Raw genomic sequence first — 72089 nt, 5'->3', positions numbered from 1 at the left:
GTTGGGGGAGGTTACGTGTCGGCCTGGTGCGCTGGCTATGAGGCACACAGTGGTCTGCCCGTCACACACCGCCAGTTCACGTAACACAGTTTTGTATAGGGACCCCTAGTGTCACTACATCGACACAACGTCGAGTGAGTGACAGATAGGGAACGTCCTGGTTACTTGCGTAACCTCTGTTCCCTGATGGAGGGAACGAGACTTTGTGTCCCTCCTGCCACAACGCTGGACTACCTGCTGAAATGGCCAGGACCTTGTCTCGGCTCCTCAGCACAAAACCTGAATGAGTGGTTGCATACCAGCTCCTTTTATACCCGTATGTTCGGGGGAGTGGTATGCAAATACCACTCGCCAGTTTTCATTGGCTTTTTATCAAAGACCAGAAGTGTTTTGGGCTCCCAAGAGTGACCCCTAGTGTCACTACATCAACACAACGTCTTGTTCCCTCCATCAGGGAACGGAAGTTACGCAAGTAACCAGGACGTTTTCCATTAAATTTTAAAATGTCTAATTTTCCTTATTAATTGTCTCACACCCTTCAGCTGTAACAGAAATGCTTACAGATGTACATATTAATTAATATTCTAAATGTAATATACATATTAATTTAGCGAAAGTAATGTACTTAAAAGAAATAACTTTAAGAAAGTCAGTTATTGTAATCTGATTACAAGAATTTTGAATGTAATGTGTTACACTAGTAATTCGATTACTGTAACTAATTACTTTGTAATCGGATACACCTAACACTAGTGGCTACATTGGTAACATCAAACCTCATTGGTTCCCATCACGTCTCGTGACCGAATCTCATTATTTCATGTCGCATGCTGTTGCCGTGATGAGAATGAGTCCAATGAGGTTTGATGTTACCGATGTAGCTGCCATCAATAACATCAAACCTTGGTTTAAGCACTTTATTAATTATTTGATTTCATTGTAAGTAAATAATACCTTTATGGTCCTCACTTTGTGCACAAAACAGAAAAAGTATGCCCCATGCTTTGTACTTTAAATGTTTGTCTAAGGATATTGCACTTTATGTGATTTCGTAAATTAATGATTTCATAATTATTATTAATACTTTACCTGCCTGTTAAATGTTTTATATTGTTTTAAGTTGTTTGGCTTAGGAATGGGGTTGGGTTAGGAGATAAAAAATATCAATATGATAGTATAATGTAACTAAACTAATGTATTAATAAATCAACTGATACATGTTGCAGTTAAACATGTGCATAAAAAAATCTGAAGGTTGTCAAGTCTGTGGTGGAATCATTCGAACTGAGGTGAGAACGGTATGATAAGAACATTTTCATAATGCAAACAAAAAGTCGCTATGTTGACATATCTCATTAGTTTTTCAGAATTTTGGCCACATTTTAGCTTTTTAAAAGTATACAAATTCTGTGTATTCGATCAATAAATATGATGTTTTGAAGTTGAATATATTATATTGCATATATTGTTACATGGTTTTTGTTTACATGCCTAATTTGTACAACTATTAGTATTGATATGTAGAACAAGTGCTAAAGCGGTACTGTCTTTTAAAACCAGTGGAAGATCCTTTACAGCATCTGTGCTGTGTAAACAGATTACAATTTTTTTTTGTTTTTGATCAACAAACTGTAAAGAACAGAAAGGGTATTAAAAGAGACATTATTCAATGTCAAATTGATTGCATGGATCTCGTCTTTGGACACAGAACAAGTTAAACCAATGTTTTACTTTCAGCACACAGTGAAAAGATCTCGGTGCTGAACTTCTTCTCCACTTCACTACTCATACAATGTGAATGAAATCTGAAACATTATCAGCCAGTGGCTATTCACAGACATTTTTAATCACATATGCAAGTGATTTATTTGCACTGTTGAGGGTTGCGCATAGAACAAAAAAGTGATCTTATAATTTTAAGAATCAACATCAAAATCGTGCACATGAAGATCACAGTTAAGCAGAAAATCTATATTTTTTTGCCTGGCCCTTGTGCCAAACACGTGAGAGATGGCCAGCATGTCCAAGAGAAAAACGGGCTCAGTTTCAGTCTCTCGCTCCCCAAAGAAGTGTCTCTAACCTCATTCATACTGGGCTCTGATCCCGGGATATTGGCGGGATCAATGACGGGGAGCCTCCTGTGTGAACGCAAGCCGATGGCAGAATGCCCGAAAATTTGATCTTAGGATCAGACCCTAGTAACATTGCTGGGGTCAATCCCAGAATGTGTCTGTGTGAACAAAAGCAGAGCCGATATCATGAAGGGTGTGTGTCATAGTGAAGTATTTATCATGCGAAGGAGAAAGTTTGTGTGCAGAAAAGAGATAAACCGTCGGCAGTTTTTTTTCACGGCACTGTGTGACTCGGGATTTTTTCCCGATTTTTTTTTTTTTAAATATACAAGTAAAGAAATTAATGTTTCCATTGTAAATATTAGTTACATTTAAACAAAAAAACAAACGGCTACATTTACAGCTTCACCAACCTGACATGATAAAATACATTTTTCATTCAGAGCGCAGCACACCGAATGTCGGAGGCTGAACTTTATTTCCTCCTCATACTGTATATGGTGCGGTTAAAGTCCGCGATGTAGGAATACTTTGGATATTTAAAAATAATAATGATGGTTACCCAGATTGTAAATTGTAACAAAAAATAGTGCCGTCTCATGCAGGGAACACTCCAAACCTGAAGTAGGGGAGAGCTGTGGCTTTGTTGGGTACTCAATGTCAAGTGTTAAAATTACTGCAATATTATACATGACAAAGTTAATAAATGACTTTTACTGACATAATATTTTAGTTTATCTTCTATTTATTTTTTATTAGATCAGATACAGTTGTTAGAGGTGGATTTTACACTGTAATATGGTCATGTAACGATGTTCCCCCCATTGGCCCTTCTCAATCATGGCCTCCTAATAATCCCCATCCATTAATTGGCTCTATAACTCTCCTCTCTCTTCTCCACCAATAGCTGGTGTGTGGTGAGTGTACTGGTGCACTATGGCTGCTGTCACATAATTCAGGTGGATGCTGCACACTGGTGGTGGTTGAGGAGAGTCCCCTGTTCACTGTGTAAGGCGCTTTGAGTGTAGTGTCAGAAAAGCACTATATAAATGTAACGTTCATTCATTCATTAAAAGGTGCTTAAGGCAGTGCTAGTAAAAAAATATAATTAAAAAAAAGGAACGAATAAAAAGAAAAACACCAACAAATAAACGGCAAATGAATAATAATTTTTGATTGTAATAAATGCTCATTTCTGTAGAAGAAAAAAGAATAGTTTTACCTTGTCGGTTTAGTTAGTTTTCTTTATTTTTAGGAAGGTAAGCCCGTTTAGAATCAAACTAAATTACAAACACGATTACTGAATCAAATGCACAACTTAAGTGTTGCAGGGCATTATCATTTGAAAAAAATAAAAAATAAAAAAAAATAATAAAATTTTACTGTTGTTTAATATTAATAATATTGCAATGCACCTTAATACTGTGAATTCATTTCATAAAATTTTTTTTTGACAGTTATCACTTTCACTTTCAATTTGTATTGTTCTTGGGAGGCATTTCAGTTGGTAAACAGCAGCCAAATAACACAAAAACAATTAACAAACCAAAAATGATCTTATGAGTTATTTATAAAAGTAGGCCTAACTGCCAGAATAAAATTAATAAAATTGGCTATCATGCAAATAAGGAGACAAAAAACACTCGCTATCTGCGCAGGCGATTAAATTAACCGTCAGTTTAGTTTTACTGTACGCAAATTATTTGTTTAGAAGATGATGAAAGAGTGGGCTTCTCGAGAGAAACGACATAGTTATCAGTAAACTCAAGACACTGTTTTGTCTTAACAGGATTGTCCCGGGATGTGTGTAAATGCAAGCACAGATTATGGGAAAGCGCTTGCAGTGTGAATGAACAAATTTTGCAGTCCCAGAACAGTTACCGGAATGACTTTTCCCAGGATTAATACTAAGATCTCTGTGAAAGGGGCTTCTGACTGAGGAACATCGCTTTGAGTTTGCACTTATTTAGTAGGCTTGCTTCTTCTTTATTGAAATGCTGAAATGAAAGTATCAGTGTCGGTCTAGAAAAATAAAAAGTCAGGGAGTATAAAATGCTATTGTTAAACATGAAATGAACTTCTACTATCAGTTACTCTCTTTCATGTCTGTTGACCAGACCTTGACTTGGATGTGGTGGCTCTTTAAATCCATTTATCTCTGTGACTCTCTTCTTCTCTCATCTTGCCATTCACTGAGTGCCAATATAATGAGAAGTGAGAAGGAATTTGTGACATAACAAACACAGGTGGCTGCCTTTTGTGGGTTTTAAGATTCAGATTTAAACCTCAGTATTTTCACCTATTTTGATCTAACCCAATGGGTTTCTTTCTCTCTCTAGCTTTTAACTTTTTTGGCATCCTAAAAGTTTCTTTGGCGCATAAAGGATTTAACAGACTTCTCTTTCACTCACTGTGCTAAAACTTTGGTAGCTATGGGTAAAAATATCTACATATCCTACTTTAAAGAAAATTGCACATATTACATGAACAGGTTTCATGAGGTAAAATTTCCCAGTCTGAGACATGAATGAAAATGTTAGCATTTAAAACAAGCAATTTGTATTTATCATTTCCTGGGCAGAAACATACAGATAAAAATGAATGGGTGATTTGAAATCCAGGAAAGAGGAAATAACTGTTTCCAGGCCTCCCCTTAACAGTCTTGCAGCTAAAGGTGCAAACCACGGTACATTCATACCAGACTTTAATGCATCGTATTACCATGGGATACCATTATCACCTATCACAGTGTTTCCAATAAATTACCTAGACTGTGGCAGCCCGCCACAGTTTCATAATGAACCAAAAATATTTTTACACTTCTCATAATAACATAAAAGATCTATAGCGTTGTGTTTTGTGCCGTTACTTCAGCAAAGCATCTCTCACTCCCAGTCAGCATCTGAGGAGCAAGTACAACACAGGTAACCACTTTTGCTTCATATCTTGATGGTTCAAATATATGCTCTAGTCGATTTTTTGTGTTTTGACCATTTGTGAACTGTGTTAAATGCTGTCTCATTTACCATGCTTTGTGGGTGTGACTTTTTTGCTGTGTCATCTCCATTCATATCTATTCAACCAATGTGCTTATGTTTAAATTAGTACTAGAGCACAGAATTGTTTACCTGAGCACAAAGTTCTTCATAGATCTAGACTCTTAATTTTGCTCTCAAAGTGCACCAGATTGATGCATGTACAACATTTTCCGAGGTCCACCCACCACAGTCTCACAAAATCCTGTGGGAAACACTGTATCATTTAGACGTTTCTGAGGGAATGCATGTTTTTATACAATTTATATATAGCAAAAATATGGTTGGAATGTCCAGAGGTGAAACATTTATCTTGGCTGTCAGCCAAAAGACATAATGGGAACACACTTGGCTAACTTTTGCCCAGATATCTTTAATAGACTCCAAAGGTTTTGGTTTAAAAAAAAAAAAAAAGAAAAGCTTGAAAATGCTGACACGACCAATGAATACAGGGGAGTGTTCAGGATACTTTACAAAAATAAAACATTAGTTTTGCAGTTTCATTTGATGATGCTAGTGGCCTTTAAGCATTGACAAATCATGCCATGCCACTAAGATACAGTATTTATAATTTGGTTGTGTTCAAAACCAGCAATAATACTAAAACTGTGCATTTGTTTCATTCTTCACATTTATTGCATTTAATACACTGTATATAATAACTAAAATGCAAGAGATGTTCTCTATTTGTTTGTGCTGAGGTGTGACTGACTGGTGCTGCATTGCCCTGATTGTGATGTTCCATACATGTCTTGGTGCAGAATTCAGAGTGATTGACAAGCTTCCTGGACAGGCCTCCACAGCAGGATATATTAAGACACTGTCCAGGAATCATGAGGATGAAATCATCAGCAAAGATGGCAGTCAGTCAATCTGTTTGTCATCATTACTGATGAATGAGAAGAGAAGTTACTTTTCTCAGTTGCCTCACAAGAACACTACCTGATATAGGCCATCTCAGAGCACTGCCTGTCAATCAAAGATGCTAACTTGACAAAAAGGTTTTCAAGGAATTTGTACAGGATTCCGATTGTTCCCTTATTTGAAACCAATCATAAATGATCCTAATGTGGTCCAAAAAAGAATCTTCTCAGAATAATATAGTCTTAATGGATTAACTGAAAAAAGTTCTGTATATTTTTCAGTAAAATGTAGTCAAAGTTCTCTTATTAAGTAGGATCTTAGTTGATTCTAAGGATTCTTAGGGAATTTTAGTTTGATCTTGTTATGATAAAAAAAATCCCAATAGAAATCCTGTTAACATTCTTTTATGATTATTTGACAATTTTTTAATGTAGATGCCAACCTACTACAATGAGAGGAAATCACTCACATTTGCAACCAGATTTCATGCTATGCGAATAAAATGTATATTGGCAACTAGCTGGTAAATGTTGAGATTTCACTTACCAGTGATTGTGAAGTATATTGGAGTATTCAGCAGCGAGATCCTTTTACTGCATGTTGAGAGTAAAAGTTGTTCTGTGTATGTGTGTCCAAAGACGAGATCCACGCAACCCATTTTTCATTTAATAATGTCTCTTTTAACACCCTGTCAGTTGTTTACAGACAGTAGATGATCAAAAACAATCAAAAAATAAACATTTAATTCTAATCACCCGTGGGACAGATTAGATAAAGCAATTCCAGTCTCTCTAGTTAACATGTGCTTATTTACAGATTATCTTTACAGAAATGCTGGTTTTCTTGAAGAGAGAGTACTGATTTTTGGCACGTGTTTAACAAATCAGTGTAAATACCTGTAAATATTACAAATTATGTAATTAAACAATAAACATGTAACAAAAAGTAATATATGCTATATGTTATCATATTTATTTATTGAATACTTGGATTTGTTCATTTTTAAAAAGCTGAAATGTGACCACAATGATGAAAAACTAAGAAAATATAAGTAAAATTAATATTTTCATAATGTACCTAGTTAGAAGGTCCCCTTTATAAATAACAGCATTAGCTGGGAGATAATTTCTTTCGTATGTAAGCAAAAGGAAAATTATAACTGAAATATTCCCATATGAATCAATATCAAATTGAAATTGGAATCGAAAGCTTGTGAATCGAAACCGAATAAAAAATCTGTATCAATACCCAGCCCTATTAGGAACACAGTGAAATTTCATTTTATGATCTTGCATTTCCAGTCTCTCATGGTTGAATGTGTATGAACGGAAGTGAATGTGTGACCACAGCGAGATGCGACAAAACGGTCGAAGACATTAAGGAATGATTTCAAACTATTCACTGGGGGCATTAAGACATTAAGGCGTGACCCTCTGTAAAGCTGTTTTGAAACTATGTGTATAATGAAAAGTGCTAAACAATGAAATATGACTTGACACACCTTAAGTCAGATTGCTGTGCAATGACACAGGCCTATTACAACACATAAAATGCATTAACTGCATCCAACACAGCAAACATCGCAGCACATTAAAATAACATAAAAATGACTTTCGCCTCTCTAGGCTGTACTTCAAGCAGATGACTAAAATGGGTTCAAATTAAAGTGAAGCTCCAAAGTGTGTGTCCTGAAGATGCATTCGGGATAGAGCACCTCACAGATCCATCTGTGCTAATTGACATTTATTTTCTGCTAGCAGCAGGGTGAGATCTAATGCTGATGAAGCGGCCATATTGCCGCAATATCGCCTTGTCTGTCAGGTTTGTGTGTCAACGCCAGCACATATAGTACCCTGGGGAGATTCATGCTGCAACTCCACTTGTTCTAAATGAGATTCATTGGCCTAATCTAATACAAAAACAGCTTTTTGACCAAATTACTCTGTCCTTAGTCTCCAGACAATCTTGGGGATCTTCTGGAGAATCAGCAGTGTGCTAGCAGCCCTCTCGAAATCAATTAGTTGCCTACCAGGTTCACTGATATTATTGAACCTGTGTGTAATGGAAAATTCAAGCTAATTAAATTGGCAAAGAAGAAATGAGGGTAAAGAGAAGAAAGGGCAAAAGAGATTTAGAGACTTTAGCATTTTAGAGCTATTGTGCATCACGTATTGGCATTTCAAAACTGATAATTATACCAGCATAAAACAAGTAAATGAGAGAAATTCCAAGAAAGGGCCATCACAAAATAATGCTATCTGTATTTATGTACACTTTCATTTCATGCATTTTTACATATTGGATAGCTATCCGGATCATGAAAAAACCAAGTGTAAATGCCAAGATGCATTCAAGACCTCAGGAGGTTCATAAACTTTACTCCTCTAAAACAAAACTACATCAGCATATGGAAGTTTGGGAGCCCTACAATCCAAACGTGAATGTTGCTTTTTGAATCACAAACGCTGAAGCAGTTTTAGATGCATCCTGTTTTTGTTTTTATGAACCACATCAAGTGCAGCAAAACCTTGTTGACTGGCAGAAGCATCATTACAGAAATTAACTCTGTTATATATTAATATAGCGATGGAATAAGATCAGATTTATATCAATTTTGTGGAGACACATTAAGTGTCAAAGGAATGTGCATACCCAATCATAAAGCAATCCGATCAAGGTGCATGAAGTGACTAAGTGCCCTTTGCTGCATGTGGTGAAACAATAAAACTGCAACTCTATAGTGGACTATGATTTCTGAACAGGGTGGATCTCTACTAAATAGCTGTTATGCATTTTTCAAAAGCAAATAGAGCACAGTAGTTCAATCGATTTGCTCTTTTCTCAGTTATCACAGTCATGTTTCTCCATGTTTGAAAGGGAGATGTGATTCCATGAGAAATATACTGACTTTGTTACAGACTCCATGTGCTGCAGATCTGACATCATCTTTTAAACCAGCTGATTTATAGCTTGTGCATAAGGGGGAGAAATTCACAGTACACTGGCCACACTGAGAATGGTGCATCTGGGTGAAGAAAAATAAGCAATTCTGAACTTGGTTCAGGACCCCCACATATTGGCTTTCCCTCTCTTTTACCTTTGCTTGGCAGTTTTGCTGATGTGTAAGCTGGCGCTGGCAGGTATAAATGAATCTCAATTTCCTTTATTCATTTTCCTTGTCACTACAAACTTGTTTCTGAGGAGACCTCTGCAGGCGTTTATGCTCAGCAGAGTTGAAAGTTTATTACAAGGTGACAAGGTCTACATGAGTAATTTTTGAACATTCATGTTGGTAGCAAATATTGACTGTACTTTTAACAAAGAATGGCTTTTTTCTCATTTTGTATGTATTCACTCTAACAAGCATATCCGTAATTCTTGTTTCATCAGTCTGCACATTCATTTGACTGCAAAATCAGAAACTTTCCTTGCAAAAATATAGATAAATTATTTAAACAAGGTAGATAATTATTAGGGCTGGGAAATTTAACGCGTTCATTTCTGCGATTAATAGTTGACTGTTTAGCGCTTTAAAAAAATATAAAACGCAATTAATCCAGTATCCTTTTTTTCTGAAACTTCACTAGGGTTTTTCCTCACTTCCTGTGGCTAAAATTGGCATATTTCAATTTCGATTTTAGACTTGACTGCACATTTTAGCACAGAAATTGGTGGAGCAGTGCATGCTTATTGATTGTGTGCAACGCATGTCCCGGACATTAAAAAACACGGGAGCGGATTTACTGTATGGAGAATGGAGACTTCACCTGTAAGCGGTGAGCCAGGTGTGGGAGAGATACAGGCAAGCTGCCATATCTCTTTGCATCACCCAAAAACATTTTCTCACTGTCATCTGAACCAGTGTCAAAAGCGAAACTGTGGGCAAGTGTGCCCGATAGAGACTGAGCGGCAGCCAGAGAAAATAATAGCTTTGAGATTTTTAAAACTTCAGAAAATTTAACATGAGCATTTAGTTTGGTTTATATCTGTATGTATAATGTTTAATAATGCATTGGCAATGTACACATATGAATTGAATGTGCCCATTTGGTCCTATTATTTTTAAAAAGTCCACTGGAAAACAGCAGAAGATTTTTCCAAACTTTTAATAAAAGAATGTCCACTGATATTATAGCTTGTAAACATATACTTGTATCAAAGATTTATACCTGTAAAAAATGTGTCTAATTAACTTTTTATTTTATTTTAACATGTACACATTTAAATAATTAAAATAAATGATGACAACAAAATTTCTTGCAAAAATATATATATATGATTATATTTTAATGTTTGTTTTAATGTATGATGTACCATGATTAATCACGATTAATCACAGAAAACTGCGATTAATTCGTTTTAAAAAAAGTGTATCAATTTAGAGCCCTAATCATTATCTAAGCAAAACATTACTGTAAGACTTCAGGCCTATAGCTTAAATTACATTTATTTTTATGTTAATAGTTTTCTCTTGTGTTAAGCAAAAATCTAACAAAATTAATTGAGGTTTTTTGTCTTGTTTTTCAGTAAAAATATCTAAACAGCCTTAAAACAAGATTACACATTTACACATTTAAGAAATTACACAAGACTTAACATTTTTGTCATTTTGCTTCTGTTTCAATGATGTTTAGATAGTTTTACTGGGAAAATGGAAATACTGAGTAAGAATATATATATATATATATGCAATGCAGAGCCAGAAAAATATTATGCTAACCTCTGGAGCTCTATTGTGTTTCCTTAAAAAAATGACAACTTTTTACTGGGGGGGGGGGGGGGGTGACTGCAAATATCAGTGTTGGACACAAACTGCCTCACTATCAGGTGTACTTTTATCATCAGATAATAAGTTTATGTTTATTCCACAGATGTTTTGTGTTTCCTCATGCTGTGCACCTGCCTCTACAAACATCCGGTGTCATGCATGCCTCCTTTGAGGGTTTTTGTTAGCATCTGGTGTCAAACATGGTAACTGACTTTCACACTCAAGATGGGTGTATATTTTAATTTATGTGAAACCCAACAACCCTGTTTACAAATAAACAAACCTCAGAATGTCCTAATTGTTAGCCTCTAGCAACTGAAACTCAGCCAGCATACAGAGAAATTGTAGTGTGTGCTTGTGTTAGAGAGAGAGAAAGAGTGAGTGAAAGAGAGAGAAAGAGACAGGAGGAGAATAACTTTATTTGAGATATGATGGCATGTGTCTCTCAAGCAAGCAGGCTGCTCATTACAGGCACTTTCTTTGACTGGCTGCTCAGATGTCAGCTGTCACAGTTCATCATGGTGTGCTGAGGTGAAGAAAAAACAAAACCGCTGCCATCTCTCCCTTGGCAGAAACCATGCAGGTAAACACTGAATAATAGTCAATCCCACTTCTCCAGTGTGAGACTCCACAGCTCACAGATGATCTAAATATCTACACATTGCATTGACTCCATTATATTAAGAAATGAAATGTTTTTTAGAAAGAAAAAAGCAGGCAGTAAGCAGTCCTTCAGTACAAAAACACACATGGGAATCTGGTGTAAGTCCTGAAAGTTTATTCCACCTATAGTCTGACCCAGTGTTCATGCCCTGAAAATCGCTGTCCTGCAAGCCCTTTTGCTAAATCTTGATATCAGCAATGGAATTACTTCTAGTGAAAATGCTATTTTTTAGAATTAAGTAATCCATACGATTCCAGTGGTTAAATCCATATCTTCAGAAGCAATATTATAGTTGTGGGTGAGAAACAGATCAATATTTAAGTCCTTTTTGTTTTTGATTTTTTACTATAAATCTCCACTTTCGCTTTCACATTCTTTTGTTTTTGGCGATTCGCATTATTTGTGCATATCGCCACCTACTGGGCAGGGAGGAGAATGTATTGTAAAAAAGGACTTGAATATTGATCTGATAAAGAAAGTCATTTACATCTGGGATGGCATGAGGGTGAGTAAATTATTTTCATTTTTGGGTGAACTATCCCTTTAATATCAGTAATTAACTTTGCACTTGTAAAAACTTTAATTCTTGATATAAAAATGGACATCATTATTCGTGGGCATACCAATTTTTGATACCAAAAATAGAATTTAAACTAGTAAAAACTTTTTTTTTTCTCCCCTTTTTCTCCCCAATTTGGAATGTCCAATTCCCAGTGCGCTCTAAATCCTCGTGGTGGCGTAGTGACTTGCCTCAATCCGGGTGGCGGAGGACGAATCTCAGTTACCTCCGTGTCTGAGACCGTCAATCCACGCATCTTATCACATGGCTTGTTGAGCGCGTTACCACGGAGACATAGCGTGTGTGGAGGCTTCACGCTATTTTCCGCGGCATCCATGCACAACTCACCACGCGCCCCACCGAGAGAGAGAACCACATTATAGCGACCATGAGGAGGTTATCCCATGTGACCCTACTCTCCCTAGCAACCGGCCAATTTGTTGCTTAGGAGACCTGGCTGGAGTCACTCAGCATGCCCTGGATTTGAACTTGTGACTACAGGGGTGGTAGTCAGCGTCTTTACTCGCTGAGCTAATCAGGCCCCCAAAACCATCATTCTTGACATCTGTTACTGCATTTTCACTTGTAGAATTTCACAATGATCTGTCATTCACTCCTGTTCAAAACACAATTACAGATATCTATAATTAATTACTAGTTGAAATTCCATTAATTATAAGAATTATAATTTTTTATATCGATAATTCCATTTTTACTAGTGCAAATGCCCATTCCGGTATCAACAATGTAATTACGATTAGAAAAATTCTAATTATCTGTACTTTGGTTTTCACTAGTGGCAATGTTAATTTCAGATATCCGTAATGTAATTGTAACCAGTAAGAAAGCCTATAAGATATCTTTTAATTACTCTTCAATTTATTGATTATCTGAAATCAATTTTCAGATATCTGAAATACCAAATCAAACATGTTGAAATCAATTTACAGATATAAAAAAAAACCCTCATGTTTCAGAAAATTGGACATGCTGTACGGTCAGCACTTGAGACTCGACTCGGAATTGAATTCAATAGAGATGAATTCTGAGTTTGCCATTAACGCAAAGTATAGATGCAATGCTGCTTTAGAACTTTGCATCAGAAGCACCTTTCATGCCTTAAAGTATCTCTGTAGGGAGCTCACTAGGTTTTGCAACAGAACATGTACAATATATAGCAGTTATGAGGAAAGACAAACCATCTGACTGGGGAAACCGAGGAAAAGAATGGTGGAGTTGAGATTTCAGGTGCACATACAGTAGAGGTAGGTCCACAGCTGGTCATAGTAGAATCCCAATCAAATTCAAGTTTGAAAATAGCACTAAATTAGTCTATTTGTTAACACTGTTGCATTGACATTTATGTGAGACTAGTAGTAAATCAGAGACTTTATATCATGTCCCAGCTGACAATCTTGGAAACAACCTTAGAACTCCGTGCTGACCACCTTACTCAAATCCAACAAACACCAGGTAGTCTGATTCTCCTTGGTTACACCAAGGGCTCTGATGAGGAAGAGTCTTGAGATTTACCCTCAATATGTTAAATTCAGTGGTCAGCTGTATGGACCCAGTGCTAACAGGGTGGCCATAATCCCACTGAATCCCCCAGTTTCCTGCACACCTGGCCCAACTCTCCTTTTCTCCACACTTCTTTTTTTATTGCAGCTTTTCTTCAGTGAGTGCTCTTACCCTCATTACGAATGCTGCTCTCTTCTCATCACACAAATGGACCTATGCCTGAATAAAGTGCCAGTGACCACAACATCTAAGGCCCTGGCAGAAGGATGCCTTTCAGGCCACTCTCACGCCGCTGTGCCCAAGTTTGACGGACAGCATAGTGAGGGAGATAGAATGTCATGGAGAAAGGCAGAAAGTGGAATGTTAGTGCCTGGATCCTTGTCTTTCATTTCTTCACACTAATACATTTCTCAAACATGCATGCAGCCTGAACTGGGCTGAAATTCTGTTCAACGATATCCTTTTTACAATTTCACATTGTTTTTGGTGGGTTCCATTTGTACGACAGCATTTAAGTGCCACGTTAAAAATTATTTGATAAATCCTTTTAAGAATAAAGTTGTAATGTCTTCTGAGAATAATGTCAAAGTCTCAAGAATACATTTGTAACATTACAAGATTAAAGTTGGAATATTTTCAGAATAGTCCAAATTTCGAGATTATTTTTGTAATGTTACAACTTTAGTCTCATAATGCTACAACTTTAAAGTCTTAATGTTTTGAGAATAATCTCATAATGGGAGGCTTTTTACAGGAATAATGTCAAAGGTTTAAGAATAAAGTCATAACATTACAACATTAAAGTAGTAATAGTTTGAGAATACAATTACAATTATGAGAATAAAGTCATAGCATTATAAGATCAAAGTTGTATTACGAGACTAAAGTCATAATATTATACGAATAAATCGAAAGGAAAGTAACATCAAAGTAATGTGTCAGAGAACAGTAAAGTGGAGCAGATGTAGATGCATATGTAACCATCCATGCCCTTGGAGATGACTACTTGTTGCCATTTCAGATTGGACAAAATGTCCTGAATGTCTGTCTGGTTCTTTCCCCTAATGAATTTGCTTTGGGTACTAATGATAAATGGGTGCGAATGTGCCAAAAGACCAAGGTTTGCTTTGTTGGTAAATCGTATCCTAAAGTATGATTTAAACCTTCAACACACACTTTTTGCATTGATGAAGCTGCTTCCTTGGTGGCCCCCATATAACAGAATAGGCTTGGGCCGGATCTGGCCTCTGGCATTTCGGGAGCGAGTTTGGCCCACATACCACATGGAATTATGGTCCAAAATTGTCCCAAAAGTCAATTGCTGAAATTTAACAGGACCCACAACAGAAAGCGGATAAACCTCAGCCATAACTTTTCTGTTTTATCCATATCCCCAGAAAGCAGCCATTACTGGACCACAACTACACCAGAATGCTCTGAAGTCAGTCATACCACAGCCAAAGACATACCAAACCCACCCCAGAACTCACCTACAACTTACCCTGAAGCCCTATCTATTCCTATTCTGATAATCTTGCCTTTTCTGGTAATATTGAGATTTTTTTTCTCGAAATATTTCTACATTATTCACACAATATTATGTCTTTAATCTTCTAATTTGACACTTTTATTCTCATAACATTCGACTGTAATTTTCTCAAAATCTAGATTCTTTTTTTTTTTAAGTGGCACTAAAATGCTTTTGTATATTTGTGTATGACAGCCATCTAATGAATATTCCTAGATTTCAGATTATAAATTTGTGACATTCTGAGGTGCAGAGATTCAGAGAGGTATAAGTGCCTCAGCCAGACATCTCTTTATTCAAAGCTACAGTGGCCTTTATACTACAATCACAATGAGTCATTTATACAGAAATGGTGTGACCCTGAAAAAAGAAAATGGATGACCTCTGGGTCCAGAAAAAGCGAGTGTTTACTGGGCTGAATCCCTGGAGACTGTTTTAGAGCTAATCTACTGATCTGGACACCATCCACATGGCATAAATCACATTTTAAAATGATTGATTCTCTTTAAAATAAGACGTAGGCACTGCATAACAAATGGAGTGAAACTAAGAGGGAAAATAAGCAAAGTGTGTCATAAAGAACAGAGCACCGTGAGTCACAAATATGCAGCAGACCTCTTTCTCTACCATTGCTGATAATGGTAAAACTCTGGCCCCTTGAGCTCATTACCAGACAAATACCATTCCTCTGGAGTGTTGGTCTGTATTCATGCTCTGAGATCATTATTATTACTATTTTGATTATTTATTTATTTTTATATTCCATTGCATCATTATGAGATAAAGTTACAGGGCTTATAACAGTATATTTTGGTTTCTGGATGCGAATGTTTTGCCTCTGGCTTCCAATTTCAATGGAAATTCTCCATTAAAGGGTTATTTTCAGTTTTGAGGTTGTTTTTGAATTAATTTAATCATACTTTAACCAATTTTACCTATCCAGAATCACTTTTATTTCCTGAGATAAATGTTTTGTGCTTAATAATGTTCCTTTTCACCATGGACCGCTATGAAAGTTGACTGACAAAATTACCTGCTCTCATGATGAGATGGCGAAATTATAAGAAATCATACAAGTTGGCTCGTACAAAAAACATATGAATTGTACTCCCTTAGAGAATAATAATAAACAAATAATGTTATTACAATTTTCCTAAGTTTAACCCCGAACCCAAACCTAAACCTAACTAGGGATGTGCAAGTGTGATCGACTAATTCACTAGTTGTCTAACAACTGACTAGTCGATTAGATGTTTCGACTGCTTACATTTTTAGTGATGGTGGTTTTAATGGGAGACGCAATTCTCAAATTAATTGAGAGATGCAACTTTTTAGAGCGTTTTTGCATGATTATAACTTGCTGTGCTTAAAAGTAAATAATAATTGTGAGCACAGCAAAACACTCTGCAAGAAGTTTTGTCTCTTTAATGCTTTAGGTTGTCTTTTTATGCACTGTTTTCACAGCAATCAAAGTGTCGAATCAACAATACATTTCAAGACAATCCCTGCTGGACATTAAATCCTCTGCTGTGAGTAAAGTTCACGTATTTGTGAGGTGCTGTGAGAGAAAAAAGTATTTTGCTGAGACTTAAATAAATAGCTGCAGTAAAAAAGGTTGCGAACTTGTAATGTACCCGCAATATTATCTTGCAGTTCTGCGCTTTTGAATGTGCAGCGGGTATCGCCATGAAGCACTTTGGTTACAATGAAGCATGTTATTTGGTGTTCAGGATGTGCAAAAGCGGTTTCATGCCGCACTTTATTGAAGCCTTTCTTATTTTTTACTTTTCTTATTTTGATAGTTTTGTGCAATATGTTGTTATAGGTATTTAGCCTATTTATTTGTTGAATATCCATTAGTGACCATGTTGAAGTGCTGAACTGTGCGTCCGTATATGCCTCTAAAAGGCATCTGATCGAGGTCACGTGAACATAATGAAGCCTAATTACACATTATTATCCTTAACACCGACTAGTTGACTAGTCATTCAAACAACCGACCAAACAGACGATTATGAAAATTGGTAGTTTTGCACATCCCTAAACCTAACCATGATTTTAACAAGATTTTTTTCTTGTTGTATACTATGGACCGGGGTTTTGAGTGAGCATTCTTACAATTTTTCCTAAATTGAACCTAGATCTACCATGATTTAATAAATTTTTTGTACCACAGAAGAAAAAAAAAAAAGGGGGTTTCGAATGAAACGAGGGAAGCTGATGACCCCCCATCTTGCATGGCACTACTTATCAAGCACGATGTTCCCCATCTCGCGTGGAACAATTCGGAAAGGTCAGTCTCAGCTGGTCCCTGTGTTCAGCAGTTGGTCTCTTTAGCTGTGCAGCCAGGCTCCAGCTGGGATCAGCTGCAGTAACTCTGTCACCAAACTCCCTGCAGTGAGGGCTAGTCTCAAATTATGCTTTATAGAGAGAGAACAGGCCATTTATTTACATGCTCTTATGAGGCATTTAAAGAACTAATGTCAATGTGAAACAGTAATATCATGTCTAATATAATATGTGTACTATTATTTTGCTTACACCATTAAATATGTACATTTCTACAAAAACACCCACAACAGTATATCATACCAGCACCATTTTAAAAAGTGTACTCATTACCTATTTTAATTCCAGCATACAGTGGTCCCAAAAAGTATTGGGGCACTTAGGATACATGTAAAAATGGATTTGTGTTATATAACAAGAAATCAAACCAAGGAGTATTTATTTAAAAGTAAAAAAAAGATAAAGAAAGAAAAAAAAATGGACAAACCAAAATTAGTGTTTTTTTTTTATTTTATTTTATTATTTTTTTTTTTTTTTTTTTTTAAGGTTTGAAATAAGCACAAGGATATACTGATTACAATTACAACAAAAGTGTCTGGACACTCTCTGATTGTCAAACTTTGCAGAGCATGTTTATCAGGGCCATTTCTAGCTATAAGTGGTAAAGCAGAGTTGGTTTTTGTATTTTAATTATTATTATTATTTATATGTATTTTACATTTACATTTATGCATTTGGCAGACGCTTTTATCCAAAGCGACTTACAGTGTACTTATTACAGGGACAATCCACCTGGAGCAACCTGGAGTTAAGTGCCTTGCTCAAGGACACAATGGTGGTGGCTGTGGGGATTGAACCAACAACCTTCCGCTTATCAGTTCAGTGCTTTAGTCCACTACGCCTACCCCTACACTATATATACTAAAAGCTGCGAGTAAGACTCACACATGGCACATGTTATGGCTCAATTAGACAGTTAGGGGACCCCCTTGTGGCCAGAGAGGGAAGGGAGAATGCAACTGCAAGTAGAGTGTTATAGCTAGATGTGACAGGATTTCGCTTGGGGCCCCAATATGCCAGAAACGGCCCTGATGTTTATAGTTAATGTGATGAACTACGATGAACTTGAGAGGAACTGACTTCATTCATCCAGTAAAAATTACCTTGACATCAGTTGGTTAAAAATCATTCCAAAAAAAAAAAAAAAAAAAAAAAAAACTAAGTCTCAGAAAAGTGAATTTATTTCAAGCATCAATTGTTTGCAGATCATACCCTGCTTTGATATTTAATATTCTGATAATGCAATGAAAATCAGACATTTTAAGTGTGACTCAAGTGTCCAAATAGTTTTTGTGGGGCTGTATATGTTTGTATATTGTTATACAAATATACCATCATGATTTGTGTAATCATATAAAAAGGTCCACTAAATTCAGTGTTTGTAAAACATTATAATATTGTTTACAAGACATTTCTGCTCAGTGGCTCTTTTCAAATCAATCTACAACACAGAAAATGTGCAGATACTCTATATTTGTTTTGCTCTAGGCCCATACTTTAAAAATACGATGCCGCATCACAATTCCTCAAAGATCTTTTTTATGGGTGCTGCTCACTGTTACAGCAGTAGCAGTAGACTAGTACTCATCAGCTTTTTGGGCTTTATTCTTCAGCTGATTTATATTTTAAGTGTCACGTAAATCCAGAGCAAACGGGGCATTTAGATTTAAAGAATTAAATTTCTTTAACAAAATGACTGCACTAGTCCCCTGACATTTTCTCTGTTTTGCTTGTCTGGCTGCAGCACAGGGAATTGTTCTACTTACACAAAATGATCTCCATGAATATTTACAAAGAACAGCCATTTCTTGCGCCGCACCCCACACGCACACACACACTGTTCCTACTCAAATTAACAATGTTTGTCTTATTTAGAACATGGATATTGATAATGCCAAGCTTAAGAGCTTATGGCGTCTAAAAAGCCATAAACGAAAGACAAATGTGTGTCAGCTGCAAGAAACATTATGCAATCAATTCAATCAACTTATTAGAGGCAAAAGATTATTTCCACTTCAACAGGATGCTGATACTGGCATAGAAAAATTAAGGAATTTATTCTAATTGCATGACAGCAATGCGTATGTCCCTACGTTCTCTGCTTGGTTCAACACTTCATCATACAGAAGTGATGGAGCGAGGCCTTCCGGTAATGTTATCATGATAGAGCACGAGCGCCACCCTGTGGTGGGAAATACATTTAGCTTTTTCTTCGAAGAACACTTTTCTTTTCTTTTTTTAAGTACATAAAACACGACATTTCTGTTGGTCCTTAAAACACTGGACAGAACTTACCTGTAAAGTTACTATTTACAACTCAAATAGTCTCCCGTTATCGTTAGGTTGATGACAAACGTACCTACTTGTTAGAACGATGCCTGTTCCCCACCTTACAAAAATAACAAACAGATGAGGCCACGTTGTGCGTCGAAGGGCATCCTAGATGAAAACAACCTAGCTACACAAGTTAAGCAAATATCATCTGTTCATAACCCAGATCCCTCACCATATGCCTTCCCCTGTACTTGTGTCTCAGACGGACGTGGTAGAGCATTCTAATGAGCCATTTGGCTTCTTCATTAAACCTAATTATTACATTGGGATATAAATGGTACCTATGTGCCCACAATTCAATATATCTGCTATGCATAATTACTATCACTGCATCATCATAATGGCATAATGTTTAAGTGAATTGATTGCATTCATTATAGTGCACTGAAAAGTCCACAATTATGTTTATGTACAGTACGCCCAGCTTTAGTTTATTTTTATTTTATTTATTTTTTTGGTTTAGTATTCTAGGTGAGAACAGTGTTAGATCAGGGTCAGCTACAGTATTTACCAGCAATGGTATATTTTAACCAAAAGTGTTAACCAAGTTAGCCAGTTGTGTAACACGAGGGTATTCTTCATGATTAACAGTATCTTCTTTTTTTTCTCTGGGCAATCCCAATGGAAATATTCAGTTAAGTAGCTTTTTTTTTTGTAGCCAAGACTTTAAAGGGATTTTTTCACCCAAAAATGAAAATGCTCTCATCATTTACTCACCCTCATGACATCCCAGATGTGTATGACTTTCTTTCTTCTGCTGAACGTAAACTAAGATTTCTAGAAGAATATCTCAGCTCTGTAGGTCCATACACAATGCATGTGAAATGTGATAAAAACTTTGAAGCTCTAAAAAACATAAATGCAGCATAAAAGTAATCCATATGACACCAGTGGTTTAATCCATGTCTTCTGAAGTGATGCAATCGATTTTAGGTGAGAACAGACCGAAATGTAACTTCTTTTTCACTGTATATCAGTCTGTGTGTACGATCATGACTTCAAGCTCGTTTGCACTTCGCAGAGCGCTAGATGGCGATACTTTGGCAATGTCACCGGCAATATCACAGTTCGAAGTGATGGCAAAAAGACCTGTGCGAACAATAGCAAACCTGACCCAACAGTTCTCAAAAAGTTAGATGTTACTAGGGCTGTGTCGATACAACAAAATATTGATATATCGCGATACTTTTTCTCACGACTGGATCACTTCATGAGACATGGATTTAAACTATGGAGTTTTATGGATACATTTTATGTTGCCTTTATGTGCTTTTTGGAGCTTCAAAGTTTTAGACATGTTCACTTGCTTTGAATGGACCTACAGAGTTGAGATATTCTTCTAAAAATCTTTATTTTTGTTCTACAGAAGAAATTAAGTCACATCTGGGATGGAATGAGGTTGATTAAATGAGGGAATTTTCATTTTTGGGTGAGCTATCCCTTTCAGGGATGTGCCTATACAGAAATATTCACTGGAGTAAAAAGTGTGACATCTAGTCTCCCCTACTTCCTGCCAGTACTGCTGTCTAAATTAAATATATAAGAAACATCCCAACACCATAACAAAGTCCATGGAGCCATCTGTGGAAATGATGTCACCAGTTTCCTGGAGAGAGGAGAGCACAATCGGAAAGGTTGCTTAATCTCAGTAACCTTGCTTGCATATGAACAAACATTATGTTTTTCCAGTAGTGTTTTTCCATTGATGAATAGGGATCATTTTCAGCTATCACAAAATGATGGTTGAAATTCTGGGTTTATTTTGAGATCACCGATGTCATGTGATCAGGTTGCTCAGCAAACACAATTTGTTGATCAGTTTTATGTTATTCCAGGTGATGGCACAACACTACAAATAGACATGCATAGGGATTCAAATGCATTTAGATGTTTATAGAATAAGAAACACGCGGATATAGGAAGCTATGACAATGTACTGAATTGCTTTGTCGTTTTTGTGGGGGAATTTGAATATCTGGCAATGGACACAACGTTTGAAACAGTTCGACAGTGACTGAAATTTTTACACTCATTTACAATCCAAAATGATAATTATTTTCAAACAAGCCAGTAATGTGTTAACCTCTAAGTCCACTGAGGAGGTCTGAACAAACTAATTGTACAACATTAAATCAAACCACATTAAATCAAAATAAGCCTTTTACCCTTCCATTTCATCATAACTCAGTCTGTATTGTTTTTGTTTTGTTTCTTCCAGTGGTGAAGGACAATCAAAAGAGGGCAGTTTGCCAGCATCATTCTTCAGAGACAAGCGTCTACTCTTTATTTTTGAAGGCGTCTTGATGACTTGGTGATGTTAATGAAGTTCCAACTTACTCTGGATAATGAAACTGATCCGTTTCTTCACCTCGTCATAAATACTCCATCAGATAAAATTTTTAATCAAAACGAATTCTCTTCCATCCAGCTAGTTATAGGCTACTTCTGGCAGGCCTTGCTTCACTCCAGTCTTGGGAGTCGTTTTCAATTGGCATGGTCCAGAAGGGGCACAATACATGAGAGCACACCCTTCCTGGAACCGAAACAACCCCACGGGGGAAAAAAGAAAAAGAAAAAGAAAAAAAAAACTAGCCCATGGAGGCAAGAGCTTGAAAGTTTTATCCCCACATCCGATGGGTCGGATGTTTTGTCCTAATGATCGTGACACGTAAAGCGGGTTTTATCGCGCTGTATTTTCGGGGATACAGAGAGGCCGGTGTGCGGAGCGGCAGCGACGGTGTGGAGTTAGGGAGATCCGTCGACCGCACCACCGCGGGCCAACAAGAGGCCTGTCGCTAATTTATGTCGATGGAATACCCACTATACTTTTAAAGACTCTGAGACATATTCCCCGGTTGATCTGACTATCATTACCGCCGTTTGTCATGTCTAATACACTTTAAGTGGGTTTGACGCGCATTAGCCACCTGGCTAACGGTTTACGTTGACAGGTTAGCTCGTTAGCCGCTAAACCAAGTTCTTAAAGTGACTTATTTTACACACATCACCGTGTAATGCAGACTGTGTCGAGTGAAGAAGTTCTCCGGCTTCCGTTTATATTTTAGAAACCATTCATTTGTGAAGACTGTGGTGTTTAAATCTATAAAGGCAGTTATTTATGTGTGTTAATGTTTAGCTGGCTAGCAAGCTAGCGATGTCTATGCCCTCGGCCGATATGCTGGAAACACCGCCTATGTACCCTTTTGAGGAGATAGAGTATGCTGATATTGAGGTTGAAGAGGTAAGTGACATAATAAACAGACGGTGAAGTTAATAAACACATGCTGTCAGTTGTGTGGAAATGTGCTGCAAACATTGCTTTTATAGATGTACTGTCAGTGGGACACCTGACATTGGATCTCAGAACCATAAACGCTGTTTTTTCCATACATTCTCTTAATATGTTTTTCATAGTTAAACAGTGTGTTTTAGTAAAATACGTATTTATGGAGTTGGTTTTATAAAACACTGATGCACAGTTGCATAGTTCTAGATGTCTGCCTGTAGACACCATTCTGTGTGTTGTCCTGTAAAGTCTGATTTATTTACTTGGGTTGTTTTATACTGCTCTTGTGTATCTGTATAGTTGTGAATGTGTAGTTCATTATGTGTGATGTATTTTCTAGGTAGTGGGCAGAGGGGCGTTTGGAGTTGTGTGCAAGGCCAAGTGGAAAGGTAGAGATGTGGCCATCAAGACCATAGAAAGTGAATCTGAGAGAAATGCCTTCATTGTGGAGGTACTGGCATATTCTCTTAATTACTTGTTCACAGGAGTGATTTTGTTTAGAAACCTCAAAGTCATCATTATCTAGCATGTGTGTACACAGTGACTTAAAACTTTCATAGTTGTTAAATAAACATTTTGTTTACTTTGGGCTCTTTTAAAAGAAATTTCATTGTTTTAAAATTTTCATTGACTGTTTTCAATTCTGTCTCTTCCAGCTACGACAGCTGTCTCGTGTAAATCATCCAAACATTGTGAAGCTGTACGGTTCCTGTAGTAACCCCGTAAGTCTCTTCAACATGCAGGCTTCATGTTGATTTGAACATGGTTCACTGAGTAGATCTGAAGTTTGTATCTATTTGCAAGTTGATATGTAAATTCATTGTTATCTGTGTGTTGTCCCCTTGGGCCATGAAAGTGTTTGCAAAGATCCAGCCAGATGCTGGTCCCTATGAAAGGCCTGTAAATCAAAAGTTAATGATCTTTTACTGGAAATCTTCCTGCAGGTATGTCTGGTGATGGAATATGCAGAGGGGGGTTCTTTGTATAATGGTAAGTTTTCAGTAGGTTACGTTGGGCCACTTGTTCTCATCATAGAACATTACAAGAAAATTTTAAAATGTAAACTGAATTTTTACATATTCATAGAATTGTTTTTCAAATGCAATATTTTGTAATTTTACCTGTTCTTTGATTCTTCTATGGCCCTTTGTTTTAAAAAAAGAAAAAGAAAAAAAAAAGTTGGTTCAAAAGTGATCCCAAACCCCAGGCCTGTAGTAGTATGTGCTAAAGTTGCTGTCAGTGTCCAAGCACATGAGCTATTCCTGAAGTAGCATTTGCATTATGGTTTATAAGTTCACCCAGACATGATGCAGGTAAGCGAATGAGTAATTTAGCATGTATTTGTGGTTGTGTTTATTACTGTATTCTGTGTTTGACAGTGTTGCACGGTGCAGAGCCTCTCCCTCACTACACTGCATCTCACGCTATGAGCTGGTGCCTTCAGTGTTCTCAGGGGGTCTCCTATCTCCACGGCATGAAACCAAAGGCTCTCATTCACAGGGACCTCAAACCTCCCAAGTATGCGCCTCCATCCTTTCTCTCTCTGTCATGTCATCACACTGTCATTTTTTATTTTTCTGCCTTCCACACACGCGCGCACACACACACACACACACACACACACACATATATACACACCCTCCTTCACTTATTTCACGCTCCCATTCACTGACAATTCCCAACAGTCCTCATATCCTCCCTCTTCTCAACCCTAAAGCCAAGCACTAACTACACGACTTGCAGTCGGCAACCTGCATCTCACAGTCTTGTTTTCCATCGTGCTGGTGCGCACACTACACAACTGATCACAGACTGGGTGTATAAACTACACGACCCTTCGTCCCCGACTGAGGCCCTGTATACACATGGTATTAAGATGTGTTTTGGGTGATCCAATCAAAAGTGTACAAGCGAGACACATCACCATCACACCTGGTCCTCTTTTGACCATTTGTGTTTGGATTTTGAGGGAAGTGTCTATGATTTCATGAGGACATACATCAATCACTGCGTCTGTGTATTACTGAATGATAATAGTGCAAAAAAGTAGGCAAACAGTGGCAGGAAAAAGTAGGAGAGCCCTTTGGAATTAGCTGGTTTTCTGCATTAATTGGTCATAAAAAGTGATCTCATATTCACCAAATTCACAAGTATAGACAAACACGATGGTGCTTAAGATAACAACACAGACAGTTATAATCTTTCATGTCTTTATTGAACACATCTCATTAAACATTCAAAGTTATATGGAAAAAGTAAGTGAACCCTTGGATTTAATAACTTGTTGATCCTTCTTTGGCGTCAGTAAAATCAACCAAGCATTTCAGATAGTTGCGGATTAGACCTGCACAATGTTCAGATGGAATTTTGTACCATTCGTCCTTGCAGAACTGCTTAAGCTCAGCCATATTCTTAGGATGTCTGGTGTGAACGGCTCTCTTGTGGTCATTTAACAGCATCTCTATTTTGAAGCCATTCTGTTGTGAATTTACTGTGATGTTTAGGGACATTTTTCTGCTGAATCACCCAACTTCTACTGAGCTTCAGCTGGAGCACAGCCACCCTGACATTATCTTGATAAACTTGGGAATTAATTTTTCCCTCAATAATGGTAAGCAGTCCAGGCCCCAAAGCAGCACATGATGCTCCCTCCACCTTACTTCACCGTTGGGATTATGTTGTCATGTTGGTATGCGGTGTACTTTTTACGCCATACGTAGTGCTGTGTGTTCTTCCCAAGCAATTCAACCTTAGTTTTATCAGTCCACAAAACATTATCACAGTTGCATTGTAGAGTGTCATGGTGGTCTTTGGCAAACTTCAGGCATGCAGCAATGTTTTTATTGGGAAGCAGCAGCTTCTTTCATGGCGTCCCGCCATGGACACCATGTCTGTTTAATGTTTTCCGTATAGTAGACTTATAAATGGAGATGTTAACCAGTTCCATTGATTCCTTCAAGTTTTTAGCTTTCACTTTAGGATTCTTTTTTACCTCATTGAGCATTTTGCGGTGTGCCCTTTGAGTCATCTTGGCTAGACGGCCACTTCTAGGGAGAATAGTCACAGTACTAAATTGTCTCCATTTATAGACAATTTGTCTAACTGTGGACAGATGAATATCTAGGCTCTTCGAGATAACTTTGTAACCCTTTCCAGTTTTATGCGAAGCAACATTTCTTTATCGTAGATCTTCCGAGATCTCTTTTTTTGTGTGAGGCTTGGTCCACATCAGCAGATGCTTCTTGTGAGTAGCAAACTTAAAATGCTTAAGTGCTTTTTATAAGTCAAAGTAGCTCTAACCCACACCTCCAATCTCGTTTCATTAATTGGATGCCAGGTTTGCCAAATCCTGACATGAATTAGAATTTGTTGATGTCATTAGCCTAGGGGTTCACATACTTTTTCCAACCTACACTGTGAATGTTTGAATGATATATTCAGTATGTACAAGAACAATACAATTATCTGTGTATTATTAGTTAAAACAGATTTTGTTTGTTCATTATTGTAACTTGGATGAAGATCAAACCATATTTTAAGACAAATTTATACATTAATTCAAGTTATTCCAAAGGGTTCACATACTTTTTCTTACCACAGTAAGAATGATAAAGTATTAAAAACTGGTAAACAGTTTCTGTTAGGCTAATATGCAAACATGATGTTTAGAGCAGATTTCTGAGTTATTTTAGTGCAGTACCTGTAATTGAGCTTCTAATGTGCATGCTTCTCCTATCTGTGTCCCTGCATGTTGATATCAGACACACTGAAGAATATTGTGAAGTTATTGTGCATGTACAAGCATTCTTTTTTTTTAAATGTTCTGATCATACGGTTATTTCCCTTTATATCGCATATAACCTGCTAAGTAAAAACTCTTGTTTTATTAAGCGTGCTCTGCTGCTGTGGCACCACGAGCCCAGTGTCTGAATTTGTTTGAAGTGGACAAATCTCAAAACAGTTTGGACACTGTTACAGCTGTCTTTAGCATTGTCCCATTTCAAACAAATTGCCCAAAACGCATCTGAAAAACAAAGAAATTCATTCACAAACTCGCACCATTTTTTCTTGATAACTTCAACAAACATGAAAGAAAGGCTCGCAGCCTTTTTTGCGCTTTTTGCAAAGGAAACAAATACACAATAAAAACACAAAAAATAATATAGACTGTGGGTAGGGAGATGTGGGTGATGTTATATATTAATTTCGAATTATATTTTGTCTCCTGCTTCCCAATACGTTGCTCTTCCGCTCTCTGTATATTTAATTGACTGTGGCTCATTGTCAGTCTCTCTCTTGTTGGGACAGTACACACTACATTACTGTTGGTTGTGAGATCTGAGACTTCTCGTCGCAGACCAGTCGCCGCATCAAAGGAAACAAGCCTGAGTCATGTTGTGTGCACTAGGCTTTATAATCCCAATAGTATTTACATATCATTTCAACAGACATGTGTTTGTTACAGTTAGTCCGTGTTCTAATGGTCTTTCCTGTCTAAAAAAAATAGTTTTCGCCCTTGTTTAAAGATATCTACTGTCATCAGTCCATCCACAGCAGGTTTGTCAGTTCTTTTTGTGTGAGGTTTTGTAATTGATGTGGTGTAGTAGGTGATTTTTGCATGTGCTATTAATGTTTAACAAGGAAATAGAGTGGCTTCAGGTTCAGGCTGTTTTCAAATGAATGGTTTAGTTGGGTAGGTGCTTTATGAAGCACGATGGTAAAATCACTGGTGGTCAGATAAGTTATAAACTTGGAAATAAGTGGTAAGTGGTTGTGATTTGAAACATTACGACCCTATGTGTATAAGTGCTACTGCACTTTGGTTCATTTCAGATGCCAAAAATGCAGGCATTGCTAATACTGATAATAATTTAAAAAAAAAACCTAGTCCAAATTCAAACGCAAATTAGAACTTTAGTACTAAAGTGTAACAACATTGTCAACATGGCTAAACATTCTGTTTTTTAGCCTAATGTTAAGGGTTAATGCACTATTTGTTGTTTGTAATACCTCTGGTATTGACATTTTTCACTTTACCTGTGCTGTTTTCTAAGTGCTAGAAATTAAAATGTAGCTGGACTGTTCTGGATGGCCATCGATCATAAATAAGGTCTAGTCCAGGTCTCAGAAGGTTTATGTTTTGGAGTCTTGCACTACATCACTGACATAATGGCAGCATACAGCGTTGTCCAGGCCAGGGCTGGTTATTTATGAGGCTCTGTTTGTAAAAGACCCTGGCAGCACACAATGGAAATGACCAGCTGGCTTTTCTCCCAGACACCTAGAATGAAGTTCTCTGGAAGATCTGGGTTATAACTAACATTTAAAATATTACAGCTCACTAAAGCTGGCATCTAACCCTTATGAACTGATCGGAAGTCCCTTGACTGTGTTTAATCAGACTAAAGGACTATTGGTGGGTTGTCAGTTGCCATACGTATGCATTTAGTATTGCTACAGCCACATATTTGAGTGTGTTCCTCGGGTTTCAAAAATACGTGGTCTCAAAACCTAAATGTGCAGTGTCGAAATCAAATCGACTAACTTGCTGATTAAACAAAATTAAACCTCATGAGTAGAGCTGTCAAATTAAAATTCTGAATTCGAATATTCGGCAAATTTAAGAAAAAATGCACTAAAACTGTGCATTCGAATTTTGGATGTGTGCCAAGCACTGACGATGACTTCAGATCGATCGCATTCTTGCACTAAAAAGGCTAGACACAGTGCAACAAATACAGTTTAACAGAAAGCAGGTGTCTCAAGATGCTTTTTAAAGTTCTTTTTAATTAGAAATAGCATCTAAAAAACAACGCCCCAGCTCGAGACGCTGAATAAACAAAAACAAAGCGAAACTAAGACGTTCGTCTAGCGCAGTTTACATAGAAAAGCAAATGGATGGTTGCAAAAGCATTTGGTGTGAACAGCCCTTTACAGTTGGTGGAGGTACTTGGCCATTGCATCTTGCTCTCTCATAAGCGTTTCTCAGATTAAGCAATGAGTTTTTTAAACGCTTTGTCTGGAAAGATTTTCTCGTTCTGTTCTATTCTGTTGTGTTCTGTCTGATTGAACAGCCTCTGGCCTGTGCTCCTAGTCTGAGCCGCTTCACCACAGAGTTCAGCCGAATACCATTGCTATCTGGGAATATCGCTACCCTACATACAACTGTAATGAATAAAAAACAGTGTGGTATTTCGCTGTCATTATGAAGCTCAAGTCTGCGGTAGGATAAACTGTGGCATCAGTGCCAGTATAACACCATATGGACTGCTTATTGAAGCGTCCCCCCATTTTAATTTGTCTTAACTTTTGAGAATATGGACCCACTAAACTTTTTATTTATTTGATGCACATTATTTGAAAATGGAATGCTCTTTTTTTATTTATTTTATTTTTTTAACAGCCAGAAATGTTCTTTGCAATAATATAATGGTGCTGTATGGTTTGTATTTAATGCGCCCTCTTGTGAACTAAGGAAACAACATCAGTTTAAGAATCAGCTGACTTTAAAATGTGAATATTATTCAAAATGTGAAGATATTTAAGGTAAAAATTTGAATTTAGTTTTTCTGCCCAATTGACAGCCCTATTCATAATTCTGCCGAAAGCAAGCTCCGCTGATTTGAATGTGCTATTAATGTTTAACAAGGAAATAGAGTGGCTTCAGGTTCAGGCTGTTTTCAAATGAATGGTTTAGTTGGGTAGGTGCTTTATGAAGCATGATGGTAAAATCACTGGTGGTCAGATAAGTTATAAACTTGGAAATAAGTGGTAAGTGGTTGGGATTTGAAACATTACGACCCTATGTGTATAAGTGCTACTGCACTTTGGTCATTCACACAATTCTATACATGCCCTGTCCATTGCATGTTTGTTTATTAGATCGTTTTGCTAATTTGGTCAGGACTTGACATTAATGCTTGTCTGGGCCAAGTGGATTTTTAAAGGGGCAAGTGAAAGGCAATTTTATTTGCCCGACCGGACAAGTAGCCAGATTAAAACATCAATAACGAAAAAATTACTGGCTATATTTTTAATATAGCTGGTTATATGTCACTTATTACAAAGTTCATATTCTTATCTGCTGTTGAAAATAATCTAGAGCACGTAATTGTATAATTCACTAGTGATCTAGTAATAGCTGCGCGCTGTTTGACTGACAGGCAGTGTGTGTGCACTGAACATGCATTTGTGCTCCGAGAATGCTCGTGGTAATGCGGATACGCACCCGAACGATCAAAAACATTTCAAAATGCCCGTCTTGGTGAGATATTCATGTAAACACAGTGAGTAATGCCTAAAGTGAACGTAAACAGTGGAGGAATAAGCAAATTTGTATCAAAATGCTTGTAAGTGTAAATGTAACCTAATAGACCTGCAGCTGTCGTTAATATTAATCAACCAACCAAACTAGAAAACAAGAAAACCACTCTGGCTGGATAATTTTAGTAGTTTTAAATAGTAATAATGTATTATAATTATACAGTGAAGACCAGTTGTATTTTTCTGCCACATTTCATTCTGAATGTTTACTTGAATATTTGATACTGCTGTTAAAAAATTAAAGCTATTAAAAAGCACTTCATTTGTTTTTTTTTCTATTCTATTTGTTATTTCTATTCATTATTATTTGTTTACTAGTCTTGAATAATTACTTTAGAACTTGAAAAAATTATTACATGAATAACAAATTAGTGTTATTATTTTCGTGGTATTAAAGCTGGTATCGAGATTTGTCAAATTTCACTACTAACTACTACAGTTTTGGTATTGTATATTATGCATACTAGATCTTGCTGCAATAACATGATGAAAAAAGTAGATCTCGTTCCATAGAACTGTAGCACCCCTGCTGTAAATGATGGCGATGGAGGCTTTTCTTTATTTTACTACCATACCTAACAAAATAATTATCATATGACAATAGCCTCCTCCCCTACCCAGCACAGTTTACATTTCTGTCACAGAGAATCGAGTAGATTGCATACTATTAGGTTGGGCATCAGTAGTAATTTTAGTAAACATACAACAGAAACTTTGACGTTACTTGGGCATGTAACTGATACTGCTACTACTATGTCCTTTTTTTCTCTCCGGACAAGTACTTTTTTACTTGGACAAACGATTGAGCAATTTACTTGTTCGAAGGACAAACTTGTGACAATGCTTAATGTCAAAGCCTGTTTGATACTGTTTTAAGCTGTCACCAGTGGTGTAGTACACACTGCTGGGTTTTAGCCTCTTTACCTTATTTAAATCCATTTCACAGATATTCCCACACAATCAGCACAGAACGCATAAAAGTGCAAGTAAGCAGATTCCATTTGGGCTTAATTTATAAGTAACCGATTTAAGATACTCTTTGTAGGTAACCACTTTGAAAATGGCTTTTCCATGCATTCATGTGACATGCATGAGAGACACACCTAATCTGCACCGTTTATTCTTGTTGATTCTCATTTAAGCATGTAGCTGGCTAGGCACATAGGTTGATTTTATTAATAATCACAAAAAATGTTGCAGAAAATGCGCAAAATAAGGTATAACGGGTAGGGTAATCTAAGAAAGTAGGAACAAAATAAGGAAATTTCAGTCTATAAAGTGAACTTACATGTTTTCCTTACTCTTGGAAATATCTCTTTTTGGCTTTATACATTTTTCCCTAGTCTGCTCCTGGTTGCTGGAGGTACTGTACTGAAGATCTGTGACTTCGGGACAGCATGTGACATTCAGACACACATGACCAACACCAAGGGAAGTGCAGCCTGGATGGCCCCAGAGGTGTTTGAAGGTAGGATTCTAGAACTTTGCAAGGAGCTCAACAACAGCCTAAAATCACTATGTCCAGGCCTGGAAAAGTCATGGAAATTAATTAATCCATAAAATGTAATGGAAATTAAAAATTATCCAGTAATCACGAATAACTGGAAAGGTCATGGAAATTCATTTGTCAAAAGATATGGGAATCCTGATTGGTTAATGGACGAATCTCTCCCAGACGACTTTGAGGTCAAAACTGATGCACTCTGCACCGTCCACACTCTACTTCCCATTCTCCTTTTCTCCTCTCTCATTAATTTGCTTGTCTTTGGCCACTGCAGTCTTCACTATTACTATTATAAATATTTCCCTAAAACCAGAGTAAGTGGAATTTGCTGGTCTATTCGATGGATGAAACTATTATAATTGAATGCATGAGTTTGCAATCAACCGCTAATGCAGGGGTTTTCAAAGTGTCAGGCACGCCTCCACAGGGGGGCGCTAGAGCATGTCAGGGGAGGCGTGGAGAGCGGTCTAAAAAAATAATGAATAATTGTGTGTGTATATATATATATATATATATATATATATATATATATAATATAAAATTATTTTAACTATTATGAAATTTAATACCATATTTAAACAGTTCTTAAAATAATAGCAAAATTACAATGTAATTACAATGGAGCGGTGGGGGTGGGGTGGAGGCGCCATCGTGTACGTTGTGTCCGAAGGGAGGCCCACTGTCTTTGACTTTGAAAACACCTGCACTAATGGGTTTCAGTTTTACCAAACACATTCAGGGGCACTCAGCTGTCATGGGGGTCGGAGGAAACATCAGTTAGGAGCAGGTTGTTATCTTGTTTGTTTGGGGAGGAGCAGAATTCCCATGCTATTATACCACCAGTGCTGCCAGCAGAGGAGAGACAGCACTCTTCATTTGCCACTCTGCAATCTTATTATCAGAAGACCGGAGCAAGGCAGTGTAAAGACATAGAAGCGTGAGGCGCTGTAATTTAAGAATAATAAGAGCAGCAATTAAGGCTCTCTAGGGCAGCATGAGAGGAAATTAACATGTCTGTTCAAAAAGGGCCGACAAGATAAAGGCATTCCCAGCCTTGGATGGTGGAAAATGTGCTTATGGGAAATAGTTTTCATTCTTAAAGTGTGGGACCATTTTTGATTTTATTATATTTGAGAAATGCCATGCAAATGTCAACCTTGTCATGGAAAAATATTTTACAACCAGCCATATTTAATGATTTCAAAAGAGAAATCAAAGGATTAAGTCAGATGTCCCAATGATAATGATTTGTGCTTAAAAGTTGTTTAAATATTGCTATTCTGACATGTTATGATATGTTAAAAATTTAATAATATATAGCTACTTATTGTGTGCTCCATTCACTACAGACAAAACTAAAAAGTAATTAACATTTCTCTTTAGTATTTCTTGCAGTGACTGTTAAAGCATTAAAGGAATAGCTCACTCAAAAAGGAAATTTCTTATCATATTTAGAAGAATATCTCAGCTCTGTAGGTCCATACAATGCATGTGAAAAACTTTAAAGCTCAAAAAAGCACATAAATACAACATGAAAGTAATCTATAAGACTCTATAATTAGTTTAGTCAATGTCTTCTGAAACGGTCTTATGTGCTTTTCGGAGCTTCAGAGTTTGGGTCACCATGCACTTGCTATGGACCTACAGAGCTGAGATATTCTTCTAAAAATCATAAGTTTGTGTTCTGCAGAAGAAAGTTAAGTCATACACATCTGGGATGGCATAAGGGTGAGTAAATGACAAGATCATTTTCATTTTTGGGTGAACTATCCCTTTAAGTTTTTTTTAAATTTTTTAGAAAGGGGTCATGAAATGGAGAATCAAATTTTCCTTGATATTTAGACATATAATATGGTAAATTTCAGAACTCAAAACTTCCCAGTGTAAAAAGAGCATTTATAGTTGCCACCCTGCTGAAACGTCTCATTTTGAAATCTGTCTGTTCGTGACGTCACGAAACATTGCTCATTTGTATTTACACATCCCACAACGTGTCATAGCACCCTTGGCTGCGTCCCCTGGTGCACAGTTCAAGAGAGTAGGCCTTGTGTTGCTAACTTTTCCTAACATAACACCAAAGGGGACCCATCTGGACTATATTGAATTATTTTGTATATAACCATGAACTAAGCAGACTCTTTGACCGCTGCCATGTATCTCACTGCTTTTAAAAGACGCTCTGTAAAGTTACAACTCTGAAAGGCAATTCTTGACATGTGGCCTTGTTAGGAGATGATCAACGTTATTCGCTTCACCTGTGAGTGGTCATAATGTGTTTCCAGCGATGTGTGCCTCAGTGCAAGATGATATTGAATGTATGTGCATCTAGTTTCACTGCTCTGGACTATTTGTGTGCGTTTCTTTGTTTTTTTTTTGTTTTTTTTGTTTTTTTAAATATCGGCGTGGATTGCTTGTGAACCGGACATAATACAATTCAAGCTTTGCAAAGGAACTGTCATTGAAGAACGGGGCAGTTAAAAACACTTGGACCCTATCAAAAATATAAGCCTAAGTAAATCATTTCATTCATGAATATTTCAAATGTCATGACTGGTTGATAGTTTATGGTGCTGAGTGATAACAGTTGTGCTTGAGATGAACAGTTTAGTATATTCGGATGTAATGTGTTTTATGTAAACCCTGTTTTTTGTTTTATAATGTTGTGGAGCTTGTGTTCATTCTCTTCCGATTGAGTTTGCTTAATTTGAGGGGCTACATGATGTTAGCCAATCATAACAGTGTGCGTTTACGTTGAAGTTTTAAGGAGACGCGTAGGCCAAAACCGAGCGTTTCAGACAGAGGGCCAAAAACAGGGTGTAAAATTATAATATATTACTAAATTGTGATTGTTTTTGTGCAAAAACACTTTTATAACATTATTATTGGACCTCAGGGAAGATAATTAAATTACAAAAAAATAGCACTTCATGACCCTTTTAATGGTTTTTAGTTTTTTTGCCTGCTCATTTTGTTCTTGCTTTTTCTTTTTTCTTTCAGCCTTTGTTCTCACTGTCTGATGCCTCTGTATGTGTGTCTGTTGCAGGCAGTAACTACAGTGAAAAGTGTGACGTGTTCAGTTGGGGTATTATTCTCTGGGAGGTGATCACTCGCCGGAAGCCCTTCGATGAAATAGGTGGCCCGGCATTTCGCATCATGTGGGCTGTGCACCGCGGTGAGTTTTGTGAATGCTTACTTGTCCCCTTATCTGAGATATCTGCTGAGATTACTGTTTACATGTTTGCAGCTCCAGTGTTTGTTTGTGAAGATATTGGCTGAGCAGTCATATAGAAAAATATTTTTGTTTGAAATGGTTTTACTATTTTTTTTTTTTTTTTTTTTTTTGGGTGGTCCTGGCATGGCAAGTTTGGGAACCCCTGATCTAGATAATGAAGACCCTTATGGGTTATAGTATTTTAATGATAACACTTTGTGATAACAATTATGATCATCTGTCTTTCTGCAGGCACTCGTCCACCTCTCATTAAAAACCTACCGAAGCCCATTGAGAGTCTAATGACTCGTTGCTGGTCCAAAGACCCATCACAGCGACCTTCTATGGAGGAGATAGTGAAGATTATGACCCACCTAATGAAGGTAACACAACACCGCCACTAGGGATGCCATGGTGTGATTCCTTTGACGGTTAGATTACCATCTGAGAAATAAATCGCTGTTAACCAGTTTTACGATTATTTGCAAATTAGCACTGATGCAATAAATGCATATCATATCACAATTGAGCGTCTTAGTGGACGTATTTCTGGGGGATATGTGGACGCTAAGGGCAGCCCTATAATAAGAAAATTGATAAATACACAAAAAATAAATAGGAGGTATATAATTAGAGACGCTCCAATCTATGGCATGACACCGCTTGTGCGCATACCGAGCTCAGTGATGTGCTTCAGTGTAACCAGAATACTTCAAAAGTGTACATGTAAGATTATTGTGGGTGCGCAACATGTAGTTCACAGCATCCAACCGTTTTTTTTTTCTTCTGCAAAAGTTTATTAAAGCAATCCATTGTCTGTCAGATACCCCACCATAAAGAATCGGCAACAGACTCTATAAAAATACTGTCCACAACACCTTACAAATAAACCTTTGGACTATGCATAATGATGGGAACATGCTTACAGCAGGCAATTTAAAGTCCGATAATGACTACAATTGACATTTATTGTTGAATGCGGTGAATTTGTACAGAAGCAATGCTTTAATAATGAGGACGATTTAAGACACAACTTTTCACTGCTTACTCGCTGTCAGCACGCTTAAACATTACAAAGTTGCATCTTAATTCATCACTTTAAAATCACCACAGCAAAAAAGTATTAAACTTACTAGTTTGTTGTTGGACGACTAGTGGAGTATCCTGTCCCATTTGTAGGATGTTTATCTTTCTGTGACTTCTGTCTGCATGTTTTACACCCGTTGTGTTCAGTCAGTCATTTAAATGCTCCCAAACAGCTGCTTTTTTGGTGGATATGAGTCTGGTCTCTGTTGTATTTTGGAATTTGTGTTTAATCTTCAGTTTCACGTGAATTGTAAGTTCATGTTCAGCCCACGACGCCTGGCCATCAAGCACCACGCGGCCACCGTCCGTAACCATAGCAACAGCTCCATACCCACACATTCACAAGAGTTTTTCACATTTAGTCTTACAAAATCTTCTGAATAACTTTTTTATATGATATATTTATACATTATATCATATTTTTGCCACGTGTAAATAAATAATTTCATGGTTTTTAACCTTTGATACTAAATTCTTAAGGTTAAATTAACAATGACATTTATAATCATGGTTAATAGTAAAACCGTATAATCGCGGCATCCCTAACCGCCACTGGGCCTGGCAACTCGTCCCAAACACTCAGTGTTCCTGGCTGTCAGCAAGACCTTAACATCTTATTCTGCCTCTTAAATCTGATCTCTCCCTCCTCCTCCTCCAGTATTTCCCAGGATCAGAAGAGCCTCTTCAGTACCCTTATCAGTATTCAGATGAAGGCCAGAGTAACTCTGCCGCCAGCACAGGTAAAGAAAGACAAGACAGACCTTCAGTAAAAATTACTTGATAATGGCAGAATGTGACTGCTATTTAATTTAATGGCAGTGCATCTATAAAGGTTTTCATTCATTGTAGAATTTGGCATAAACATCTGGATCATGGATGAATTACAGTCCTTATGTATGTCACTTCTCTGATGATGTGAATGAAAATCTCACACATCGATTCACAAGTCTTCGATGTCTCCATGCATGAGGAGGTTTAAATGCCAGGTTATGTTCCCAGTATCAGACAAATGTTGAAGCCTCTGGGAGTAGCAATAAAATCTCATTAAATGCATTCAGATGGCAATAAAAGGATCAACCAAGTTGTCAGATGCTTTTAATTAAATTCTACTAGAGAGTATTATGGAAATGTTGTTGAATTTGGATGAATGAAAACATTCATAAACATGTTGCTATATATATATATATATATATATATATGGGAATATGAGAAGGGAAGGAAATTAGTAGACAATAGAAACTACTTGTTCTAATCATGGATGCCAAAAGTTTGCACTTGTGAATCACTGTGCAATTCACAAGTATCATGGCAATGTTTATCAAGTGACTAATGAAGCCACATGGATGGGAGGTTAAAGTTCGGAAACAAATGGATAAACCAAGATCAGATTTGGATGTGTTTGGAAATATACTTAAAGTTTGCAATTACCCTTTAATCTAGGCTCATTTGTAGACTACACATGTACCAGCAACAAGAACGACATCAACATGGAGCACACCAACTCACCTGGCAGCAATGACACCATCAAATTTCCATACAAACCAAAGGTAGCACATCAACCGTCTTAAGAGTGTCTTTTTTAGAAACCTCAGATGTGGAAAGTAAATCCCTATCTGTGTGCATTTCAGGGTGACCCATTAAGGCCTGGTCTTCCTCTTTCCAGAGGGGGCAGCGTAGAGAGTCTTTCTGGTAGACCACGTTTTCTAGCCTCCGACAGCAAACGAATGAGTGCTGATCTCTCTGAACTGGACCACAGATTGCCATTTGCTCCGGCAGGTAATGATTGCTTCCTCAATGCTTGTCATAAATATTCATACGTACCCAGAAATTAATAAAACAAATTACATTAAAGGGATAGTTCCCCCAAAAATACAAATTCTCAACAATTACTCACCCTTATCCCATCCCAAATGTGTATGACTTTCTTTTTTATTCTGAACACAAACAAAGGTTTTTCGAAGAATATCTCTGTAGGTCCATACAATTGAGTTAATGGTGGCCGGAACTTTGATCCAATAAGCATATAAAGGCAGTATAAAAGTAATCCATTCAGTAGTTAAATGTCCTCAGAAGCGATATAATAGGTGTGGTTGCGAAACGGATCAATATTTAAGTCCTTTTTTACTATAAATTATCCTCCCAGTAGGTGGCGATATGCACAACGAATGTGAATCGCCAAAAACAAAAGCAGCAGCAGGTGGAAGTGAAAGTGGAGATTTATGGTAAAAAAAGACTTAAATATTGATCTGTTTCTCACCCACACCTATCATATCAGTTTTGAAGGTAAGAGTTTAACAACTGGAGTCATATGGATTACTTTTATGCTGCCTTTTACATGCTTTTTGGACCTTCAAAGTTCTGGCCACCATTTACTTGCATTGTATGGACCTACAGAGCTGAGATATTTTTCTAAAAATCTTCATTTGTGTCAAGTAGAATAAAATCATACACATCTGGGTTGACATGAGGGTGAGTAAACGATGACAGAATTTTAATTTTTGGGTGAATTGAGAGAAAATGCTTGTTTTTGCTAAACTTTTTGAAACCATTTTCATTTTATTCATAAAAAAACAAAAGAATAATACATTTTACTTTTTCCAGTAGTGACCACAGCAGTAATATATTTGTAATCAACACACTTCTGTTTTCCTCATTTTTGTTTAAAATCCTCAGGTTGACATGTTAACAAAGAATAAGCACCACTAACAGTGTCCCTTTTATAGACATTGACATCACTTCTTTGTACTTGCACTGGAAATGTGCACACACTAGTATGCAGTATACCGTTGACCTCAGCCAGTGCACTCAAACATACACACAAGGAGCTCATAGTTCATTAGCTGAATGCATGGCACCTCCATTCCTTCTATGATCTGTTCTTCTGCAGCACTGCTATGTCAGTCTCTAGTTCCAACAGACTTCCTGCCTACCTGCCTCCCCCTGCATGGATGTGTACGTATATCAGTGTACATGCAGGAATGGAGAGACTCATCTAACCCAGTCTGCCTTGATGTCTGCCACACTCTCTCTGTCTCAGTACACACACAGTCTGCATGCCTGTGTTTGTCGCTACATGCGTCTGTATGTGTGTTTTTGCAGCACGTCCACAATATAAGCGAGGCCACCGTAAAACAGCTTCATATGGCACCATTCTGGACATTCCCAAGATCATCGTCACAGGTACCGGGAGTCCAGGTGCTCCTAGCAAACAGCTCCTAATCAGAGTAGGGCGTCACTGTGACGCGTGAGCCCGCATTGGCTGTTACTCCAGGATGTCATTTTTTCTTTTTATCCTGACAGCAAACAGCTTGAAGCATTCTGAGAGTAGAAAAAGGTTCAAGACCTAAATGCATGGTCCTTATCTAAACATTTTTCATAAACCTGTAAGTTTGTGTTAGGCACATGCACATGCAGATTTTTAATTTTTGGGTTAACTATCCATTTAGCCTCTGCCACAATTACTGATGATACTGTTTTAATAACTCTAGGTCAGTGTTTGATTCACTGAAATTTATCCTGAATATGCTTTTTTTTCTCTCTCTCTCTCTCTCTCTAGATTATTTCTACTTTATTTCCAGCTAGTTTAAATTGTTTTGCTTGTCAGATTTGATGGAGGATAGTCATTCTGGAGTAACACCAATTCCAATATATTCTCTTTCTGTCACTCCCCCTCTCTTTCTGGTCTTTTTTGATTGTAGTGTACAACAGGACATGATACCCCCTCCCTTCTCATGTTTCCCTCCAACCAATAGGTGCTGATCAGCATTTTCTTTTAACACCATTTTCATGAAAAAATCAAGATAATTGGCCTTAACAATGACAAATACCTTTTTTTAAATTTTTTTTTAATGTAAAGTTAATTTAGGCTGTTTTCCCTCTTGGTCACATGGATTGGTCTGAACTGAAGCTTGATTCCAATCCCCTCCCCTGTCGGTCTCTTTTTACATTGTATTATTTCGCTTTGTATGTTTTGACTCGGTATGTTTATAGCATCAGTGTGAGTACTAGAGTCAACTGTTTGCCACTGTATCTAGGTAACGAGAAGGCACCAAAAATGGAAAGTGTTGCTTTCTTCAAATTTTCCACACAATTTTGTCGTCTTTGTTTTTACTATCAAAATTTTAGATGCACCGATTGGATCTAGCATCTGTTTGTAGCAGATACATGTCAAAAAATTTAAAGATTGGGAGTTCAGCAATTTCTGTGGCGACAACCAGAATTTGCTGCTCTCCTTGAAGGGCATCAGATTATTATTGAACCTTTTATTCATCTAGAAATTTTGTTTGTGTGACAGTCTAACAAATTATACGTCATCAAAAGGAGTTAGCTTTCATAAATTAGGGTCCATTGCTTTCATACCAATTAGGAACCGTGCCCCACACCCCCATTTTCAAGTGGACTCTGGCATAGTTTCTTGGCAGAAATACAGCCAAGCATACCAACCAAATGAACCAAACTTTGATGTCAAATGGACTTTGGTCCACATCAAAAGCTCTACTGTAAAAATGGCCTCAACTAGTTAAAATTGGGTGCTTAAATAAACACAGACTTTTGTTGGAATTACATATGCATCTCAGTTTAAAATCTAGGTTTTCAAACTTTAAAATGGAACATTTTAAAATAGATTAATATATTTTAATAAAAAGTAATGCTCATGATCATCACCTGGTGAGTGTGGATGGAGATGTGGATATGGATTAATATGCAGTCTCAGTGGCCTCTGTTCCTTTTTGGCTTTGTAGCAGGTGAAAGAGGATCAGCCAGTATCTCTCTCTCTCTGTCTCAGTGGTCGTTAATTTAAATTTAGGTCAGCTTTGTCTTGCCTGCAGAAAGGATATCGCCAAACGCTCTGCTTTTTGTCCTTCCCTGCTTCATACACACCCGTTCATTAACTTGTCATTAATTCAACAGATATGTTTTTTGATAAATCTCATTTACATTGATGGTCATCGCTGTTATTATCATCATCTCTAATGAAGCTGAAAGAAAATGGGGACAGTAAACAATAGCAGAGTGGGAAGAAAAATTGTTCAAAGCAGGAGTTGCATGTTGAAGAGGTTATTAATTTGGTATAACAACAAGAAAATCTGATTGGGATCTGAAATGTAGCCCTCCTGCATGCATGCTCTTAACCTGTCAATCATTTTTGTAATGCTCATATTCATTTTGACATGGAATTGACCTCATTGAAGACGATCATTAATAATCATGAAAGTAAACAGCATGTTCAATATTATTATTGCCTCTGTTCTTTGTTGTTATATATATATATATATATATATATATATATATATATATATATATATATACACACACACACACACACACACACAAAATAGTGTTCTTGAATGGGCTATTTTTAGTGATTACATAATAGAGATAATAATCTACATTTAAAGTAATTTTCCAGGTCAAATGCAAGTTGAGATTTATCGGCAGTATCTATGGCATGCTGTTGATTACCACAGAAAATAATATTGACTCCTTTAGTTTGCAAAAAAGCATGTACAGTAATACACTTAAATTCTTAATACAGTTGAAGTCAGAAGTTTACATACACTTAGGTTGAAGTCATTAAAACAAATTTTTTAACCACTCCACAGATTTAATATTAGCAAACTATAGTTTTGGCAATTCATTAAGGGCATCTACTTTGTGCATGACATGAGTAATTCTTCCAACAGTTGTTTACAGACAGATTGTTTAACTTTTAATTGACTATATCACAATTCCAGTGGGTCAGAAGTTTACATACACTAAGTTAACTGTGCCTTTAAGCAGCTTGTAAAATTCCAGAAAATGACGTCAAGCCTTTAGGCAATTAGCCAGTTAGCTTCTGATAGGAAGTGTACTGAATTGGAGGTGTATCTGTGGATATATTTTAAGGCCTACCTTCAAACTCAGTGCCTCTTTGCTTGACATCATGAGAAAATCAAAAGAAATCAGCCAAGACCTCAGAAAAAAATTGTGGACCTCCACAAGTCTGGTTCATCCTTGGGAGAAATTTCCAAACACCTGAAGGTACCACGTTCTGTACAAAGTATAAACACCATGGGACCATGCAGTCATCATACTGCTCAGGAAGGAGACACATTCTTTCTCCTAGAGATGAACTTGGTTTGGTGCGAAAAGTGCAAATTAATCCCAGAACAATAGCAAAGTACCTTGTGAAGATGCTGGAGGAAACAGGTAGATAAGTATCTATATCCACAGTAAAACGAGTCCTATATCATATCGACATAACCTGAAAGGCTGCTCAGCAAGGAAGAAGCCACTGCTCCAAAACCACCATAAAAAAGCCAGAATACAGTTTGCAAGTGCACAGGGGGACAAAGATCTTACTTTTTGGAGAAATGTCCTCTGGTCTGATGAAACAAAAATGGAACTGTTTGGCTGTAATGACCATCGTCAAAGGGTGAGGCTTGCAAGCTGAAGAACACCATCCCAACCGTGGTAGCAGCATCATGTTGTGGGGGTGCTTTGCTGCAGGAGGGACTGGTGTATTTCACATAATAGATGGCATCATGAGGAAGGAAAATTATGTGGATATATTGAAGCACCATCTCAAGACATCAGCCAGGAGGTTAAAGCTCGGTCACAAATGGGTCTTCCAAATGGACATTGACCCCAAGCATACCTCCAAAGTTGTGGCAAAATGGCTTAAGGACAACAAAGTCAAGGTATTGGAGTGGCCATCACAAAGCCCTGACCTCAATCTGAAAGAAAATTTGTGAGCAGAACTGAAAAAGCGTGTGCGAGCAAGGACGCCTTCAAACCTGGCTCAGTTACACCAGTTCTGTCTGGAGGAATGGGCTGAAATTCCAGCAACTTATTGTGAGAAGCTTGTGGAAGGCTACCCAAAACGTTTGACCTAAGTTAAACAATTTAAAGGCAATGCTACCAAATACTAACAAAGTGTATGTAAACTTCTGACCCACTGGGAATGTGATAAAAGCTGAAATAAATCATTCTCTCTACTATTATTCTGACACATTCTTAAAATAACTGACCTAAGACAGGGAATGTGTTCTACGATTAAATGTCGGGAATTGTGAAAAACTGAGTATAAATGTATTTTGCTAAGTTGTATTTAAACTTCTGACTTCAACTGTGTTTTTTATATATATATATATATATATATATATATATATATATATTAGTAGTGCTGTCAGTCGATTAACATTTTTTATTGTGATTAATCGCATAATGTTTTGCAGTTAAGTGCAGATTTTAAAACTTCTGAAATTTGACACTATATATACTTATTTTCTTGTCTAAATGCATTTATTTCCATCTTAGGAAAGAAAACAAAACAATATGTAACAATGTAATGCTTTATTAACATTTTCCAAACAAAGCCTTCCACAAGAAATGCACTAAAATAGCACAAATTCGAGTAAAATTAAATGTTTCCTAAAGTCTAATTGGGAGTTTGACTAATTGAAAGAACTAGTCCCCCATATTCATTGCAGTGGGCATTAAATCTCTTAAACTCTCATCCGCCGCATAATCTGCCGGTAGAATGTGGCTGTCCGCTTTGTTACAGCAATAGTGAAGCTGCGTTCATGATTAGCGTCAGAGCGTCAACACCAGCATCAAGCTTTGAACTCGCCATGAAAAGCGCTTCCAGACAAAAACATCTCATTCTGCGTTTTGGTGATAGTTAAGACTTGACTTTCTGCTTTGGTAATTAAAATTCACCTTACAAGTCACATCTTGGCTTTTTTTGTACATCATACAGTGCTTAGAGCTCCTTTCTCCATCATTTTATCACTGACAGGGAAGCACACTTTTATTTTAGTCAGAGATTATTTTATTTACTAAGATATCAACCTCCGCGGCTCTATCATAGGAGAGTATTACGACATTACCGCCCAGAGAATGTCAATGGGACCACCACGTTATGCAATTTTATGCTAAGCTTGTAGACTCTCTTGGTAGAAGGGCTCTGGCACTGTGTCAGTTTGTGAAGTGTGCGTCAGTGTAATGACTCCGGGCGGACACATTACAAAGGTTCCGCCCTTCACACAAGTGTTAATACCGTATTAACAGTAAATGTGTTAATCACGATTTAAGAAACATTAACGCATTAAACTTTTTAAATAAATCGTATGCGTTAACGTGTTAATTCCGACACCTCATATATATATATATATATATATATACAGTATATATGATCTGTTAAGTTGTTTAAATCATCCATTTGAGGGGGTAGTACTTTACTGTTTGAGTCTTTGGTTATTTGTAGCCAACGAAATTCCTTTTGGTTGGAGTTTGCTCCATGTATACAGTTATTTACAGATGCATAGTCATTTGGTTAGTCATGACATGAGATGAAAGATTGGATATAACAATTGTCAAACCAGTTTCATGCTAATTTGTGTAATACTTAAGTGTTATAGTTCTACTTTCAAAACACTGATTTTTATATTGCAGATGTTTATTCTTGGTGCTGTGAGCATGATTTTAGTAAGCGATAGCATGCCACGGTTGTTGTTGATAGAACTTAAGTTGAAGTTAGCCCATAATATTCCATCTAAAATATTTATTTGCAGAATGTGTACAGATATTAAAGTAAATTCTACACAAATATTGAAGTAAAATACCCACTGAAGTCCTGTTGTTACAGTTTATCATTAATGTTTACCTTTCACCTCTGCTGGAACTGTTCTAAATGCTTTACCCAAGTTATAGTTTGTCTTTAACTAGTTTTGTTTGAGTGTGTTTGTTTATAGGCCTTCTTTAATTGTGTTAAAAATTATTTTAATTATAATAATCATTGAGTGCACAGCTCCTATCACTTCTCTAGTTACATAACTAGTTAACCCACATATCCCAAAAACTATCATCATGCTTTGATAGGAGCTGTCCAATCAATGGAGGTCTGTGTGATTCTGTAGGTGTGGTCTGCCATTTTTGGTATAAGATGTGTGTATTTTCCGGGGATGGCCTTGTAAGCGGTTTGGTCACGTGAAAGCCACGTTAGAGGAGCTGCTGTCATAGTAGTGATTTGGGGATTAAATCAGTGCAGCTGTCTGAGTGTCACATCCCCCTTGCTTTAGCCCTGAAGCTAGGGCACGTACACTACCAATAAGACTTATCAGATTCCTCTTTCTTTCCTCTCTCTGTCTCAACCCTCTCTTTTAACAGCATCCTGTGAGCCTCATAGACGCAGATCAGTGCAGGATCTTCCTGCCATTGGTACGGAGTCTAGTCAGGTAAGATGCGTCACTTTCACATTATCAGTTGTAGTCTATAAAGAACTGGGAACAGTTTAGGAGCGACAAACAGAAATCATGATCATGTGCCATAGAAAGCTCTATTTCTTTTTCTATCTCTCTTGTACTGCATGACTATCTATCATAGACAGGATTTTGTAAGGAGCTCTCCCTTCTAATTATGCACTAAGAGGGCACACTAGCTTATCAGATGAAGAACAGAAAGAATGTGAGATCTTTTTTTGAAAAAGGGGATGAATATGTTTTTTTCTTGAAGTGGTTTTCAACAAAAGACACTCTGTCTGTGTGCTTTTGCACACCTAAATCCTAAAATCATGTAGATCTCTTCCATCATGCTTGTTCTTGGTGCTCTTGGGAAACAGTAGATTTCACCCAAAGTTTAGTCAAAAGCAGGCATATATGGGCCATTCTACGCAAACTGCGGTCCCACAATAAAAAGAACTATTAAAAAAATATATATGAATTCTGATATTAAATATGTCATAAGAATATGTTATGATCTATGAAAACCCAAGGCACTAAGATAATAAAAATAATAAGCTAAATCATAATTTATACAGTACTTTCTATTAGAAGGTGGCTGTCCCAAACCCTCACCCTTAAATTTCAACATAACAAAATAATACATAATATTTTTTTCAATGTTGTTTTTTAAAATATCTTTTAAAGGAAATTATTTAGATTCTATTGATGGTTTAATTTTTAAATAATTAAAGTTTATTTAAAGGTGCAATATGTAACATTTTTCATGTAATATTTGCTTTTTTTTGCCCATGTGTGAACGGCTTGTAATGCAACTTAAAAAATGAGTTCTTCCCGGACTTCCTAGGTTGCCTATTAAAGCCTGTAGACTGATTTTCAAGGGAGCGGGTTACTTTTGCCGGGAAAATCCAAAGGATGTGACGTTTATGCGCGCTCCCGAGAGCCTTGCCTCAGACAGTAGCTTCTCTTCCGCTATTCAACAGCAACAACAAACTGCAACACTAGGTAACGTTATCTTAGAGATGGAATCCTGCAAAAATCCGGCTCCCAGCACAACACCGACTCCTACATAAACTCAGAGTAAGCCAAAAAAAACATTTATCTACTGAATCCCATCTGGCTAAGCGGAAACATGATCGTGGTCGAGCGAAAACTAGAGTGAACATCGGCAGGGCATTTGATTCTTGGAGGGACCTTCACACGGTTTTGGGGATCAAAACCGACCCTGAATTGGCGTTCTTATTGGACAGGTAAGCTTACATAACTGCAAAGCACGTGAAATATAGTGCCATAAGGATTGATCTGTGTAATTTTAGCTTGCCTGCTAACGCTGACGAATTGCAGGCTACCTTGCTTCGTAATTTTCAAATAATTTCAACGATCTTCTCTTTATACTAATAGTCATGTTAATGTCAATGTTAATCTGTAATTATTCAGCAAGGTAAACTATAATAATACATTAAATGAATGCTAGACAATGTTCAAGATGATGCAAAAAGCTCCATTCATTAGTGTAACGTAACTTGGTTATACGGAAAATATATACATTCTATTATTATAAAACAATAGCGCATCGATATATAAAAATGACTGTTGTGATGGAATCACATCAATACTGAAGTGTCAATATATTTATAATGTACAGTCTATTTTATAAACAGCTACTGTCATCATCCACCAAATTTAGCTAACAGCTATTGATAAAGCAGGCTAGCAAGCTAACGCCGACATAGGCTATCGTATAAATGCAGTCAATGTATCATGCAAAGAAAAGTGATTACTTCAAACTATAGTCTCGCATAGTCAGACCTATATCCACACTTTGTTTTAGCCTTGTTCCAGCACTGGAGAGTCAAATATAATATGCAGTCTCAAAGTTTGTAGTAAAACAATCATAACTGTGTAATTTTAATTATGCTACCTCATCTGTCAGCATGATGTCGGTGAATCACGTTCAGCCTCTTTGTACGTTACGTCATTGTTTTGGTCGATGCTCGCTCGTGTCCCTATGGAGTGTGTGCGCGATCACGAGCAACAGGTAGCTGGCTGCAGTTCACTTAACGGCCACAGTTGTCATTAATAACAAGGGTTTCTGAATCTTACATACTGCACCTTTAAAAATGCTGTCCCTCATTTTTATGTTACTACTGAAACACAAAATGTTTTAGTCCATTGGTTGAGCCTGATTTTAGCCACACCCCTGCATTTTTGACCAGGAAGTAAGACTGCATCTCTGCCCATCATGGCCATATGGTGAGTAGTTCGATCCCATAATTTTGTAGTAAATGTGCTCCTAAAGTCTGAAAAATCAGTGTGTAACATTAAGAATTGTCACTACCAAAACACACATTCTCTGCAATTAATCAACTTTTTTGTGTTTTAATTTAAATATTCTGTTTTTATGTAGGTACAGCTGTTTAAAACATATAATTACTTCCTAATAATCATAACCTAAAATTAGCTAAAATTGTCACTACCGAAACATATAATATTGTTTCGGTAGTGACATGATTATTTTAAGTAGTGACAAATTTTTATCTTCAACGTCTCATTTTAAGGAAATAATTACAAGCTTTGAACAGTTGCACATGCATAAAACATATAATTTAAGATTATAAACCCAAACATTTTTGAGTTACAAAATTAGCTAGAGTTGTCACTACCGAAACCTTGACATACAGTATGATGAAGTTTTGATATTGTGATTATTTCAGTAGTGACAAAATGTTAGTTTCAACTATTAATTTTAAGGAAACAATCATAAGCATTGAACAGTTGTACATACATAAAAACATTAATTTAGATTTAAAACCTATCTTTTTTTAAATTGCAGAGAATATGTGTTTCGGTAGTGACATTCTTGAAGTTACACACTGATTTTTCAGATTTTGGAGCACATTTACTTCAAAATTGATGGGATCTGACTACTCATCATCTGGCCATGATGGACAGGGATGCAGTCTCACTTCCTGGTTGTATTTTTCTTAGAGATGTTGGATCTGTTTGTTTTATTACAGACTTTTTGTAGGATAAATTTGTGAACAAAGTGCTCAGAAAGTCAGACAGCTAAGGTTTAATACTAATATTATGGTTGAGCTTTTATTTTTTAAACTGAAACCACTTGATTTATTAATTTAAACTATTTTTCGTGTATGGAAAACAAGCTTTATGACCAAGCAGTCCTTAACTTCAATGACAATTCAAAAGTAGCGTTTGTCCTTCCAAATACGAATGATAGAAACAATTATGTCTTTAATAATTAATCACTACATTTTATTTATCATAAAACATTTGTGCAATATTTTCAACAAAGCTTTTTTTTTTTTTTTTTTTTTTTAAGATTAAGCAAAATATTTTAGGGAATATGACACAACATTTTAAACAAAATGTCACTACCAAAATAGAAGTCACTAACGAAACACCTGGTGTTATTTCATAAAGGAAAATTGAGTTATTAACTAAAAGTTTATGATAATGATTGATTAAATATATATTTAGTTTCATGATTCATGAACTCTCAAATCAGTATCATGAAGTATTTTACAGAGAAAATTTGCATTTAGATTTTTAGTAAACTTATAAATTGAACATTGAAATTAGTTAAAAATGTATTTTTGTTATTATTTGGCTAAAAAAGCTTTTAGAAAATGTTATTTTGGTGTATTTCTGTTGTGGTAGTGACATATTTTGGGAAAAGAAAAACATTACACAACATTCTGAAAATATAATATGAAAACTGACTGTTCTTTTACTAGATATTTGTACCTAAGTTATGGTACAATATATATGTGGGCAAAGTTCTGGGGGGAAAACAAAATGTTTTAAATGTTTCTACCTTTGAGTTTGCACCAATTCGGTAGAATGGTCCATATATGATCATTGCGTAGAGCAGAGACTGTCTGGTTGACAACTTTCACACTTTTTGTTATTTCAGATGTTACTTTCATGTGCTTTTTGGTTTAAAGGAGTTTATTTTCTTTAAAAAAAAAAAAAATCTCTCCTATGATGTATATTAAACTTGATTTCTCATTCAGGGTTCCCACAGTGATGGGAAACCTGGAAATGTCAGAGAATTTGAAAATAGTCATATCTTCACCTGGAAAAGTCATGGAAATTAGTAAAACCTTAAGTCTTAAGTAACTCAAGGAACTCTCTGTAGTGAATTTATATTTTATTGAATATTTTTCTAATTGGCTAGATTTTGCTATTTATGAGTATCTGTGACTTATTGGATATATTTGTACAATATTATAATAGTTTAATAATATTAGTTGCAAAGACTGGTACCTGACTACCTGCCGAAATGAAAATTCGCCCCAACAATTTCTGTGAAATGATTTAAAATAACCCTTATCCAGTAGTCGTAAATGACTAGAAAAGTCATGGAAATTCATTGGTCAAAAGTGTGGGAACACTGCTTTATTGTCAAGAATTAAGATCAAAATTCTGCTTTTCTCTGATGTGCCAATGTTTATAATTGACATATTGTTTTACCAATCACAGGAGAGCAGGGACAGTAGCAGATCATCCAGCCCCAGTGTGAGGATGATTACACCAGACAAGACAGGTAGAGTCTACAGTTTTTCTCCTGACCATCATACAGATACAGTATAAACATACACTCATACTCGCACTCACATTGACACAAACACACAGACAAGCATGTAAAAAGAAAATGGGATTGTATTCATTTGTAATCACCTAACCAACAGGGTGCCCTAGGTTACCAATAAATCTCAACTTGCATTTATCCTGTACAATTCCTTTAAATGTAGATTATTTTCTCTGCAATATAGCATTTCTATAATTATGTTGTAAACGGAATAGAGTAGATTGTGACATTTCATGAAGATAACGCTCTCGGTATGACCTCAGGGTTCACGTCCTTAGCTTGTTTGTGTGTGTAAATCAGTATCAGTGACAGTAAATGGCAGAACTGCAGACGTTACGTAAGCTTCATCAATGATTTAGGGCTCTTTTCTGTCTGACAGTCGCAGTCTAAGACTGAGCTATTTATTGCTGAACTCCCTCTCCCTCTCTTTCTGCAGATTACCACGGTTTACTATCAGCATTACACAACAAACTAAAAAGCTGCTTACTAGACTGCGTGGGGACTTGTTTGCTTTTCATATCTGAATAATATAAATAAGCAATGAATACAGATTCTTCCCAAGTTGCTGTCCTTATGATTCTCTGATGTTTTTTGAAACTGCTCTCCTCATTTTCTTAGATACCAATGGCTCAAATAACTCCATCCCAATGGCCTACCTGACCCTGGACCATCAGTTACAGGTACACACTTCTAGGTCAAGGTGTCTTATAGAAAATGTCAAGCATAATAGGATGCCAATATTGTGATGTATGACTGCACATGCATGGAAACTGTTTTGTCTATATCTGTGGTTCGATGGTTTTGTTTCCACAGTGCTGTAGTATCTCTCCTCTCTTAAAAGATTCCGAAGATTTAAAAACAGCCCTCTAATTTAATCAAGTCTAGGTTACAGTGTTGCAAGGCTTTTTTATGCTATTTATATGGTGGAATTCAGCTATGAATATATGGGAGCAAATTGAGAATGAGACAGTTTGATATTTTTGGCGTTCAAAACATGACTGGTATACTATAAATAACACCTTTTTCATTACAGATTAATTAGCCATTAATTAATTTGTATGTGTATGCTTTTAGCCTCTAGCCCCGTGTCCAAACTCCAAAGAATCTATGGCTGTGTTTGAGCAGCACTGTAAGATGGCACAGGAGTACCTGAAGGTGCAAACAGAAATCGCTCTTCTCATACAAAGGAAGTAAGTCAAATCATCAAATTCTGAATGCAAGATATGAATTAGGGTTGTCACTACACCAACATTTCAGAGTTTGCTAGCAATACCAGTGATATTTCACAATTCTTGATACCAATTTTGATACCACAGCAAAAACTAATATGCTAATGAACACACTACTATAAGAAGTTGGTATTATAAGTATTAACAAACTCAAATAAAACAGTGGCTAAGACAATGTATTTCTCAATCAAGTTAACATTGCTATTGTATTACATTACAAAAAGTACACATACAAAAACCCAGTAAACCTGACATTCATCACCTAGAACAGTCTAAAGTTATGGTCATTGAAAAGACGAACAATGACCACGTTTACGTGCATTTAAGAAAACCATTTATTCCAGGGTTTTTGCAGAAAGTGGCATACAGAAAAGTCATGTAAACAAGAACACTGATTTCCTTAACGTCATTTAAGGGATTAAGAGAAAACGGTTTAACACGCCCAGGTTTCTCCCTGAGAATGCAGCTTAATTTGGTCATTTAAATGCATAAGCTGCGTTCTGTCGGGTGTTTGACGAGTGCACATGTGCGAGAACAGACCGAATAACTAATGTCATAGGATGGAGCCCAACAAGTCAACAAAGAAGAAATAATTCAACATTTCTGGGACTACAATGGGAAAAGCACATGCACTATAAACTATACCCATTTATACACACAATGTAAAATAGTGACAGTCCCTCTCGTTCGGGTATATGCGCTCGTACATTGGGGGAATCCCAGAGTTTTACATCAGAGGAAATCCCACTATGGCATCGCAGTTCCGCTGCAGGTCACGATAGAAAGTTAAGGAAATAAACACAGCAACAACTCCGGAATATCTGGAAATAAAGCGAAGCAACAGAGAATAAAATAGCAAAGTCTTCCTGATGCCATGTGTGTTATTTACACAAGTGTTGCAGGGAAATTACGCCACGTGTACGGGAATAAAGAGTACACTGCTTATACAGAGCATTTAAATAGGAACGCTGCTTTCTTGCAATAAGCCGCTTTCTCACAATAAGCCGCTTTCTGGTGTCTATGTAAACGTAGTCAATGTAATCCATTCATCTGTCGTTGTTCAAACTGTTGGTTTCATCCCGCTTATAAACGTGGTAAAGACAGAAAGTGATGTCATTTATGAAATTGTTGCTCACTATTTATATTGTGGCTGGCTTGAACGTGCATCACTGAATTAAGTTGGTTCTACTGATACTGTAAAAAGACTGGTATTGTTTTTTTTTTGTATCAACTTGGTACCGACTTACTGATCAACTAACATGAACACGGTTTTGTTTGTTCTGAGTTTCTCTACCCCCTTCCCTTCGTCTTTAATGTATGAAGTTTATCTCTATAGGAACGAGCTAATAGCAGAACTGGACCAGGATGAGAAGGATCAGCAGAATGCATGTCGTCTCGCTCAGGAGCACAAGAAGCTCCTAGAGGAGAACAAGAGTCTGTCCACCTACTATCAGCAGTGCAAGAAGCAACTGGAACTGATTCGAGCACAGCAACAAAAGAGACAAGGCACCTCATGAACCCACTTAAAACCCACCCTCCCATCATGTAACAGAGCTAGAATGACTCTATAATCACGGTTCCCTTTCTCTTTTCCTCCCCGATCCAAACATTGGGGTTTAGTTGTAGTTTGGCCCTGAAAACCCCTTATTTTACTTGTTAAAGCACCCCACCACTTCCGCACATGATACTTTTGAAGATGGTAACCATATGACTTGTTCTGTTGACTGAGAGTCATTTCTGCCCCTGCAAACCATTCTGAGACGGTTCTGAAACCGTTCAAATCGCTCAACTGCACAAGCATACTGCGTTGCATGTCTGTAAGGTCATGGCAGGATATGCAGTAGAAGGGCCACAGTTAAACCCCTGTGGGTGTAAAATATAGACTATTGACTGCTGATACACACAGTTCTTCAGTACGCTGTATATTGTGACAAGAGATCTACAAGACGAGTTGTAAACAGCTGCTGTTTGCCGAATGAGCCAGCGCCAGATGGTGTGATAGCAAACGTTAATGTTGGGAAATTTGCATCTTATGCCAGGGCTTTGGGGTTACTTCATTATAAATATGGGAATGTTCAATGGGAAGAAAAAAAAAAGAACAGATGAGGTCTTCAGCACATGGGCCCTCTTGAATGTCAGTTGTTTTGACCCTCTTCTAACACCCCAGAATTCCCTGTAGGGTCCACTCAATTGGGTGTTGGTCCTTCAGACTGTGAAAGCAAAATAGCTTTTAAGTTACATGGATACAAAAGCTATTACTGTTTTTAAATCTAGATTTTTATTTTATAGCTTTCACTTTCTGTGTTACTCTTAATTTTATCCCTTTTATGCAAAAAAGTTTTTTTTTTTTTTTTCATCTGTTTGCCCTAGAAAGTGTTATAATAATGTATGTTGTATTGATTTAAATGGAGGGATGTATCTTACATATGCCTTGCCTGCGACCCCTTGTTTACGGACAAACAGGACGATCTGTGTGTGGATGTGGCAGTATTTGTAATCAGCTTCCACTGATCAACGTCCCATTCAAAAAGAGACCCAGTTATAAAACTGAGCCAGAACAAACAAACAAAAGTGGAATTGTGAGTGTATGTGATTGTGAGTACAAGCATTTTAATCATGACTTCAGTATTCTTGTATTTCTTTGCTCTTTGTTGTGAAACTTGTATGCTAATTTATCCAGGGTTTTCAGAGATTTACTTTATAGTTTCATTCTGTCTGTAAGTGAGGGAAAGACACTCTTGAGTTTGATTTATGTATTTTTAGTTCACATGATGCCTGAGAGTTGAATTGCTTGCATTTACTGGACTTGTTTTGGTGCTTTACAGCAATGAGGTTGTTCGAAATGTCATTACCAGAATAAGAACTTGAGCGAGTGGCCCTTTTTTAAAGGCTTGCATATGCAAATGAATGAAATCAAGAGAGTAACACATAGCGAAGAGTGGCCAGATTTTTGTCTGGTCTAAATGATCTTGTCAGTATGCTGCAGAAATCAGGAAATCACAATAAGGGTTGCCCTGTTCTTGTTCTTTTAGTAAGCTCCTTGTTTTTACCACTTCTTTTCACCCCTGTACTTAAAAGGATAGTTCACCCAAAAACGACAGTTCTGTCATTTACTTACCCTCATGTGGTTCCAAACCAGCCTTTCTTTCTGCCATGGAACACACAAGATGTTTGGAAGTATTTTAGTCTCATTCACTATTCACTTTTATTGCATATTTTTGCCATACAAATAAAGTGAATGGTGACTGAGTCTGTCATTCTGCCTATCATTTCTCTTTGTGTTCCACAGAAGAAAATATGGATTTGGAACAACATGAGTGTGATGTGATGATTACAGAATTTGCATTTTTGAATAAATTATCTCTTTAATTAAAGATTTTGAAAAAGGATTCAGAGCTGTATTGTTCACACCTTTGTTTACTCAGCAAAATTTCCCACCACACACCCCCAACCAACACATTTTTGCACAATACAGCCGTTACTGGTTATCACTAATAAGGAAAAATGCTCACTTTACTCTGAAGATCTTGAGCAGGGTCAAGCACATTTGGATGGTCAAGATTTTCAAGCGAGTTCTCTGCACGTTTTGTTTTCCCCAGACACCTTTGTTGTTTTTGTTTTAACCTTGATCTCTCTCTCTCTCTCTCAATGTTCCTGATGAGTTTCTGTACTATGTGCTGTAAATAAGGTGTCTTGATTTCTTAAGCTATTGGGAACGGGAATACACAGGTGAAGGTCGCATCTTGAAATAAATCAAACAGGTAGACATCCATGTCTCAGAACTTTACTGTCTTTGTGGTCTCCATAAAACAGCTTCGGTTGAACATTATTTTAAAAAGATGTTGACAGTCACAAACATTGTCAATTTTTTTCCAGGAAGCCCATGGATGTATGGGGGGGGGGTCGCGTCGCGTCACTAATACTTATGGTCATTGACAAATAAGGTTGTCTTCAGTATTCTCTGAATAAGAAATCTTTATATATAATCTAGTTTAAATTAAAACACGTCAAGTTCTTAGAAATGTAATCTTTATGTTCAGTCTGGTCTCATACATGTTTGAAAACATTTTCTACAAAAGAATTTACAATTTTAAAAATTTGGTTTAACCATAGAGTAAAAGGTAATGTAATGTAATACTTTATTTGCACCTTGAATACATGAGAGGATAAACAACTTGATCTTTAATAAAAAATAAAATAAAAACATTTGAAACACATTTTTCAAGGTAAAAATGTTTTATTCATATGATGAATTTTTTTAGTCAAAATCATCACTACATTTTCTCAGGGTTACACCACATGACCAGAACAAAGTGTGTCTTTTCATAAAAATAAAATATGTTTTTTAAAAACTTCACAATGTCTTGAGGGTCTCAAGGTGTCCACTCTGTTTTATGGTTTTATGGTCAACATAAACAACAAATACATGTTGGTTACACTACATGACTTTGATTTTGTGAACAAAATCATTTTAAAAAATGAATCATATTTTTAAACAATTGTTTCACTGCTTATTTAAAGAAATAACAATAAAAGATAATTCTGCAGTCATGCTAACATTTATTATTTCAAGAATTTCAGCTTTTAATGAGCCTTTTTTCTGTTTCTGACACATGATATATTTTACTTTAAAGTGCACCTATTATGGTTTTTAAACATGCCTAATTTTGTTTTAAAGGTCTCATACAATAGATTTACATGCATCCAGGTAAAAAACACTTTAATTTGCTCATAATTTAAATTGCAGCATTACCTTTTTTCCCCAGTGTCAAAAACGACTCGTTCAATGATCTGTTCTAAAGGATTCATTCTAAACTCCTCCTTTCAGAGAGCCTACTCTGCTCTGATTGGTCAGATGTCCCAGTCTGTTGTGATTGGTCTACCGCTTACAGCGCTTGTCGGAAAGGAAACGCCCACTACCATATCCGAGTTTCAGCTCCGTCTGAAAAAATGTCTGTTTTACTTTACCAATTTGAGCCCTTGTCCGATAGTGATACATCTGAAGATCAACCCGAACCATCATCGCAAGCACGACAAAAACAGGACGTTTCTCTGTGGTAAGTTTATATGTAGTTTGACAATAATGTGAGTTAGCCGGTTAGCAGAGGCTAACAGGCTAACAGCCTGCACTGGCTGTACATGTAAACAGAGCAGAGGCGGGGTTTTTGTTACCAAATTACGTAGGTTAATACAGGAAGTAAGTCTGGAATTACTAACGACTCGTTTCAGGTGTTCAGAATCGGTTCTTTCTTCTGGGTGTCAATAACTCCATATTTCGTGCACTTTGATTTTTGAAACTTTGCAGACTTTTTTACATTCACAAACAGCTATAACACACTACATGAAAGGTAATATTTGAAAAACCATAATAGGTGCTCTTTAAGCCCCAGAAAAAAAATATAAATATGACTTCGAATTCAAAAATTGAAAATATACTCAAGAGGTGTATTCAAGTAAATGTTTAGTGTGAATTGCATTTTTATGTATTTTTAATTTTATAGATCTAGAGAGAAAAAAGAGCGTCACGTCATTGACCCTTAAACATGGCCATAATATACACCTGTTACCTTCTGTTATTGTATTTTATTAAGAATTCTGTGAATAAAATCAATGTTATGATCATGAAAGAAACAGACACACATGCATTTTTTTAACTCCAATAACTGAACTATAATGGAAATTTGGGCTGTTTATATGAATGATGCTCAAACAGTGGTACAAAAAGTTGTTCTACATACAAAAGTGTTTTATGGGTGAAACCCTGAAAATTGTTTGAATTAAAAATATGTACATGTTGTAACTGTACACTTGTCATCTTCTGTTCTCTTTTTAATGAAAGACAAAAGATTTCCTCTAACTGTTTTCTTTGCCATTTCTGCAAGTCCTTGAATCTTTTGAAAACTTGCATTACCTTCAGTGGCATAAGTTTCTTGTGAACACTGAGAAGGACAAGTCAACACATCGCTAAACTCCGACACACCATCATGCCGGTGAATTCAGAAAACCGGCGCCTTTTGTGGTGGAGAGAGCTCGCATGCTCAAAAACCGTCACGCTGGTAAAATATTTCCAAACAGTGTAAGTGTAAAGTTCTGTTTGGGGATTTCAACTCTTGAAATCTGGCAACCCCAAACGTGTTGAAATCTAATTCTGGTCAGCTAATCGCCAATATTTAAAGTCTGTTATTTATGAAACGTAGAGAATTAAATATTTTACTTGCATGATTAGTTCTATGTAATCCATGACACAATTGATCTAAAGGGTATTTTAAGGGGGGATGGTGGTTTTACAAAGGGGATGGTATTTGGTATTTCTTGTAACCAAGGTGATGGCATCCCCACGCATCCCCCCTCAACTCAAGCCCTGTGTAAAACCTAGATAAAGGGTCCAGTGGTGTTTATACTGGACAGTACCTCGCTCTGCTTTTTGACAGTTCTGTTACATTCTTATAATGCACACAATGTAACAGCCTAGTATTTTCTCTTTAAGGTTTTACTATATTGATATTGTGCTGTAGGATAATAGTGGTGTATATAGACCACGACTAGTTGCCACAAGGGGAAGTTGTCACAAGGGCTACATCTTAGTAACAAAATGTGGAGCCAAAAGTCCAATTATGTCCACGCTAATGTGTGTTTTCTCTAGCAGAGGTTTTGTATGTTGGTTTCAAGCACCTAGTTCAAACCCCTCTTAAATTGTGCCCTCCAAAGTAAATATTTAACATCATCCTATTTGTTAGGTAAACAAGCGATCAAACCACACTGGCATACATAAACGCAAGGGTCAACAAAATCGTAAAAGTCTGAATGTGTTCTTAGGACAAGGGTATTTTATTTTTTATTTTTATAAAAGTCATGTCATGACAAAAATGTCCCGAAGGTCGCACAAGGGTTAAAAAATCATTTGTGCTTCATAGTTGTTTTCGTTTAAACATACAGTGGCAAGAAAAATTATGTGAACCCTTTGGAATTAGCTATTTTTCTGCATTAATGCATAAAATGTGATGTCATCTTCATCAATGTCAGAAGTATAGACAAATACTTAACAACTGGTTCATCTTCCTTCTGAAGAAAGCCTTTATTATTCTCACACATTTCTCAGGCATTTTTTATATATACAGTGACATTTCTTTGTTTTCACATATCCCAGCTAAGCTGGGGTCAGAGTGCAGGGTCAGCCATGATACGACGCCCCTGGAGCAGATGGGGTCAAGGGCCCAACAGTGGCATCTTGGCAGTGTTGGGGCTTGAACCCCCGACCTTCTGGTCAGTAACCCAGAGCCTTTAACCGCTGAGCCACCACTGCCCCTTTAGCAGCAATAACCTCAATCAAGTGTTTCTGGTAGCTGCGGATTAGACCTGCACAATATTCAGAAGGAGTTTTGGACTATTCTTCCATACAGACCTGCTTCAGCTCAGCCATATTCTTATGATGTCTGGTGTGAACAGCTCTCTTGAGGTCATTCTGCATCATCTCTATTGGGTCAAGGTCTAGGCTCTGACTGGGCCACTCCAAAAGGTGGATTTTCTTTTCTTCTTCTTCTTCTTCTTTTTTTTTTAAGCCATTTTGTAGTGGATTTATTTCCAGTGTTTATGGCCTTTGTCCTGCTGCATCTCCTAACTTCTGTTGAGCTTCAGCTGGTGCACAGCCACCCTGACATTATCCTGTACGATATCTCGGTAAACTTAGGAATTCATTTTTCCCTCGATGATGGCAAGCAGTCCAGGCCCCGAAGCAGCAAAGCAGCCCCAAATCATGATGCTCCCACCACCGTACTTCACCGTTGAGATGATGTTTTCATGTTGGAATGCGGTGCTATTTTTACACCATACGTAGTGCTGCGTGTTCTTCCTAAACAATTCAACCTTAGTTTCATCAGTCCACAAAACATTTTCACAGTAGCCTTGTGGAGTGTCAAGGTGGTCTTTGGCAAACTTTAGGCACGCAGCAATGTTTTTGTTGGAAAGCAGCAGCTTCCTTCTATTTAATGTTTTCCATATAGTAGACTCATAAACAGAGATGTTAACCAGTTCCAATGATTCCTTCAAGCCTTTGGCTGTCACTATGTGGTTCTTTTTTTTACATCACTGAGCATTCTGCAATGTACCCCTTGAGTCATCTTGGCTGGACGGCCACTTCTAGGGAGAATAGCCACAGTATTAAATCGTCTCTATTTATAGACAGTTTGTCTAACTGTGGATGGATGAATATCTAAGCTATTTGAGATAACTTTGTAATCCTTTTCAGCTTTATGCAAAGCAACAATTCTTGATCGTAGGTCTTCTGAGATCTCTTTTTTGCGAGGCATGGTCCATGTCAGCAGATGCTTCTTGTGAGTAGCAAATTTAAAATGCTTGAGTGCTTTCAAAGTCAAAGTAGCTCTAACCCACACCTCCAATCTCATTTCATTAATTGGATGCCAGGTTTGCCAACTCCTGACTTTAATTAGCATTTGTTGAAGTCATAAGCCTAGAGGTACACATACTTTTTCCAACCTACACTGTGAATGTTTGAATGATGTGTTTAATATGTACAAGAACAATACAATAATTTGTGTGTTATTAGTTAAAACCGATTGTGATTGGTCATTATTGTAACTTATGAAGACCAAACCAGTTTTTAAGACAAATGTATACATAAATGCAGGTAATTCCAAAGGGTACACATACTTTTTCTTGCCACTGTATTACTGAAAAGTCTAGAATAGGCTGTTTATGTAGGTGGAGATTTAAAAAGAGGTGTACATTTTGTTTTGATTGTTGTGATGGGAACACGTGTGACAACTTACCCAATAAAGTATGCCCCACTGTTGGGGTAAGTTGTCACGAAAGGTCAATGTGTGTTCAATGAACTATCTTTTTTCTTTTTTTTTAAAGGTTTAATAGCTTTTTGTAGCCAAGACTTGCCCCTATAAATAAATTATTACAATGTAATAAACACTAAGTGCATGGTTATAACTCCATGCTACGTTGTAGAATATAACCAGAGTGCCTTTAGAGCACTGGAAGTGCTGCAAGATGTTCCCAGCAAGAAACAGCATTTTGCTTTGTTTCTATCAAGGTCACAACTATATTACAAAACCCTGATTATTTAATGTCAAGCAGATGTAGTGCTATTTTAAACCAGACGAGGGCGATAGAGATTAATACACTCACTTCTCCTTTGAAGACTACACTTCCTCTCTCAGACAAAGGAATCTAGAGCATGATGCTGAAGGAATAGAGCAGTGCTTATACAACAGACTTATACATACTTAAATGACCTAATAACTGAGCTAAAATTTCTTAACCTGAGATAGTAATGAGTTAAAATTGCAATAGAAGTAATAACCTATATATTACAGAGCAGAAAATCCAGAGAGGCAGTGTGTATTACAGCCTAAAATAACAAGTATTGTGCACATTATGGTTAAATGTTACCTGTGCTGTTCAGTTCTCAGTCACACCATGAGCTTGAAGTTGACAGCTAAATGGAGTGACGAATCAAACCCATTCAATCCACATGATGTCACTTCTCTCCCTTTTGGGGGAAGTATTGTGCGGTGTAGCTTCTCTGGCCTATGTTAAGTGTTCAGGAGGTTGAGAAGGGACTGAGGTTATTGTTTAGGGGTCGTCGGATGAGATGCTGTCATCCTGTTGGGTTTTTTTTTTTTTTTTTTTTTTTTTGTGGTATTATTGTCAAAATGAGAAACCGACTATGAAGGGTTTTGGGTGACCAATGGCACTCAGGGCTTAGATGAGGTCATCAGAAATGTTTGCATTACAGAAACTCCAGGGAAGTCGTGACATTTTTGTAACCCTGTTTACTGAATTACAGTTTGCGAATAAAGTCTGTGAGTTAGAGACACTGATGCAATAAAATCCTATGGAGTTGTTTAATGGAAATGTGATGCAATCCCCAGGCAAAATAGTGTGGCTTTGTTTTGCCTATTCTGTCAGCAGTGCTCCATTGAAATACTTGAAAATTTAAAGGCATCATCACTCTTTTCCCTCTTGTGAGAAAAAAAGTTTGTCTCAAATTTGTATTAGATCTCACTCTTTCGTTCTCTCTCTCACACACTCTCTCTCACACACACACCCCCTCTCTCACTGTAACCATGGTAACTGCCTGGAAATAGGCTAGAAATGGGAGAGGTTGTTGCAGTTTTTTGTAATGGCCAGAATTTGGGTCATAATATGTGTATATCAGTCTATAAATTCCACAGTGTTCCAGATAAGTTATTTCATTAATCAGAGTGATTCCCTTGGCCAGCCCTTTTTGAAATGTGGCTACAGGCGATTCTTCACATGCTTGTGAGCACCGTCTCCTCAAGAGACACTTCAGAGGAGACAAAGAGATCTCACTGCTGCTGGTTCTCCAGTCGGAGGTGTTTCATTCATTTTACCTCTAGCGCCAGGATCTTTTAACATATGATTTGAACTATTGTCCCTAATGCATTTTGATGACATAAAGAGTGAATTAGCAATCACAGTTACACTTAAAGGGATAGTTCACCCAAAAATGTAAATGTTCTCATTACTTACTTACCCTTATGTCATACGAGTTGTGTATGACTTACTTTCTTATGCTGAACACAAACAAAGATTTTTAGAAGAATATTTCAGCTCTGTAGGTCCTCACAATGCAAGTTATTGGGTACCAAAATGTTTAAAGTCCAAAAAGCACAAAAAGGCAGCGTAAAAGCGAGTCTGAAGTCTTCAGAAGCGATAAGTGTGGGTGAGAAACAAATCAATATTTAAGTCCTTTTGTTTTGTTTTGTTTTTTGTTTTTTTACAATCAATTCCCACATTCTTCTTCTTTTGTTTTGGCAATTCACATTCTTTGTGCATGTCGCCACTTACTGGGCAGAATTTATTGTAAAAAAGGACTGAAATATTTATCTGTTTCTTACCTACACTTATCATTTTGCTTCTGAAGACATGGATTTAACCACTGGAGTCTTATGGATTACTTTTATGCTGCCTTTATGTGCTTTTTGGACCTTCAAAATTCTGGCCACCATTCACTTGCATTGTATGGACATACAGAGCTGAGATATTCTTCTAAAAATCTTCGTTTGTGTTCTGCAGAAGAAAGTCATGCATGAGGGTGAGCAAATGATGAGATAATTTTCATTTTTGGCTGAACTATCCCTTTAAGCCAGTTTGTTACGATATAGTATATGGTTCATGTATGCTGATAAGATTCTTTTTCATTGGCAATAGATCTTATTTAGTATTTTCACTCACTCTCACGCACCTGTTTAATCTGTGAGACGTCGATTCTTTAATAGTGTCGTCTTCACACACTGCAATTGTGGTTGAAACTGTGAGTGCCTGTCACTGGATAGAAAGAGCATGTGGCTTACAACCTATTGCAGGTTCTCATTCACAATGCAGCTCTTCACAGTTTCTTGAAATACAACACAAATAGCAAACATGACCATTAAGAATCAATCTTGTGGGGGCGACTGAAGCTTTTTTGCTCTCTCTGTATGACTGACACTATTTGCTAAATGAAGGATACACACCATGTGACCTTGACGTTTGTTACCTTCAGCTTGTAAAAGGCACTGTGAAAGAGAGCGTAACAAAGAACAATAATACAAAATATAACAATATGAAATATAATGATGATACACAAGAGATTAAAAGATGGAATAAAAACATTATGAAAAATATTTTAAAGGGATATTTCACCCAGGAAGGGAAATTCTTTCCTTAACGGGATAGTTCACCAAAAAATGAAAATTCTCTCGTGATTTACCCATCCTCATGCAATTTTAGATGTGTTTGACTTGACTGAAAATCTCAGCTCTGTAGGTCCATACAATGCAAGTGAATGGTGATCAGACCTTTGATGCTCCAAAAAGCACATAAATGCAGCATACAAGTAATCCATACAACTTCAGTGGTTTAATATGTCTTCTAAAGTGATCCAGTCAGTTTTGGGTGAGAAACAGACCAAAATATAACTCCTTTTCACTAAAAATCTTTACTTTCACTTTCAGAATGTGAAAGTGAAGAATTTATAGTAAAAAGGATTTAAATATTGATCTGTATCTCACCCACACCTATTATATAGCTTCTGAAGATATAGATTAAACCACTAAAGTTGTATGGATTACTTTTTTGCTGCCTTTATGTGCTTTTTGGAGCGTCAAAGTTCTGATCACCATTCACTTGCATTTTATGGACCTACAGAGCTGAGATATTCTTCTAAAGATCTTCGTTTGTGTTATGCAAAAGAAAAAAAGTCATAAAAATCTAGGAGTGTGAGTAAATAATGAAAGAATTTTCATTTTTGGGTGACCTATCCCTTTAATTACTCACCCTCAAATTGTTCCAAAACAGTTTGACTTACTTTCTTCTGTGGAAAACAAAAGGAGATGTTAGGCAGAATGTTAGCCTCAGTCACCATTCACAAAAAAAGGCAATGAGAGTGAAGGATGAGAGTGCTTTTCCAAACCCGTCTGACTTTCTTTGTCCAATGGAACACAAAAGGAGATGGAAGGGGCCTTTCAGACCGAACAAGTTCCAGCGCACAGGTATCTCGAGACGTGTTTTATAAGTTAAAGTTTATGTCTAAAAACATGGCGCTCTTGTGCAAGACACTGAAAAAAGAGCGAGGTGCAGTGCAAAGGCGCATGTTTATGTAAATGTTTATATTTATAAACAGGGCAGACGGACGCAAAATGCCTTCGGTGAGAATGGCCCCTTAGGCACTTTAGACTAGACTTCGTTATTCACTTTTATTGCATCTTTTTCCATACAATGCAAGTGAATGGTGACTGAGGCTTTAATTCTGCCAAACATCATCTTTTGTGTCCACCGAGTTTGAAGGTGAATACAACATGAATGTAACGAAATGATGACAGAATGTTCATTTTTGTGTGAACTATCCCTTTAAAAACAATGGAAAGGATAATGTGAGTGATGCAATGTAAACAAGGATGATAGAAGGATAGTGTGATCGTGTGAGAGACAAAGCAGAACCAGCTATTGGTATGATCGCCTGTGTGTGAGTGGGTGACACTGTGTGGGTGGAAAGGTAATGGCTTTGTGTATGCAGTATGATGAGCATCTTTCCACACAGCACAGGAGCTTCAGACTTCAACAAAACATCCTCACCGCTTAAAAACTGATGGGTCATCCCTGATGCCCTGTTTATTCTGCCTCTGTCAGACATGGCCCATGTGTGCGAAATTAACCAGAGAGCGCACTGTAGCTGCTCACCTACAGAAATCTAATTAGGGAGTCTGGATGTACAGGATTTCATCCTTTTAATCCAGCTAACAGGGGCTAAATGATCACAGACAGTAGTACATGGTGATGTGCAGACCACATGGGGAAGATGATAGCCTGAGTGCAATACTACAGTTCAATATATCCTGTTTCAGGAGCGATATCATGTTCAAGAATTAAGAGTTAACAGGATGTTAATGTATGCATTCTCAAGGGCCTTTTTTTAAAGAATGTGTTTGAGATTGAGTGTGCAATCCATGACTGCTTGTACTGTAGGGTGTTAGCAGTAGAACAACACCACCTTTGAATAGCAACACCAGTCTTGCATGCTTCTGTGGTTAGCTGTGTTCAAGCTTTGTTTTCAGCATCAGCATTAATTCTTGTGTTTCTTCATCTGCTAACTCATCAATTATAGACTGTGTATTAAATAGGTGTGCACACACGTTAGGTATGTACACAGTAGTTTTCAACATGCACTTCTGGTCTTTAAATGCTCAGAATCACATTTTCCATACTACGCAAAGGATTGTTAGCCATTATTAGCCTTCCATTGCCAACCCTGTATGTCTGCAAGCATTAGAGACCTACCTGTGAGAGTTAACTGCCTTTGCCTCAGCTCATCATAAATGTGTACAAAGTGTAAAAAGTTCTCTTATGTTTACAAATGGAATAGTTAGGCTACACTGATCTTAGTACACTCAAGAGCTGTAATTATCTATAGAACTTCCCATCTGTTATCTAATAAACACGTCTATGTTTTTAACAAGTGCAGACATTTTGCACAAGAATGCCTTTTCACGTTCTTACGAATTAAAGGGATAGTTCACCCAAAAATTAAAATGATGTCATAATTTACTCAGCCTCATGTTCTTCCAAATCTGTATGGCTTTCTTCCATGGAGAAAACAACAACAACAACAACAAAAAACAATGTTAGCCTCATTCACCATTCAGACCCACTTTATATTAGGTGTCTTTAAAGCTACACTATGTAACTTTTGGCCCTCTAGCAGTTAAAAAATAAAACTGCATGCGTCTTGCGGAAGGACATTGTTTTGGTTGTGCTTCGGCTCTGCTCCTCTGCGTGGATAAATGTGGTTCGAGGCACCAGTGTACACATGAATACAGGATATCTTATCAGACCGAATGGACAAATAAACAAAGAAAGAAAGGAAAAGACAGATATCTGAAAACATGCCATCTGAGCAGGTAAGTGCCATATCTTTTGCTGTTGTTTTGACTTATTGGAAACATTGATGTTTTGAAATAAATGACATTACAAAAGTTAGGCAACGTTTGTTAACATTAGACACAATGATTGCTAGTCTGATAAGGTCAAATGTTGTAAAGTTTTTATAACTGCAGGATATTCTGGCCAAATAGACCACAGTAGTAACTAATTTATAGATTGTCATTGTTACCAACCAGTGATCAACATAATTTCAAGACTCACATGTCCTTGGCAAGCCTAGGACTGAAGGATTTATTTATATAAATTATTGCCGTTATAAAGAAAAATACACACGTGTGCTAGCAAGTGAAAAGTTCTGCACCGATTACAGTATAATTATTGTATTTCACTACACACACACAGACGTGTGTGTGATTACACAATAATACATATACCACATCAATAAAATATCTTACCTGATGAGTAAGAAAAAAGCAATCTCTGGGTTGCTTTTAAATCCTTTCAGATCTCGGAGTTGTCGCCACCTCTGAAAAGCCAAGCCGATGTTGATTCGGGTTTTATTACGGACTCTGTTGCTTTCCCTTTTTGCTTGTAGGCTCTGCTCTGTTCGGGGTTTCTTTGTTTTTACAGTGATTACCCGGAGGTTTGCCATTTTGAATGATCCATGGTCAGTTTTTCTAGTTTGTTGTGACAACAAACTTTCAGCTTCACGCTACTCCCACACATGCACTACAGTAGCCGGAGCTTATTTTCTCTGTGTATGGATATGACGTCAACACGTACGGGCGAATAACGTATGTTTGCAATTTCCCAACAGCTCTAAAATATTTATAATATAATATCATTATTATAGGTTTATCAAAGTGTATTTGGATAAAGTAAATACATGGTTTGGAAGATGGATTTTTGTTGTGCTCTCTCATTAAAAACATTTTCTTTTTTAACAAAAAAAGCTACATAGTGTAGCTTTAACTACTATGTACTTAAAGCTGATGTAAGTTTTTCAGTGTTAAAATACTTTCTTCTATCCCAGTTTATTATGCAGAGACAACATTACTCAACCAATGGTGTGAGTTGGGGGTGGGACTATCTGATGGTTTGAACAACAGCAGATAAGGGGCGTATTCTGAAAAGCTGTTTTGAAATTTCTTTTTTTTTTTTTGCAATTCCGTTCGGTGGCACTAGTGTCGCAGAAATTACATACTTCAGCTTTAAGCATTTGATACAATGTACTTATAATGTACATATGAGTTGTTGCATTGTACTTACATTTAAAGTACCTGCATTTAATTACATCTAGTCACAATGTTAATCTTACTCCTAACCCTAAACCTAACCTTAAACACTAACCCTAAACCTACCCATGCATCAACCTCAGTAGCAGCAAATGTGAATCTTGTGAGAATTTTGCAGAACATAAAGTTACACAATAAGTATATTGTATTGCAATGTTAGTATATAGTTCTGAAGCGATCCAGTGGGTTTGGGTGAGAACTGTAACTGTAACTCCTTTTTCACGGTACATCTTAAAAGCATCTTGGCAATCATGATTTCAAGCTCGATTACACTTCCTATAGCGCCATCTATTGCTCTGAGCATGCGGCATGTGCTACGAAGTGTAATCAAACTTGAAATAATGATTGTGCCTAGAGACTGCAATGATGAGATGTAAAGTGAAAAAGGAGTTACATTTTGGTCTGTGCTCACCCAAAACCAACTGCATCACTTCAGAAGATATTGATTTAACCACTGTGGTCGTATGTATTTTTTTTAATGTTGACTTTATCTCCAATTTTGAGGTTTTGGAGTTCTGGTCACCATTCACTTGCATTGTAAGGACCTACAGAACTGAGATATTCTTCTAAAAATATTAGTCTGTGTTCAGCAGAAGAAAGAAAGTCATACACATCTGGGATGGCATGAGGGTGAACAATGATAAGAGAACTTTCATTTTTGGGTGAACTATCCCTTTAAGACAAATTCTCAAAACTAAGAATGTATTACCTGTTATCCTATCATTAAAACAACATTAATTCATAATTTATGGCATAATATCTATAACTAGGACTATAATACAATCATAAGAACTATATCACGTTACAAATAAAAAAACAGAAGAATTAATTACGAGAGCATTTTCTGCCCCTGCATTTGGAATTCTGGGTTATTTTAGTCATTTTTAGTGGCATTTTTGCCCCGAGACCCCCTACAATATTACTGTCATTCTGATAACAATCACTCATTAAACTCCTGTATGTATTTAAATGCTTCTGTCAGAGAAACCAATTGTTCTATCAAGATTCAAATGGATTTTGATTGTGATTCACCAGTGATAAATCTGGTCTAAATCTCATCTCCTTTTCAGTACACTCTCATTTTTCACACAAACCCCATCACTATGCTAAACAGGGTAGTAAACACAGTGCTGTTATTGTTTGACTTGTTTACTCTCAGTACAATATGTGGCTGATCAAGAAACAATGTCTAGATCCAAAAACAAAACTATCGGTTTGACTTTGGTTTGAACTCTCAAACCTCATTTAACCACCCACACATACACACACACACACACACACACACACACACAAACACACTCACAAATACATGCATAAACACCCACACTTGGCCTCAGTTGACAAATGTACAAAAACAATCTGCCCAACATCGAAGTTCTGTCTTTCATCTGAATGTATCTGAAGATGTTCTGCAGAGTAGCACCTTTCTGTCACCACTAAAACCAATTTAAATGGGTTTAAACCACTAAAACCAATTTTAAAGGGCACAAAAGGAAAATATTAGGCAGAATGTTAACCTCAGAAACCTTTCATTTTTACTGCATGTTTTCTTTTTCATATAATGTAATTGAATGGTGACTGAGGCAGTCTCTAACATTCTACCTATCATCTCCTTCGGCATTCCACATAAATCATAGTCATACAGGTTTGGATCCACATGAGGGTGAATATTAATTTAATTTTGGGTAAACTATCCCTTTAACAAACCATTGGATTCAGTGTTTACCTGTTAACGGTCAATAATAGTTTGATATGCTTGTGTGAATGTGGGTGTAAAGTTAGCAAGAAAGCAGAATCTCTTTTATTGGTCTTTTTGAAGTAGTTACAAATTTTTCACGAGTGTATGAATATGTGCAATACTCTTTCGACCTGCACGCGCATGTGTGAGAGTGCAGGTAAAAGTGTATGTCATCTGTGTGCATTATTTTCAGGGGGGAAGTGTTACCTGTCTTGTAGGTAACCTGAGATGTTGTTAGTATCTGTGTGGTGTCTGTGTTGTGAATGGCGGTTAGCCTGCTCCCTGAGGCTGTTGCTGGAGAAGCAGCAATTGACGTAATCAAAGCATTTGGCAAACTGCATTTTGGCTGGCCTCTGAGTATGCGACCAAGTTTACGTCTTTGTGCTTTTGTCAGGGCTTGCCTCGCACGTTAGCAAGCCAATATAAGGATGTGTTGCATTGCAGCAACCGCAAAGTCAGATAATCTGCTCCAAAATGAGTCATCAAGTGTGGCCGACTGTTGTGCATTCGACTGGTTCAGGGGGCCTGGTTTGATTTTACACCAGTCCTTACTGTTATGACTCATACCTTTCGGCAGCATGCGGGATTTGACATGTCGTCTGAGATTGCGCTAAAACCTCAGTGAACTTGAACCAGAACAATAAAGTAATTTTCATGCATGCTTTTTATTATTATTTTAATTTTTTTGCTGGTGGACCATATATCTCTGTGTGTGTGTGTGTGTGTGTGTGTGTGTGTGTGTGTGTGTGTGTGTGTGTGTCTGTCTGTGTCCAGTGTATACAGTGTGTATATATATATATATATATATATATATATATATATATATATATATATACACACACACACACACTGTACAGGTTTCTTTATGTTAGTCTTGGTACATAATCATATAAATAAGATCAATTGTACCATGAATGAATGAATTTGTTATTTCATGATTCCTACAACTAATATGCAAGCAGTGCAGCAGGTGAATTATGAGGAAATGTTCAATATGAGTCAATTAAAATCAACTATAAAAGCTATGATGATAAAGATGTGCTTTCTACCATATACTGTATATCCATATGCATGTCAGAGCTTGCCCACTGTCTTGCTCAAGGACATGGGATCAGAGTAATTCATTCCGCAAGCACTTCATTTGAGCCTTAAATATAAAAATGTGTTGAAGTGGTAATTACAGCGGGAAGTTAGGTACGTTTTGTTGGTGCACTTTCTCTCAACTGTAGGTAAGTCAGTGAAATAAAGTATCCTGTCCAAACTGCAACATCTGCTTTATCTCTTGCTTGTTTTCTTTTTCTATCAGTCTACCTATCTGTTTGTCCACCAAAGTGTTGGTGGGAACTGGAACTCCCATGACCATGATGGTTTGCCTTAAATCACTCACTCATTTAAACAGCGTCGTGGGGCCCCTAAGAGAAGACCACAGGGAAAGGTCACTGAGTGCAGGAATGCCTCTTGAACTCCTTGGCTCTTCCGAGTGTGTACATTTGGTCTCCTGACTGAATGTTCCTTGTGCTCACAGTTAAAACCTTAAGTGTTCTGATCCTTTGAAGAAAAGACAGAAGAGGAAAATCCAAAGTTTACATATGTTGGGGAACAGCATGGGAGATTATAAAAGGGATATTCCGGGTTCAGTACAAGTTAAGCTCAATCGACAGCATTTGTGGCATAATGTTGATTGCTTCAAAAATTAATTTTGAAATTTGCACTTACAATGAAAGTGAATGGGGCCAATCCGCAAACATTAAAATACACACTTTTTCAAAAGTATAGCCACAAGACATAAACAATATGTGTGTTAACATGATGTTAGAATCAGAATCAGAATGAGTGTTATTGCCAATGATGTTTACACATGCAAGAAATTTGTCTGGGTGATGATGTAATATCCACAAACCCTAAAATGTAAAAAATTATGATATAAACAACTTTACAGCTCACATAATACATGAATTTTAACAGAAGAATTCATGTAAGTGCTTTCATAAAATTATACGCTTCACATTTCTGCCTTTACACCCTCAAAAAATGGACCCCATTCATTTCCATTGTAAGTGCCTCACTCTAACCTCGATTTAAAAAAAAAAAAAAAATTATTAATTCAAAAGTCAAAATTATTTTTTGTGGTAATCAATGCTATGTCACAAATGCTGTCGATTAAGCTTAACTTGTATTAAACCCGGAATATTCCTTTAAGTTATAATGATTTTGCTTAAGAATCACCCAAATAACTTTTACTATAGATTATCCAAATAAGAGCACTGAATGTCATTTGGAGGTGGAGAAAGAGAGTGAGAGGTAACTGGACAAATAAGTAGACATATTTCATGGTCTGAGCTAAAGAATAATGCAGAGCGGCAAATAATTTCAAGCAATATTCCAGAAATCTCTCACTCTGATTGTTATTACTCTGGTGTATAAGTCACAGCTGATGATGCAGTTTGTTTATTTATTTAATTATTTTCTATTTATTTTCTAAATCCAGCTTCACTATGACTCTGCTGGACCATTTCTTGAATACTGAATCTCACACTGAGACAGCGAGCTTTGAATTATAAAAAAGGAAAGAAAAAAAATAACTGTCTGCGGCAGCTAGATAATTCATAATTACATGCATGCTCCAGGGTAAGGATTCTACATTACAAATGAGAATATTTTCAGCTGAAGCTCTCTTGTACAAACAGTATGTAGGATGGTTTGGAACATAGGATGTATTGTATTATGAGCCGTGTTCCCCAGGTAGGCTGTGCTTATGAGTTGCTACTTGGATGTTTTCATTTTTAATAATAACTATATTATAAGTGTTTAAAATAAATAAATTGTGTACAATTAATACATTTACTAGTATTAACAATAATATTATTATATTAAAAGCAATAATATTATTAATATTATTGGGGTTTTTCTTTCAAAAATTACTACTAATAAATCATTGTTATTGCTGTAAGTATTATTGTTGTTGCTGCTGCTGCATTGAGAGTATTTATCTTATGTTTTCCTTTATTACAATAAAATCTTCACTATATAATGTAAAAATAAGTGTTTTGCAAAGATACAATTAAATTGAATGTGTTATTATAAAAAGAATATGTTATTATTAAAAATAATACTGCATTAATTATAAATATTTTAAAATTATCAGTATTATTATTTATCTATTGCAATTATTAATAAATTATTATTATTATCATTAATAATAATTATAATAATATGTTTATATTATTATTAATTATTATTAATAATTTTTTATGATATTACGTAAAATGAAAGATGTAGTGTTTTGCTAAAATGTCTGAATAAAATAAACTGATATTACAAAACTGCTCTCACAAATTCAGCGAAATCACTATGGAGGAAAGTAAAAAAAAAAAAAAAAAAGCAAACAACAACAACAACCAAAAAAACGATTAAGCTCTAAATGATGGAAGCATTAATTTAAACTACATATTTCAACCAGCCTGGAAAATGCACGTAT

General features: G+C 36.7%; 1 protein-coding gene across 4 annotated transcripts; it reads left to right on the top strand.

Annotated features, from left to right (window-relative positions):
- Window positions 1-21122: 21122 nt before the first annotated feature.
- LOC127456699 (mitogen-activated protein kinase kinase kinase 7-like) lies at window positions 21123-54934 on the top strand. Of its 4 annotated transcripts, XM_051725191.1 has the most exons (17): window positions 21123-22935; window positions 23321-23431; window positions 23637-23702; window positions 23925-23970; window positions 24360-24498; window positions 31647-31771; window positions 34851-34979; window positions 35271-35401; window positions 36763-36844; window positions 37545-37651; window positions 37733-37880; window positions 39204-39284; window positions 45255-45322; window positions 49829-49892; window positions 50556-50617; window positions 51012-51127; window positions 52503-54934. In XM_051725191.1, exons 1-17 carry the CDS (start codon window positions 22849-22851, stop codon window positions 52681-52683), a joined length of 1743 nt encoding a protein of 580 aa, XP_051581151.1. In that variant the 5' UTR covers window positions 21123-22848; the 3' UTR covers window positions 52684-54934. The 4 variants fall into 4 exon arrangements, with proteins under 4 accessions (XP_051581151.1, XP_051581152.1, XP_051581153.1 ...); XM_051725192.1 differs by lacking the exon at window positions 39204-39284 and having other exon boundaries at window positions 21131-22935; XM_051725193.1 differs by lacking the exons at window positions 21123-22935; window positions 23321-23431; window positions 23637-23702; ... (6 more) ...; window positions 37545-37651; window positions 37733-37880 and adding an exon at window positions 37933-39056.
- Window positions 54935-72089: the final 17155 nt, after the last annotated feature.

Source organism: Myxocyprinus asiaticus, chromosome 19 (assembly GCF_019703515.2).
Source record: "Myxocyprinus asiaticus isolate MX2 ecotype Aquarium Trade chromosome 19, UBuf_Myxa_2, whole genome shotgun sequence".
Taxonomy (NCBI): domain Eukaryota; kingdom Metazoa; phylum Chordata; class Actinopteri; order Cypriniformes; family Catostomidae; genus Myxocyprinus; species Myxocyprinus asiaticus.
Note: the sequence above shows the minus strand (reverse complement) of the source record. Positions and strands in the feature narration are given on the sequence as shown.

Bases quoted from the DNA above. Each gene is read 5' to 3' on its own strand.
- LOC127456699 (XM_051725191.1), top strand. From the start codon at position 22,849: ATGTCTATGCCCTCGGCCGATATGCTGGAAACACCGCCTATGTACCCT. The intron at 23,432-23,636 runs GTACTGGCATAT...TGTCTCTTCCAG, and splicing joins GAAATGCCTTCATTGTGGAG to CTACGACAGCTGTCTCGTGT. The intron at 50,618-51,011 runs GTACACACTTCT...GTATGCTTTTAG, and splicing joins CCCTGGACCATCAGTTACAG to CCTCTAGCCCCGTGTCCAAA.